At 40.5% G+C, this 60,948-nt stretch overlaps 1 protein-coding gene across 1 annotated transcript; it reads left to right on the forward strand.

Moving 5' to 3' along the window:
* Nucleotides 1-27,570: 27,570 nt before the first annotated feature.
* Nucleotides 27,571-60,106, forward strand: DNAJC5B (DnaJ heat shock protein family (Hsp40) member C5 beta; the record flags this gene model as incomplete). Its single annotated transcript, XM_079795929.1, has 4 exons — nt 27,571-27,698; nt 50,227-50,440; nt 53,690-53,861; nt 60,012-60,106. Exons 1-4 carry the CDS (start codon nt 27,580-27,582, stop codon nt 60,104-60,106), a joined length of 600 nt encoding a protein of 199 aa, XP_079652055.1. The 5' UTR covers nt 27,571-27,579.
* Nucleotides 60,107-60,948: the final 842 nt, after the last annotated feature.

Here is a 60,948-nt window from a genome sequence, read left to right on the forward strand (position 1 = left end):
TACACAGATTGTCTTTAATAAAAGAGATTTATGAAATGATTACCAACAGGAAAGGATATTCCATCCTGGCATAGGGTGTAAACAGGACTATAGCAACATCTTTCAGCTTCCATATTAATTTCAAAAGTTGTGTAATATATTGAGTAATTCTGCATTTACGACAGCATAAAACTGGAAGAGAAAGCTGATTGCAAAAAATGGAGGGATAAAATGAGCTTTAGTTTCAGATTCTTCATTGTGGGTTTTGAATTCTTAAATCTCTGCAGTAAACTGAAACGCAGGTATGCAAGTGAAATTTTGAAATGTTTTCTGTCAAGTTTATCTGATAAGATGCATTTTGACAAGTATCGTTTAACAGCTTTGAAAGACCAAAAACTAAAAGAAAGCTACCTCTTCAGAGATCCTGAGATATTTGATTCTTTCTCTTGCTGCCACCACCTGGGGTGTCTTGGCATCTGGCCATGCCTGGATTTCTGACACATGCAGGACACTCCCCTTCGTCCCAGCCCAGCCCCCATGCCCAGTCTCCTAAGAATTGTGCAATGAGGCCTTTGTAACCCAAGGCCTGTGAAGTCTGGAAAGGAATGTGACCCAGAGCCAACACGCTACCAGGGCTGAGACGGAGCTCTCCTGCTGTTTACCCTGCGCCTGGGGAACCTCAGAGGACAGAGTGCACTAAAAGGAGCAGGAATGGAGCCCTTGGCAGGATCGTGAAGCAAATACTCTAGTGCCTTTTCCCTTTGTCTTTGCCAACCTCCAGAGGCATGCTTCATGCTGCTCCTGAGAGTAGACTCGGATTTACTTTTGAGTCACTTCCTCTGCCATTCCTCTTTTGAAAGCTGAGTCGTGGGTCCCATTCTTTCAATGCCTCTGAACAGGGTGAAGGGTGATCCTAATTGGGGGTGGGGGTGGGGAGAGGGAAGGGTGTTCCATATTAAATAGTGATGTTGATGTTAGAGTGCCAGAAACTAGTGGCAGGACAGCTGGAGAGATCTCTGTGATATTCATAGGCCTATTGGTATTTGTCAATTGACAACACAAAGCCAGCTTCCTACCTCTTCACCCTACCTCCCCCACAGACATCATGACAAATCCACTATCGGGCCACTGGCAACACCTGGGGTTGTCCCACCTCTTCCGCCCAGGAATTATGCCCAAACATCATGAAGGCCACACAAGTGGACCTCTAACTACAAGGAAGCACTAAAAAGAAATGGAAGACAACCCTCAGTCTTGCCATTTGAGCACTGTTTAAGACAACTGAGTATCATTAATGGTAAATGACAAGTTCTTTATTTTACCAATATTGCTTGTCAACAAAAGGTGGTCCCAGGAAAACAGACTTTTTAGCCAGTTGAGAAGACAACTCACTTGGTAATTAGAATGCCAATATTCTCCTCCTTTCAAGCATATTTAAAATGCAAAGTCATTATTATTAGAAGAGGTAGAAAGCACTTTTTATGTTAGAATATGTTCCTTTATATGTTAGGAACTGATACCATCTCACTCCTCTAACCAACACATTACCCCCTGTTATTCTCTGTTCTTTCAAAGAAGTTACTTTCCTGTCTCCTGTCTCCTCCCTCAAATGAATTCAGTGTCAGTTTCAATCTCATTTATATTCTTTGAAAACATAATATGGACCACGCATTCTGACAATAACAAAATGAAATGTGTGGCATCAATTTGGCTCTTTAAGAATTTAGTTAGGCACACAAGAAATACACCTGTGAAGAATTCAAAAGCAAAGAAAGAACTGCACAACGATTGAAAAATGTTTGCACTGTGGATTTCAAAGTATCCCAGGGCTCAGGGCCGAGCAGAGGCGAAACTGTCTCAAGTGCTCAGGGTGTTCATGGTGGCAGAGTTGGGACTTGAGAGGACTCTTGAAAGAAGAGAAACAGAATAGTGACTGACACCAGCTTGAGGAGAAAAAATAAGTTCTAGTGCAACAGGTCTTCTCCCACTCACAGACCTTATGTCCACCATCCCTGTGCTTTTACAACCCCTTCTTTGCACGCAAGGCAAACAATTCACATGGCTTCTTTGGGATGTGGAAAATAGGAGTCATGGAAACACAAGGAAGGATGAGGCCAACTCTAACAGGTGGTTTCTGATTTTAATTATGGACATGGGCTTCCTGACCTGATACCCTAAAGTCAACATGTTCTACACCTAATTAATTCTCTTCCTGCAACCTGCTCTTTCTTTGGACTCTACTCTCAGCCAATGACCTCAGCATATTCACAGTTATTCTAGCTAGAATCACGAGTCCTCTCTGATCCCAGGGTCTCTCCTCTGCATTTTGCTCATCAAGCCCAGGGCTTTATATATTCACATTTCTTTTGAATACATCGCTCCCTGCCAGTTCTGCCTGCTGCTGCTGCCTTGGGCCGGGCTCTCATCAGCTCCCCAACTGCATTCCACTGCACTCTGTTGATCTCATCCTTCTAAAATAAGTACTAGACATTGTCACTCGCCAGTTCAAAATCAGTTTTCCCATTGTTTGAAAAATGAGGACTGAACTCCTTATATTGGCTTTGAGTTCTTTTACCTTCTCTAGCTTTGCTTGGCCACGCCTCCCCTCTGCCTCTCATTCTTCCAGTCTTCTCTTGCTTATTGACCAGATAGGTCCCCCCACTTTCCACTCTCTTGCCTGCCCAGCACTTTCTTGCCTCTATGGTCTTACTCATGCAATTCTGTTCTGAGAGTTGAATTCCTGCATGATTCCTCTTCAAAGGGAAGATAGCTTTCCTCATCCATTATTTTTTATTTTCTCATGACATTCTTATTATTTATGACCCTTTTAACCTTTTGCACTCGGATGTCGAGTGTGACTCGACATGGTTAGCATTAGAATAAAGGAATCGAGAAAAAAGCAAGCGAGTGCAAAGGGTTAATATATATATATATATATATATATATAATATATATAATATATATATAATATATATATATTATATATATTATATATATATAATTGATTTTAGAGAGAAAGGGAGAGGGAGAGAGATAGAAACATCAATGATGAGAGAGAATCATTGATCAGCTGCCTCATGCATGCCCCCAACAGGGGATTGAGCCCACAACCCAGGCATGTGCCCTTTCAGAGAATCGAACCATGACCTCCTGGTTCATTAGTCGACACTCAAACACTGAGCCACACCAGAGTGGCTGAAGGAGTGAGCCAGGTGGGTTTGGAAGACCAGAGAGAAGGAGGTAGAAGAATAGCAGGTGCAAAGACTTGGAGGAAAGATGATGTGTTGAAGGAACCAACAAAAGCAAAGCTAGAATAATGTAGAGTGGAAGGAATTGGGAAGAGATGGCACAGAGAAAGAGGCAGAGGCTGGCCCTGACAAGTTGCTGGGATTTTAGCTCAAGATCACTGGACAGCTTTAAAGGGTTATACTCAGGGGAGTAACAGGATACTATTTGCATTTTAAGAGAATGTAGTATATGGAGAACAGATGGAAGTGGAGAAAGATGGGAGAAGGAGGCTGGCAGGGTAAACCAAAGAAATGATGAACTTGGTCTAAGTTAGTTACTGAGGGGGAGAAAGGAAGGCAATAGACTTCAGAGGGCTTTAGAAAGGAGAGTTGATTTGACCTGGTTGATGGACCAGGCAGGGTCAAACAGAGAAGAAATGAAGAAAGATAGACATATTTCTGGCTGGGCACAGAAATGATACTGTATAGATGCCATATCACTTCCCGCTAATAGTAGCTTAGGAAACTTGACTTGGACTGATAGGAAACAGGAGGCAACAAGGACTCCTTGGCTTAGGTAAATCTAATTTTTGAAAGTGCAAACTGGAAGTGGTGTGGAGAATGGCTGCAAGGGGAAGACTGGTCTCAGATGGATGCCAAGGTGATGGGATAAGGTGAGTGTTAAATGCTGACAGGGCACAGCTACTCAAAGTAGGGGGCCCCTCCCAGCACTGGTGATCCTGCCCCAAGCATCCTAATATATAAAAACCCTGGGTCTTAACGACCAGTAATGACTGGAGGCTGACCAACCGGAAGTCAGTGCTGGCCCCGCCCCCAAGCAAACAGTAAGGGGCAATCAGGCAGGCAGGCAGAGTGATTGGGGGTGATCAGGTAGGCAGGCCAGTGGTTAGGGGTGATCAGGTAGGCAGGCCAGTGGTTAGGGGTGATCAGGAAGGCAGACCAGCAGTTAGGGGTGATCAGGTAGGCAGAAGGCCCCTTGCCGGGCTGGCCCCGCCCTCAAGCAAGTGGTTATGGGCAATCAGGCAGGCAGGCAGAGTGATTGGGGGTGATCAGGTAGGCAGACCAGTGGTTAGGGGTGATCAGGTAGGCAGGCCAGTGGTTAGGGGTGATCAGGTAGGCAGATGGCCCCTCACTGGGCTGGCCCCGCCCCCAAGCAAGCAGTTGGGGGTAATCAGGCAGGCAGAATGGTTAGGGGTGATCAGGTAGGCAGACCAGTGGTTAGGGGTGATCAGGTAGGTAGGCGAGTGGTTAGGGGTGATCAGGTAGGCAGATGGCCCCTCGCAGGGCTGGCCCCGTCCCCCAGCAAAGAAAGAGGGAGGCCCAGGCCAGCCAAGCCATTGCACCCCAGTCTGTCACCTGCAGAGGGAGGCCACTGGTGGCGGGGGGGGGGGGGGGGGGGGGCAGTGCTGCACAGATGGCAAGCAGTGGCAGCAGAGGGGGTGGGGCCAGCTGCCTGAATACTGGGGAAGGAAAGTCCCAAAGGCCCTGATCTCAGGCCAGGCCTAGGGACCCTACCCGAGGGGTCCCAGACTGTGAGAGGGTGCAGGCTGGTCTGAGGGACCCTCCAAGTGCATGAATTTTCATGCACCAGGCCTCTAGTAACTTAATGAAAGAGAAGTATTTTAATTGAAGAGTTGTATGGGCATGTACTAAAAAAAATTTAAGTAGTATAAAATGTTATGCTCTGAGAAACAATGCATCCCAATCCTGGGCTTTTTCTCCCCTGGAACTTTGCATTTTATATACTCTCCAGAAATTTTCTACATACACAAAAATGTGAGAACATGTATTATGTACACGCTCTCTCTGTGTGTATCCACTTTCTTTTTTATGAGGTTACTGTACACACTCTTATGCCTTGATATTTTTTTAACTGTGAAACTGTATTAAGCCATTTTATATCAGCTCATGTACATCTATTTCATTACCTTTGATGTCTACCATGGATACACACTGACGGTTGTCTCACAAGCCCCCTATTGATGAATATTTAAGTCAAACATGGTTTTAAAGTCTCTTGCCTGTCCTCATTCCTGCCCACTCTCCTCAGCTCTTGATGTGCTTGCTGTTTTAAACCACTCATGGTCTCACTCAGGGTGACTTTCTCCTTCCATCTTTTCACACAAATCTCTTTTCAGATCAGCAGTAAGAGGACTCCCCCTGCAGCCACAAGAATTTAGCACATCCCACCACTTTTCTTCTTCCTGGGAGTCATCTGTGATGGTGGCAGGTATTTGGCTTATCAGATTCATATTCCACCAATCTTTTCTCTAAATTTGTAAAATGTGCTTTGAAAGTCCTGTACTGTTCCAGCCACACCAAGGGTGTTCTAAATTCTAAAATGTCACAGCTCACTGCCAATCAGCGACTAGTTCTTTGCAAGTAAGAACTAAGCTCAGATTTTTCCTACTTCTCAGAGATGGAACTTTCAATAAGGCTGATCAAGAGCTCCTCAGATGCTTTGCTTTCAGAGGACATGTCAGTTGATATGAGGCCTAAATCTCATTTGTTAAAGTCACCAGGGTGCCTAGGTGTTCAACAGACTTTGGTGAACAGACATCTGTTCCTGTAAGTATTGTTCCTGATAGTCTTCCTCCTGTCTTTTTCTAAGAATTGTTGGACATTTTACTCTCTATTGCCTTTCATAATTTGGGCCTATTCTTTCTCCACAACTCAGATTTTAGCTGAAAGCCTTGATTAGGAGATAAATCTCCTGCCTGCCAAGTCATTGATGGCTCTCAAAGGCCTCATGGCATTCCTTGCAAGGTGTCTATTGTCTGGTAGCCAAGGTCATCACGAGAAAACCAAATTGTGTTCTTTGACAGCATCCCCAGCTAGCTTCCTTTATGTTCCTGTCTCAAAGTCTGTACAAGAAGAGATAAAATATTCCCTAGGGCCCTATGTTCTTTTCCCACCTGGAACCAAGTCGATGAACATACAGTTTCTTTTTATTGCATATTTCCTTTCCATATAAATCAATTTAAGGCCCTTCATGTCATCAGGAAGTAGTACATCCCCAGACTGACCAACCACAGTAGACGTGCTCTGTCCTTCCCTGTCACTTCTGCTCTCTTCCACCATGCCTCGGGGAGATGTAGGCTTATGTTATACTCTATATGATGTTTGCATAATGAGAAAAATCACATAATGATGCATTTCTCTGAACGTATCCCCATTGGTAAGTGGTGTATAACTACTTGCAGTAGGGTTGTTTTTTTTTTTTGTTTTATTCAGGCCATCAACTGATTAGGTGGAGAGCAATCTGCTTTATTCAGTCTCCTGATTCAAATGTTTATCTCATCCCAAAACACCTTTACAGACACACCCAGAATAATGTTTGACCAAATATCTAGGCACTCCATGCCTAGTCAAGTGGACACATAACATGAACCATCACACCAATATCACCAATAGGCCTAGTAATAATCTCTAATTGCCACAAAGACCCATGTGAAAAGTACTTTTATTCCCATTTCTCTAGATATTTATTTAACAAGTGTTTGTATATTTTAGAGATGAGAAACCGAGGTTCAGAGGGTTGAGATAACTTGCAGCACAGCTAGTAAATGGCAGAACCAGGATTCTAGTCTAGGTTTAAACGACTTCATCTGGCATTCTTCACCTGTGTAATCACTGCCTCTTTGCACTGGTGCTGTTATCCCCACAGATCCTGAGGCTCCATGCTTGAGGTGGGACAGGTATGAAGGCATTGTCTGTTGGTCAAAGCTCAACAGCAGTAGTGGGGAAGGGGGATCATTTTTTTCGTCACTTGTATGAACATATTAGACTTGAGTGCAACTTAGAGCTACTAGGAAGGTTCTGCTTTCCTTTGCCTTTGAGGCAATCCATAGACTATTAATAGTTCCTACCCTTTATTGAAAGCTATGTGCTTATGCTTTGCATAGATGATATCACTTACTATTCATAATGACCCTATGTTCTTCCCACCACCCCATTCTGTTGTGGGAGGGACAGGATAAGAGAGTCAACCATGGGCTCTCAAGGGTGGGTACTGTTGAGACATCCCTCTTAACCAGGGATGAGTCACCAGGAACATCCCATATTCCCTTAAATGTCCCCATGGGGCAGTCTAATCCTGTTCCATTCCTCCCCCAAATCTTCCCATAAAGCCAGTTTAAAATGTGCATGAATCAATAATTCTACAGGTGTGTGCTGTCTGCTGATTCACCCAAGAAACAGGCCCGGGCTTTCCCTTCACTTGGTTTGCTCCTCATGCCTGACATGTCACTGCTCCTCACTATCCATCCCCACTAGCCCTTTCTGGAAATGCTGTCCAGTTGAAAACTCACTGTAAGTCCCGAGATCAATCTTATTTCAAGGAGACTCCTCTTACCCTCTTCCGACAGCACTTTCTGGGTTGCTTCCTGGGAGTTTGCTTGTGACAATCTAAGCAGTCTTTCCACTATTGCTGAGTTAGCTTTGGCCACAGCAAACTTTTTGTCTCAAAGAGGAGGAATCTGAGACTCAGGACGGTGTGTCTTATTTAAGTTCACAGTTAAAAGTCAAGTCATCCATTTCCCAGGCCCCCTGGTGTACCCCATAGATACCAATTCTGATGGAGGGGGGGTTGGGCAGCCTCAGGTTCGACCCTGGGTGGAGGAAGGCTCAAGGACAGCATGTCTCCAAGGCAGTGCTTGAGGGGCAGACTGCTCCAAATGACAAGGGAGGTCAGCACCTCTTTCACATCTGCCGCACATACAGTGATGTACAATGATGTAGGTGCAGCACAAAGTAAAGTATTGGCAGGGAAATTGGGATAGGAAGTCATTTTCTATGAACAGAAGCAGATTCCCTTTGGTCTGCATGCTTCACCAGAAGGCTGGGGAAAGAGCTGAGATTCCTATCGGTCTGGAACTACAGCGAGTGACTCACTATGGCCCCCATTCCCAATGGAAGTGGCTTTGGCATGTATCATGTATTTCTAGAAAATCAGCTCATCTTTAAATTCCCTTGGACAAAGCATCCACTTTATTGCTTGACCTGAGATTCCTGGAATTGTGAGATCTATGTTCCTACCCAGGCTCCACCACCCAGTGGATTCTCCATGGCACTTTTGTAAGCAAACGGGAGCGCATTTAGGCTCTGTGGGATGATGTTTCCAGGTCAGACCCCTAGTTTGGCTCCCTCTATCTCCTCTCTCTGGTGTTGTTTCCAGAGCCTGTGAACCAGGTGACAGGAGCTAAGGGTGAATGGGCCTTATTTCAGCCAAGGCTTTGAGAACACTCTCAGATAAACATTTACACAGGGAAACAATCACTGGTGGCAACTTTCAAAAGAAAGGAAGGTAAAACTTCTTCTTTCAAGATCATTCTACTTCTTAATTTTTTAAACATAAAGGGTAAGTGACTTTCAGGTACTTTGAGAGCAATAAGACCATTGTTGAGAAGGCAGCACACTCTAGAGGTGGATAAAGAATTTGGAAGATACCTAGAGACACAGGTGTTAGTTCTGGCTGCCAAGGACTTGCTGGTGCCTTTGGACAAAGCATCCACTTTATTGCTTGACCTGAGATATATGTTCCTACCCAGGCTCTGTTAGTAACTGTCTGATGTTGACACAAAACTCCTCTGAGCCTCAGTTTCTTGGTATGTAACATGGGAATAACAACACTTTCTCTGTCTACCTGTTCCAGTTGTTGTATAGGCCAAACAAACCTATGTGAAAAAACATTGTTAACATTAGAGTGCTCTGTATTTTTTCCTGTGATGTAGGGCATACTAGTAATGTCTTTTGCTGAAAGTGAGGCACAAGATTGGTGGAGAATGGTAAAAGAACTAAGGCCCTCCTGAGACACACAGAAAGATGCAAGGCTGAGTTGCAGCTGGGATTGGAGACCATGGGTCTGTGGTGGCAACATTCACCTCACCAGTGGATGTACAAATGAATGTTGGCTGGGGTGGTGAAAGGAATTAGGGGTATTGACAAGGGAATGGTTACAATGGTAACCCTGGAGTCAAGAGGGAAAGGGTTGAAGAAAGGGACGCAGCTGATAGATTTGGGGAGCTGACAAGTGTTAGTGAGATGTAAATGCCACGTGTGCAATGGAGTTAGCTGACGAAGTAGGCAATGGTGGGCAGAAAGTATAAGGCTGGGGTTGAAGGTTTGAGAGCTGGAGGACATCTAGATATCTGAGTAGGACAAGGCACCATGAGGGAGGGGGTACTGGCTGGGAGGAGCACCCGGGAGTTGAAGGGCCCCAGGGTGGTGACAGGAGTTGGGGTTAAGAGAATGAGAGCTGAGTGCTAGGGCCCTGAGAGAATATGGGTGAGTTATCAGACTTGGGGATAGCTCCAGGGAGGACAAGGAACCTGTGGATGGAGGTGGATGGAGGGACATCAACGGTGGGGGGTTAGCTGAGTGTCTGTAAAGGTTGAGAGGAGCATAATGCTGATGCTGCTTCATGGTAAGGGTGGCCCAGAAAACAGAATGGCCCAGAGGCATGCTCAGATTTAAAATTTGATAAGAATCACATAAAAAACAAGTAATTTTACACATAGATGATAAAAAGTTATCATCTATTTTGGCCTCAATATGCAAATATATAAAAATTGTAATAGGTAACTCCTTTTAGTCATTGATGTTTTTAATATAACAGGCCCAATGGCATGCCAGTTAGCACCAGTGGATGAGGGCCACACATTGTTAAATTTTCTGGAATTTTGTAAGCTAGGTGTCATGTTAGTAGCTTGAAATGAGCCTGGGAAGAAATAGTTACAGCATGAAAATCTTCAAACTAGGGCCTTTCCTCCCCTGGAAATCTGGTGGTTAAACATTTCCCAGCACGCCACTGAATAGGCCTAAATATAACCCCTGCCTGACTTTGCAGTCCTGTTGTTGTGAGTTTAATAGTGTCACAAACAGTGGTAATCCTAACCCTTGGTACCTGTGAATGCGACCTTATTTGGAAAAGGACTTTTGCAGATGTTACTCAGGTGTAAATTTAGATGAGGTTGCACTGGAGTAGGGTGGGCCCTTAAGCCAATATGATGGTGTCTTTGTAAGAAGAGTAGACAGAGAAAGGACACCATGTGAAGACACAGACGCAGGGGGAATGCCATGGTGATGGAGGCAGAGACTGGGGTACATACGCCAAGGATTGCAGCAACCCCAGAAGCTAAGAGGAAGTCATGAATCAGAGTCTCCCTCCGAGCTGCCAGAGGAACCAACCCTGCTGACACCTTGATTTCAGACTTCAACCCCCAGAACTGAGAGAGAATCCACTTCAGCTGTTTTACGTCGCCCAGTTTGTGCTACCTTGTTACAGCAGTGCTAGGAAACCGATACCCTGTCATGCCAGCGTCAAGTTTGGGCATGAGGCAAGTGGAAGTTCCCCAAGGTGAACTGCAAGGGGGAGCTCCCTGTTCCCTGTGCTCTGGCTCCCAGAAACCTTCCCTCCTACCTCCTCTAGCTCGGATGTTCTATACCATCGTCTGGCCCTTCCTGTAGGCTGCCTTGTAGTGTGGGTTATGCTTTTAAGTGTAGACATGTTGCCGCCTCTTCTAGGTGGTGGCCAGAGGTTATAAACTCAGCTACCTCGTGGGTCAAGGTTGCTGAGTGGGATGCCAGGGGAACCATTTCAGACTGGAATGTGTGTCTGCCTTTAAATAAAATACTTTCTCTACCTTGCTGGCCAAGGAAAACCCGACTAAGACCTGTTGTTTTGGGACCTCTGCATGTACCCAGAGAGAGGGGACATCTTTTGGCCTTTGCCTCCCTCCAACAGCAGCTAACGAACATTCATTACTATTTGTGAATTTGCTGCTTAGATCTCTCGGGTCTTGTCCTGCCCAGCCATTGAGTGAATGGGTCTGAGACCTGAGAAGATCAACAATTGCCCAGAGTTTCTTTTCAGATAAAAGTTTCAAAAGAGATTTTTGTAAGGTTATATTTTATATCCCCCACTGACTCGACACTATTGCAAAACTTCAGCTTCAGAAGAATGCAACAAGAGGGCGGAGCCCCTTCTAGGCAAAGCTTGCCCTACCCTAATGTTTCGGTGAGTGTTTTTCTTGGCAATTCTTGGAATCTCAGGTGGCTGAGAGGGAGGTGTCAGGGACACTGGAGGGTGATTTGGGGTGGGGAGTATTTCCGAGTTGAAACTCCTGTTTATAGTTCATTTCTTTTTGAACGCCAGAGGGCGATGCAGACCTACTGAATAGCTGACTACCTTGCTTTAAACTTGAGATCCTAGGAACCAGTCTTTTTCTTTTTTTAAATGTGAGAACCAATGCTGAATTGAATATTTGTTCATTGGACTATGTATTTTGCTCAGGCATCTAAGAAAGTTACAGAGAAGGCTATTGAGACCACTTCGATGTCTAAGCTCTGGAGCCTGGAGCTGGGAGACCCACAGAAAGGTGCAGCTTCCTCTGTGGGGAAGCACTTGTCACTCATCCTCTCACTCCATCTGTCTAGTTCTGGTCGGCTCTGTGGGAAGGTTTGGACTGTGTCCACGGTAAGAGCTACCTTGTGTTAGGACCCAGCTTGTTACTTCCAGGGCCATTTTACTAGTAAATTGGTTCCACAAGATTGTTTTACTTAGTGTCTGTAAGTGAGGCCTGGCCCTGAGCAAATGCAGGTCAAGAGATTGCATAGGTCCTAATGGTTATTATGGGCAGTGCTGGGGCTCTGGTGATGGTGGCCAGCTGACCAGGCTGTGTGTCTGTGGTCATGGACCAGCTCCTTCCAACACTCTCTGACAGTGAGGAGAGTTCCGCAGAATGTTCATGGTTTCTGGAGAATTAAGGAAAACTGTACGTTCATCAAAGGATCTGGAAGGAGCAGAAGTAGAGCAGTTGGGAATATCTTTGGGAATCTCAACTGTGGTGAGGGCCCTGGGAAGGGGAGACTGGGCTTGGCTTTGGAGCTCTGAGGCCTGTGGACAGGTGCCCCCTGGGCAGCAGGACGAGACACCATGAGCATCAGAGCCCATCTAATTCTGTGTGTCCAGAACTCTTGGATGTGTGTGTGCAGTTGTAGAAGAATATGCACCCGACTACGCGACTCATTTGGAAAGGGGCCTGTCCACCTTCTTCCCCTGGGAGAGGCAGCTCAGTGTTAGCCATTCGGCTCTGGGGACCAGCCAGTGGCATTCAGCAGAGAGCAAGACTGTTCTTTCCAATAGCGTGTTGTTAGCAACAAAGCACCCACTTACTACACAAGATAGAAAAAGGCCTTGAAGAACAAAAGCACTGCTAAAGAATTGACTACTATTTAGTGGCCCCAATGGTTCATCTGAACATGAAAACTGATAAAATGAGGGAGAATGTATATCTATAATAAAGGCACAAGGTCACTGTCATCTGAAAACTAGGTTGAAATGTACCACTGAGAAGATCTACTGTGGACACTAGAAATTGGTGCAGGGCCATGGTCTGCATGGTGCAGTGGGCCCAGAAGGCAGACAGGACTTCCCTGCTTCCTAGGTCTGTGACCATTGTTGGGGCTGATTGGCCATGTACACGAATAAGATAGGATCTTCTTTATCATATACAATTCTATTGCTCAATTCAGCCTTTTTATTTAACAAGGATATAAAAGAACAGGATTTGCAGGCAGAACACTTAGATTGGACTCCCGTTCTAGCTTTTACTTCTCATTATCCATGTTCATGTTTAGGGACGTCACATGACAACACTTAGTTATCTCTTTCTTAAAATGGGCATTGAGTACCAAACAATGTATACATGTGAAAATACTTGGGAAATTACCAAATGTGATATAAGGACAGTTATTAATTTCTAGAGGGCATCCTTAGCATTTCCTTCTCTCAAATATTTGTCTGTTACTTGGTCTGAGTGAATCTTCATTTGAAAGGGGGCTTAATTAGAGTTAAGATAAGATATATTTTTAGTCCAGTCTTACTACTACTAAAAAGCCAAATAAAAAGGAATGAGAACTAGTTTGGTTTCTGTGCACTCTACAATTTGTAGGCTGGTTAGCCACATTCAAATGACAATTTGCAGAACAATCACTGTTTATATTGGAAACACTATTGAAAGAACTTCGTCTTGAGCAAAAGTTTTTCTCTTGTATCTTTTTTAGCTACTTAACATAAGAGACATCTTTGGGCTAATGTGAAAAGGGAACAACTATTGGCAAAGTCAAGGATCAAGGTTTTGTTTATAGACATTTTGTCAAATAAACACATCTGTTGGACCGGAAGCCTCCTTGGTTTATTACAGCAATTGCTTTCTGTGAGTAAGCAACGAGGTGCTTAAATTTCACATCTGTGAAATACATATTACGTTTCCTAGCAGGAGAGAAGACTCAGTCAATATTTTTTCAGTAACACAGGTCTCATTCAGAGTTCTGTTTAATCAAATAGATATTGTCCTTGACACTGAACTACACGCTGGGCCTCATTAATGAACGTGCCTGTTGGTAGTTCCTTGTTTAAAGCCATCACTCCATTTTTTTTTTTCCCTTGCGCTTTAACACACACACCATCTGGTGCAGATTGATAAGCAAGGGAGTACAGCAGGCAGCAGTTCCCTGGAATGAGACTGTCAACTCCTGAAGCAAAGCTCTCTGATGCAGTCTAAACTCACTGCCACTGTCAAGATTCATTTCCAGCTGCTCTGCTCCTGCTCCTTCCAGGCCCTTCGGTGAGCTGGACACAGCTTTCCTGATTGCTGCAGAAACCATGAACATTCTGCCAGACTATCCTCACTATCAGAAGGTGTAGATTCCTCCTCTGCAAAATCAGGATGTGGAAGTACCAACCTTATACTTTTGTAGGTTTTCAGTGAAATAATCTAGTTACATGTTAGTTACTATTATCACCATCATCACCATCTCTGAATCCCTCACAACCCCCAGCATACTGTCCTGCACTATGATAACAAGAGAGCAATTACCATTCACTGGATCCCATTCACGGATGAATTATACATTTGGAATGAAATTGATCAGATTGCACTTCCAATTTATTTTTTTTAAATAAATCTATTGATTTCAGAGAGAAAGAGAGAGGGAGACAATGATGAGAGAGAATCATTGATCTGCTGCCTTCTGCACTCCCTCACCTCTGTCTCCCCCCGAACCCCCCCCTTCCCCGACACACACACATACACTGGGGAGTGAGCCCAAAACCCAGGCATGTGCCCTGACTGGGAATCGAACCATGACCTTCTGGCTCATAGATCGAGGATCAACCACTTATACTAAAAGTGCAATTTCTTAAAGCACTTTCAGCATACCATGTTTTGATTTGGTGTGTGTGTGCGGGGAAGAGGTACAGAGAGAGTAACTACTTAACAATTGTTCAAACCCCAACCCTAGAGAATAATCGTTAGATCTGTGCTTACAAAAGTTCCAAGTATCATTCTTGGTACACTGTACTAGACATTTGACAAAAGGTCTGAGAGATAAAGAGTTCCTATTTTATTGTTTTGCAGAAAAGACACAGACTTACAGTGATTTGCCTAAAGTCTAAGAAACAGGCATGTTGTTTTTGGATATTCCTTCTTGAGTTAAACTATGTGAAGCCAAATTTTATTTTGTGTTTAATCACATGGGAGCCATTATCTTCAGTAAATGTTTTCTTAGGACATCCAGGCAATGGAAAATTCCTCCAGAGGGCTGCTTAGTCGGCAGGTGTTTTCCATGTTACTTAACTGAAGAGCTCTCTGCTCGTCAGATGGAGTGAATAAGGGAAGTGGTTATCAGTGGCTCTCAACGTGACAGCTCTTTAGAACCGCTCAGAGCCTAAAAAGTGTCTGAGCCTGGCCCCACTCTGCAAGATTTTGCTTTGGGATAATCTGGCCAGGCATCAAAATTCCTAAAATCTTTTTTAAGTGACCCTAAGAAGTGTTTCCATCTATTTCTTTCCCCTCAGCCTTCTGTGATTCTATGCTTTCCCAATATTTATAGATTCAGGCATATTAAAATTCCATCCTCTTTGTAATCTTCCTCAATAGGGACATTTTTTTAACTTCAGAAAATTTTGAAACCTAATAGGAATTAACAAATTTGCTCTTCTGAAATATAAACACTTGATTTTATAGAAGAATTGCCAGGATTGTTCTGTAGTTACGTCTGAGATGCCATCGGAGTGGTAACCAAAAGCCTCTTAATTGTACAAAATCAAAGCTATAACCTTTCTTCTTTCTAAATTCATTTAACAGAATAAAGCTTTCCCAGATGATTCTTCCCTTTGAAATTTAAAAAGTGATGGCCTGAATTCCATGTATTATTATAATAATACTAGAGGCCCAATGCACCAAATTTGTGCAAGAGTAGGCCTTCCTTCCCCAGGCTGCGGGAACCGGCTTCCCTCTGGCACCTGGGACCCAGGCTTCCCTCGCAGCCACAGCTTCATTCGGAAGGTCATCCGGTCTAATTAGCATATTGTGCTTTTATTATTATAGATAAACAATGTAGAGGGGTAGTAGTAATAATGAGAGCAATAATAATGTCTTTGTTCATTGTGCTGGGCTGTTTAGATTAGGATTTACTTGTTGGGCTGTTTAGATTAGGATTTACTTGTTGAGGCACATCACATGTTCATAATGAGTAGTGTTTGCATCTACTAAGATAGGAAGTTTACATTAAAGACTATGTACCCTAATGTTTATGATAGATTATTTTGGTTGAATATTCAAACTTGTCTAGCACCTGCTGCAGATTCTGTGCTGATGCACTTGCCATTATTTATAATAACTCTAACCCTGTACGATAATTGAGACAGGTATATACAATGTCTCTAGGAGCACCCTAGAGGAATATTGAATAAAGGAATAGTGCAGATTCCATAAATAGAATATACCAGGAAAATTAGCATGTAACACCTTCCACCCCCGCTCACACACCATTCTCTTTCCAATTTTCTACCTCACAGAAAGGCCACTTTGTTTCAATCTTGCAATATCTTCTAAGTCAACCTCTTCAAACCCGAATGACTTAATTGGCAATGCTTTTACAATATATTTTGTGCATTTTGCTTCAGGGAATTATTTATGGGCTTACCATCAGTTATTTCCTTTTACAAACATCATTGAAGCTCACCACTTCTGGAAAGCCTCACCTGTTTAAGTGGAATATGATCCCATTAACCTCTGGCTGTATCTTCAGAGGATATATCAGAAGTCATATTTGTATAGGCATATGCTGCCATCCTATGCCCTATGTATGAAAGCACATCAGCACGTCTCTTTTACTTCTCTAATTTTAGCACGAGGGCCATTGAACATGCTCTTTCTCCTGCCTAGAATATATTTGATTCTACCAGCAACCTTAACATCTAATTCTTTTCATATCCCTGCTTGGTTATTTTTGTTCTGAGAGGATTTCTTTGATCTCCCTTGTTCCACTGATTTGCATGGCCTTGTTGCATCTCTCCAAAGTCTCACTTTTATATTTATTTGAGTAATCATTTCATTAATATCTGTCTCTCTTGGTAGGCTGTAACTCTGTGACCCACAAACCCAGAATCTGTGGTTGGTCGTTTACTAGTATATATTTCTAGCATTTAGCCCCTGGATCCTAGTAGGTGACTAATTGTTGAATGACCAGATAAATAAGAAACTGTGTTTGCTCTTTGAAACATAGCTACAGTTCTACTTCACCTATGAGTTTTGCAATACTTAAAAGAAATTTCAAAACTCGTTTTTTTTCAATATTTTAAAAATTAAAATAATATAAGAAGAAAGTTAATTGTGCAAAATAATGAATTTTACTAAATAATTTATTACACTGAATTTGAAAAACTGTAATTTAAAAAAAGTCACCCTTAATCTCATCATATTAACCCATCAACTACTTTTATTTCATCAAAGGACATTGTCGTAAAGCTGCAGTGATTCTGGAACTTAAATTTAAATGTCTTTCGTTTCCTCCCCTTCCCCTAATTCTCTGCATGACAAAGGGCTGCTTCCTAAACTCTGGCTGGAAAACGGTATCTATGAGAAATAGCCTTTTGTTCCTTTACACTGTATCTAAAAACAAAACAAAACAGTGCCATCTAGAGGTCAGAGTGCTAACATGTTCACACAAAATAGCCCCAGGCTAGGTGTCAAGCTAAGCAGCACCTTTCAACTCTGCTGAGCTTCAGGAGCCAGACAGACCCACTGTGCCAAATTCAGGAGTAACACCTGTCCCAGTTGATTTAAGACTTTTTCTGTCTATGGATCTTACCTGAAACCACAGAAACTATTCTCTCGTTTTTGCGTATGAGAGTTGGGTATTGTTTTAACAAGAGATTCCTTAATTCTTTAAAACCGCCTCAGTCACCTTGACTAAAATGTGGGTAACTGTTCTTATTGACTAAGATTAGGATAAAATGTTCAGATATAAAAATAGTTGAATTATATACTGAGCAATTACTGTTTCCTCCTTATTAATGTTACATGGTCTTTCCAGTAACTTTAAAGCAAATGATTATTTCTAGCCTTAGACCTAAAGAAAATAAAATCTAGAAGAACCCTACTTTGACCCCGAATAGCAAAAGCAACCTTGAGAAAGAGTAACAAAGAATTTAAACTATTTACCCTGGAGAAACCAAGATGGCAGCATAGGTAAACACCTAAACTGAAGCCTTGCACAACAATTTCAAAAATACAACTAAAAGACAAAACGGACATCATCCAGAACCACAGGAAAGCTGGCTGACTGGAAATCCTACAACTAGAAGGAAAGAGAAAACCATAAGGAAAATCAGAGGAGCCGTAAAAGACTGAGGTATGGAGACACAGGCGTGCGCGTGCGGAGAGGACGGGCAGCTGAGTGCCTGGCTGGCGTTCTCTAGCAGGAAGGAGATAAAAGCTCCAGACAGCGCTGAACCCCAGCTCCGACTGCACTGAACCCCAGTACCGGGCGAGACCCTGGGGACCCAGGCTCATACTGGGGGAATCTGGGCTGTAAGGCGGAAACTCAGGGGAGTGGCAAAATGCAGAGCTCCGGAGGCGTGCATGTCAATGCGCGCAGAGGACAGACTGTTGAGTGTGCCGCAGGATTGCTCTAGCGGGAAGGAGACAAAAGCTCTGGACTGCACTGAACCCCATTTCCGACTGCACTGAACCCCAGTTCCGGGCAAAAATCTGGGAATCCAGATTCATTGGGGGAGAGACTAGACTGTTTGGCAGCGGGCGAAACTCGAGGGCGCCTTTCTCTCAGAGGTGCTTGCAGCGAGTACCGAGGGACACTGAGTCCCAGGAATCTCATAGGGCGGGGCTGACGGGAAGCCAAGGCTGTAGGCTCCACCCTGAAGCTCCACCCTGAAACTCCGCCCCATCCAAACTGAGCACAGAGGCTTTTACAATTTTGCAAGTCTAGTCGAATAAGGCTGTCTCCCGGCATAGACACAGCTGATCCTCACAGCCAATTGGCCTGGAGGTCAACTCTTCCCACTGATACCAACAACAATCAAGACTTAACTACAACAAGGCTGTACACACAATCCACAAAGGAGGGCACCAAGAGTCTCCACCTCAGGTAACTGGGGAGGCCAAGCCACTGGCCCATATAGGACAAATAGCACACAAAGCTACCCTACCAACTCAGGGAGGCAGCGAAAATGGGGAGACAAAGAAACAGATCACAAAACAAAGAAATGGAGGAAAACAAACGACTGGACAGAGTTCAAAACCACAGTTATAAGGTTTTTCAAGAATTTCCTAGAAAAGGCCAATAAATTTAGTGAGACCCTCGAGGATATGCAAGAGACCCTCGAGGATATGGAAAAGGACCAACTAGAAATTAAACATACACTGACTGAAATAAAAAATATTATACAGACACCCAACAGCAAACGAGAGGAACGCAAAAATCAAGTCAAAGATTTGAAATAGAAAGAAGCAAAAATCACTCAACTGGAAAAGCTAAAAGAAAAAAGAATCCAAAAATATGAAGATAGTGTAAGGAACCTCTGGGACAACTTCAAGCGTACCAACATCAGAATTATGGGGGTGCCAGAAGAAGAGAGAGAGCAAGATACTGAAAACCTATTTGAAGAAATAATGACTGAAAACTTCCCCCATCTGGTGAAAGAAATAGACTTACAAGTCCAGGAAGCATACAGAACCCCAAACAAGAGGAATCCAAAGAGAACCACACCAAGACACATCATAATTAAAATGCCAAGAGCAAAAGACAAAGAGAGAATATTAAAAGCAGCAAGAGAAAAACAGTTAGTTACCTACAAGGGAGCAACCATACGATTGTCAGCTGATTTCTCAACAGAAACTATGCAGGCCAAATGGGAGTGGCAAGAAATAGTCAAAGTGATGAATAGCAAGAACCTACAACCAAGAGTACTCTACCCAGCCAAGCTGACATTCAGAATTGACGGGCAGCTAAAGAGCTTCACAGATAAGAAAAAGCTAAAGGAGTTCATCACCACCAAACCAGTATTATATGAAATGCTGAAAAGTATTTTCTAAGAAGAGGAAGAAGAAGAAAAGGGTAAAGATAAAAATTATAAACAACAAATACATATCTATCAACAAGTGAATCTAAAAGCCAAGTGAATTAAAAATATGATGTACAGAATAAACTGGTGAATATAATAGAATCAGGGGCATAAAAAGGGAGTGGACTGACAACTCGCAGGGTTAAAGGGGTGTGAGGGGTGTGGGAAGAGACTGGACAAAAATCGTACACCTATGGATGAGGACAGTGTGGGGGAGGTAAGAGAAGAGGGTGGGATGGGAACCAGGTGGAGGGGAGCTATGGGGGGGGAGAAGAAGAACAACTGTATAATCTGAACAATAAAGATTTATTAAATTAAAAAGTAATAAATAAATAAATAAATAAATAAATAAATAAACTATTTACCCTCTGGTTGGGGAAGAGAAGTGCAAACCATTTATTTACTCTTAAGTGTCCTTAGTTTAGGGAAGATAGGATTTACTAGATAGACTACTGTTTTAACTAGTAAAATTCCACTGGTCCTGGAATTTTCCTAGCTTCTTACTATTCTGTAGCAATGTTAAAGCTAAACACATAGTCTATATCTAAATATTAAATATTTAATTTGAGAAAAGCTTGTACACATTGAAACTATTTTAATTACAATTTCTTTTCCAAGGTTAAATGATTGCATAGAGAATTTAAGAAATAAGTAATTCATAGTGCAAACAATTTGAGAATTTATTATATTTATTTTAATTTTAAAAACAGTTGTCTAACAGAAAAAATAAAATTAATAGACTCATTGCTGGGGAAAAAAAAAGAGTAACAAAGCTGGAGGCATCATGCTCCCTGATTTCAAACTATATTGCAAAGCTATAATAATCATAACACATAGTATTGGCATTAAAAACAGACACAAAGATGAAGGAGAATAGAGAGACCAGACATAAAGCCACACTGGTGTGGCCTATTACTTTATGACAAGGGAACCAGGAATATACAGTGGAGAAAGAACCGTCTTTTCAATAAATGGTGTTAGGAAAACTGACAGCCACATGTGAAAGAATGGAACTGGATTCCTGTCTGACACCAGACACAATAATCAACTCAAAATAGATTTTAAAACTTAAATGTAAAACCTGAAGCCATAAAACTCATAGAAGAAAAGACAGGCAGTAAGCTCCTTGACATTAGTCTTGGCAATGATATTTTGGATTTGACACTAAAAACAAAGGCAAGTAAAGCAAAAATTATCATGTAGGACTACATCAAATTAAAAAAATCCTGCACATCAAATAAAACCATCAACAAAATGAAAAGGCAACATACCAAATGGAAGAAAATATTTGCAAATCACATATCTGATAAAGGATTAACATCCCCAAAATACAAAGACCTCATACAACTCAACAGCAAAAAACCCCAAACAATCAGATTTAAAAATGGGCAGACAATCTGAATAGATATTTCTTCAAAGAAGACATACAGATGTCTAACAGGTACATTAAAAGGTGCCCAACATTACTAATTATCAGGTAAATGCAAATCAAATCCATAATGAGATATTACCTCACACCTGTTAAAATGGCTATTATAAAAAAGGTAAGAAATAACAAGGGCTGGTAAGGATGTAGAGAAAACATAACCCTCTGTGCACTGTTGGTGGGATTGCAAATGGGCCTAGCCACTCTGGAAAACAGTATGAAGGTTCCTCAAAATATTAAGAATAGAACTATCATATGATCCAACAATTCCACTTCTGGGTATTTAACTGAAACAACCACAACAAACAAACAAAAAGAAAACACGAATTCTCAAAGATATATGCACCCCTATGTTCATTGCAGCATTATTTACAATAGCCAAGAAATGGATGAACCGATAAAGAGAATGTCACACACACACACACACACACACACACACACACACACACACTCACACACATTCACACTGGGATCTCATTTGGCTATTAAAAAAAAAAAAAGGAAATCTTAACATTTATGACAGCATGGATGGACCTTGATGGCATTATGCTAAGTGACATCAGACAGAGAAAGACAAATAACATACAATCTCGTTTATATGTTGAACTAGAGGCCCGGTGCATGAAATTCATGCATGAGTAGGGTCCCTAGGCCTGGCTGGTGATCAGGGCTGATCGCGGCCTTCCAGCTACTGGCTGGGGCCTCCCTTCCCCAGCTGCCGGATGCTGGCCAGGGCCCCCTGCTGGTCAGTGCACGTCATAGTGAGCGATAGAACTCCAGGTCTCCCGGTTGAACTCCCGCGGGGACACCTTGCATATTAGCCTTTTATATACATAGATAAGAAAAAAAACCTAACCAAAACAGAACTCATATAGAGAACAGATTGGCAGAGATGAGGGTTGGGGGTTGGGCAAAATGGATGAAAGGGGTCAAAAGGTACAAACTTCCAGTTGTAAAATAAGTCATGGGGATGCAATATACAGCATGGTGCCTATAGTTAATACTGTATTGCACATTTGAAAGTTGCTAAGAGAATAGATCTTAAAAGTTCTCATCACAAGAAAAAATTTTGGTAACTATGTAAGGTGATGGATGTTAATTACACTTATTGTGGTGATCATTTAGCAATATATACAAAAATCAATCATTATGTTGTACATCTGAAACTAATATAATGTTTTGTTAATTATATCTCAATAAAAATATAAGAATTCACGTTGCATGTCAGGAGATTAGCATATTTTCTTAATTTAAAGTTCTGGTGAAAATCTGGTGGCAGGTCCATTGTAGCATTTGGTTAAACAAAGTACCAGCTGACTAATGAACAAAATAGAGGTAGCATTATTTTGGGATCACTAGATGCCTTGTAATGGCAACCTTTATGGTCATGCATGTTTTATTCTCTCTTTGTTATGTTTTCCAGAGGGATAACCAATTGGCTGATAGAGTAACAAATGAAAAGTAACTTGACTCCATTGACCTGCTTAACTCCGTATGGGAACGATGGAAAGGAGCAACTGTTTGCTTTGAAACAGTGGAACAGGTATGGAACAGCTCCTTTCGGTTTTGCTTTCCTTTATTTCTTTGCACATCTATTTCCAGACCAGTTAAAGACATCACGTTGTTCCTGATTGAGAACACAGAATCGGAGTTATAGGAACAGGTACTGTGCGTATTGTAACATTTCTGAGTTGTGTGTCTTGAGGTTGCTGTTTATATAAGTACCAGTGCAATTAAGAGAGAATTATTTTTCAATAGTAAATAAGTAATCATGCTAGGGATAATTATTATTTTAAAACAGAATTGGCAGTTTGAATGCGTGTTTAGCTTTAAGATACACAATTTGAATAAGGAGATTTTGCTCCAATAAATAGAGTCCAATGGAGGAATTACAGAAGTAATAACAGAATAGTAGAGCATGTTGGTTTCCCCAATCCAAGCCATCAAAAGTGTTTTTGCTGTGTTTAATGATTACTCCCCTGACCATTTTCCTTTTCTCAATTATGAAGGGACCCTGCCAAGAAAAGCATTGTTTGATTTTTTCCCATTTTTCAGAATTCACATAATAGATATAGATGAAGCTTCTTTTACTTTGAAAGGAACATTTCAAGTGAACATAAAGAATTTAGAACAGCATTTGTAAAGTCTTTAAAATATGCATTTATTTTGAATTAGATACCTATCATCATCAGCTTGCTGAATCTTCTTTCAATTATACCTATACCTATATATAGTTTGGTAGTGACTATATAGTAATCAATGCTTTAAGAAATTAGGATATTAATGAATTGTAATGCAGCTAGAACTTATTTAAGTCCAGAAGATTAAGTATCAAGTACTGGATGATCAAGATTAAATTAATAACTGCATGACAACATTTTTTACTCCATTAGATAGCTTATGGATGAGAGACTATGAATAAATAATAATGACTTGAATTTTGCATAGGAATATTAGAATTCAAAGGCTACAGAAAAAGAATTCATAAAATTATATTTTATATAAGAAGTTAAATAAGGGTATGATTCCATTACTTAAGGTTATTTAAGGAGAGCTTTTAGGGAATGTTTTCACTATTACTCTGTAGTTTGTATGTTCTCAGAGCATAATATATTTTTACACATTAAAACAAGTAAGGGTTTCAATGTATTACTCTATTGAATTTGAAACTAAATGTTGTCTATATCAATAATATATGAAGAGTCTGGTTTCTAGCTCAGCAAGGAAACCGAAAAAGTAGAGGTTGTTGCTGTTGAATGTGCAGAGAGCAACCTTGCAGTTTTTTTGGTTGCTTTATGTTTCAGTTTGTAGTTAGCCAACCACTAACCACACTGACCAACTTTAATTAAAGACATTTATCTGTCTGAAAGGAAATCTTTGGGGAATAAGGTAAAGAAGGTGATACATAGAATAAAAATTTCCAAACTCCCTATAACAACCCATTCTGAATATTATTCAACCCACATCACAGAGAAAATCAGCTATCATATTTCACTTAGGTACAGATTACAATATGATTAGATTTATAATGGAAGAGATAATTTGAAAAAAAATACATAAACCAAAGGAATAGCCAGTTATGATGTCTTTGCTGGTGTGAGTTTCCATGTATGAAATTATTTGAGAGATGCAATCTGCCGTCCTTTTTTTCATTGGGAAGAGGAGTGCGTAAGAGGGATGGCCATGGGACAGGGAAGAATAAAACCCAGGCTGTTTCCAGTACTATTCTCTGGAAATGGTAGCCCCCAACTGATCCAATCTCTGTTGTTCCACATCTGAAATAACTTTGAAGGAGGCAGCCTTAGAAAAAAAATGTTCCAGTCAAACTGTCAAAATGTCCCTCTTCTTTCAACCCCCAAACCAGAAAATCTTCTTTCATTCAATTACCCAACAGACATTTATTGCATAATAGGTGCCAGGCACAATGCCAGGACTCAAAGCTGAATCCCTGTCCTCCAGAAGATTCCTTCTTGTTCAGTTTACCCTTTATACTTAGTACTAGTTTAACCCTGAACACTAGTTTCATTATTGGCTTTCAGTTTTGCATCCCATATTAATTTGCAATCTCCCTAAAGACCAGGCTTGCACTGCAGATTTTGAAAAATAAGTAACTGAATTGTCTGCTGTGGGTGTTAACATAATATGTTTAGCAGATTATCTTCAATACTATGTATATCTTTTTCCTGGATTAGTGACAGCAACACCCAAATATGAAGGAATCAAAGCTGGTCATGGAGTAGGATGCTTTCAAAGTGAAGATTGTGTATGTCTGTGCCTTGTTAAAATTGATTTTAGGACTACCAGTTGATTTTTGGGAACCCTGACATCTGTCTTATTTCATGATACAGACGAAGAGTGAATACATTTTCCCCTCAAATTACAACTTCCTTTTGAATGAATATAGAGAAAAATAGATAAAGCAAAGGTTACTATTTGCCATACTTTTCTTCTTAGTGCTCTTGACTAGCTATCTATATACTTTCTCTATGGAAGCATGTTCACCCAAATTTATCTCTGCTCCTTTTAAAAAAAATGTATTTTTATTGATTTTAAAAAGGAAAGGAGAGGGAAAAGAGAGAGAAACATCTATGAGAGAGAATCATTGATCGGCACGCCCCACACTGGAGATTGAGCCTGCAACCCGGGCATGCGCCCTTATTGGGAATCACTGCTCTTTTTATCCATACTAGTAATGTCTACCCAATACATCTGAATCTGTTTGGTTTGAATCTCTTAGTATACCCTTGTAATTTCCCCCAAAGTATTCATCCCCAAATATCTAGAAGTCACATTCAATTTAAAGGAAGAGTACGTGCAGTGATTTAAGAAAAAATCTACAATTATCCTGGTAAGTTTTGTGTTATATTTTACCATAACAGCAAAACAACATCAACAACAGCAACAGAAAAACACACACACATAAAAACTACTTAGATTGTCCGCTCCTCTGACCACAAGTTCCTTGAAAATCATCATTCATATCTTGGCTTTGGGCCTTGTGTAGCAAGTGTTATCAGTGAATGAATGACCATAGCAGGGCCCAGAATGTGGTGTCAGGGATGTGGAGACACTCATGCTCAACTTGGGGAATCTATAGAAATAGTGGTGGCAGCAGCAGAGCCCAACGGGTATGTCCCAGTGTCAGGTGGGCTTGGTGGGAGCCAACTTTCCAGCTCTGCTCCCAGCAGGCTAATGACCAAACCTACACAGGCAAGAGCAGAGCTTTCCCAATGTTACCTGGTGGATCAGGATGGTTTTAGAGGCCCGTGAGATGCCAGACTCAGTGAACATTGTACAGTGCTTGGTATTAAGTACAATCACTATGATTTTTAACCATCATCACTGTATTTTTCCAGAACTTTTTAATTATCCCCAAAAAGAAACTCCATACCTAGTAAGCAATAACTCCCCATTCCCCACTCCCCTTCAGCCCCTGGTAACCTCTATTTTACTTTCTGTCTCTATGAATTTGCCTATTCAAGTTACCTCATATAAGAGGAACCATACAATATTTGTTCTTTTGTGACCGGCTTAGCATATTTCATTTAGCATAATGCTCAAGGTTCATCCATATTGTAGCATGTGTCAGAATTCCATTTTTTTTTTATCACAGAAAAATATCCCATTGTATGTACCCACCACATTTTCATTAATCTCTTTATGAACACTTGGGTTGTTTCCACCTTTTAGCTTTTATGAATAATTCTGCTATGAACAATGGTGTTCATTTTTGTTTAATAATTTATTTAATTCTTATGTTTAGGTTCATTTTTTGTCTTTATTTTTAGTAGTTTCCAATTTTTCTATAATAAGTAAATTATTTACAGATAGGGAAAGTCATGGCAAGGCCAACATTCCAACCCAGAAGGTCTGACTATAATGCACTCTCTGATTTATACACTGTGCCACCTTTAATAAAAATATTTACATTTTCCTTTGAACCTAATATATTCTGGGTACATCAGATGCATTATTTCTAAATCCTTAAGATATCCGTATGATGTCTTTTTTATCCTTATATTAGGTGAATACGTTAAGGCTTGGAAAGGTTAAGTGGTGGATGCAGGAATGCCCCTAGGTGTGCTTGCTACTCTGCCTTGCCCTTCCTAGAGCCAGAACATAGCAGGAAGATGGTTCCTTGGGACTTGGGATAGCCCAACTCTTTCTGGATAGACTTCAGGGAAAGGAGCTATCTCAGGGGCAGAACCCATGAGCACTGTGGGGCCTCTGGTATCACATAGCTGCCCAGAAGTTCTACCCTGGCTCCCAGATAAGGCCAGGATTTTTTCCTTAATACTTACAAAAAGTTGTTTCTATAAACTCTTGCCCTATGTTAAGCCAATAGGTCAAGGCAAAATGGATGATTATTTCAATTTTTGGCTAACTTTGGAAAGCAGACAAAGAAGGAGTTCTACAAGTTCTACAGATTTATTTAAAAAGAAATCTACACATGCCTGACCTAAAAGGATTGTTTCTCAAGAATTCTGAATTAGTTGAATACTTATATAACATCTTGCTTCTATTTTGCCATATGGACAAAGCCATATTCCATTTGCATAGCTGCCTGTAGCCTTTCATACTGACTGAACCTTTTGCACTCGGATGTCGAGTGTGACTCGACACGGTTAGCATTGAGATTAAAATTACTCTTTGAATGTATCAATAATTTAAAATATAAAAAAATCCAAATAAATAAGTTTGTATGAAAAGAAATTCCAGTTTTTTATTCTACTGCCGCGCTTTGTAAAATCTGGGGTATTTAAAAAATTAAATCCCGAGTAGAATAAAGGATTTGAGAAAAAAGCAAGCGAGTGCAAAGGGTTAAGTTCTCCTTATGGCAATCCTAACCCTTTACTCCCCTCGTTTTGCAGCTGGTATAAAAATGTACTTCAGGTTGTCATTTTGCAAAAGGTCAGAAATGAACTATCTTCCTTTTAGGATCCAGTATGCATAACCTTCATGGCTATTTCCCCCTTTTGGTTTTACAGCTGGAGAAAATGGCATGTAACGTCCCTAACCAAAGACAGCGGACTATGTCAACCTCTGGAGAAGCTCTGTATGAAATTCTTGGTCTGCAGAAGGGAGCATCAAATGAAGAAATTAAGAAAACCTACAGGTACAGAGGCAGTTCAATGATGACATTTTCTGTACTACTAGAGATAGTTATTTTGTGATTGGTAAGGGCCTTCAATTAAAGATATTTGCTCTCTGCTAAGACCAGGTAATCTCAGTTTGGGAGCTCATGTTCCCTGTTCCATAAACACAGGCAGTTAGGAATAGAGAGGCAGACATTGATTTTATGAAAGAACTGTCTCATGATGCTGGGCCTTAGGAAAGGGCAGCCTATGTTCTAAGCCTACAATGAGAGAGGTAGGGGTGAGAGAAGCGGGGGTTGGGGGGGTGGAGAGGAAAAGAGAAAAGGAGGAGGAGGAGGAGGAGGAGGAGGAGCAGGAGCAGGAGGAGGAGGAGGAGGAGAGATGGAGAGAGAGATCTCACTGTGAATGAATAGGAGTTGCGATTAAGCCCATAACCCATATAATATCGTTTCAACAAATCTTTTTTTTAAAGATTTTTTAAAATCTTTTTTTTATAGCTGTATTGTATGCAATACTTTTTAACTCTTCAGTTTTGATCTTTCATATCTGATCTAGTTTCAGGTTAGCTATTTTTGGGAAAATTTGAAATACCTTTTTATTTAAACCTCCAAGGATTTTTTTTAAAAAAAGGATTGAGTACAAAAATAATTTACTTATTATAGAAAAATTGGAAACTACTAAAAATAAAAATAACATATATCCATAATTCTATCTCTAATGATAATTATCACTGATATTTTTTCCTTCTAGTCTTTTTTTCCTGTTTAGATATTTTAAACTTAACCTTTTGCACTCGGATGTCGAGTGTGACTCGACACGGTTAACATCGGTAGCAGCTCTTTTTATATTCTTTGAATGTATCAATAATTTGAAATATAAAAAAATCCAAATAAATAAGTTTGTATGAAAAGAAACTCCAGTTTTTTATTCTACTGTCGCGCTTTGTAAAATCTGGGGTATTTAAAATTAAATCCCGAGTAGAATAAAGGAATCGAGAAAAAAGCAGCGAGTGCAAAGGGTTAAATTGGATTAATCTATATTCTCTTTCACTTTAACAAGGTCCTATCATAAAATTATACTTGTGTTATTAAATATTTTGATTTTTAATGATATGGATATTCTCTAATTACTGTTAGCTATTTTTAAAAACATGTACATTCTTTTAATTTTTCCCTAGAGTTAATTTCCTTGTACATAAAACATGATGTACATTTTCAATTATGTCCTTATTTATTGAGGAATAAAGTTGTGCTGTTAGAAAGAAAAATTAATCAAAATATAAATGAAAGTTTATTTTTAATCAGTTACTTCTTATTTGGCCTTGAATTAGGTTTTTAAAACTTATGGGTTTTTTTTTTTTTTTTGATGTATGTAAGTTTAGAATTTTTAAGTAGATAAATTAGTTAGTCATTTACTGTATGGATTTATTTTATCTGTCATGGTTAAAAAGCCTTCCCAATTACAATATTATAAAAATACTAGAGGCCTGGTGCATGAAATTTGTGCATGGGTAGGGTCCCTAGGCCTGGCCAGCAATCAGGGCTGATCAGGCCTTCCTTCCCCCGGCTGCCAGCTGTTGGCCGAGGCCTTGCTTAGTTCTGTGCCACCTCCTGGTGATCATTGCTCGTCATAGCGGGCGGTGGAACTCCCGAGGGGATAATTTGCATATTAGCCTTTTATTATATAGGATTAACTCATTTCTTCTAGTACATTTATGATTTTACATTTTTTATATTAAATTTTTGGTCAATTTGGAGTTTAACATGAGGAATGAAGGTCTGATTTCACATTTATTTTTTCCTAAATCACTAGCCCACCAAAATTTATTGAATTCTCTATTTTTATCTATTGATGGAAAAATTCTTTAGCTTTGTATTGGAACCTTCACTATGTGGTAAACTGTAGGACCCAAAAGGCCTTCAAGGAGCATGTGTTGAAGAATAAGTGACAATGGAGGAAATTGCCATTTGAATCCAAACAGTTTTGTAAAAACGGTAAAGTTTGATCAAAGTCAGTATCAATTTTCCAGCTTATATTTCACTTACGGTAGTGGGGAGAGAAAGAGTCTTTGCCATTTTATTGTGTTCTAGAGCTATCCAGGTGTGTGCCTGGGAGTTGCTCAGCCCTATGCCTGGATATCCTTGGATGAAGGTCACTAAATTTGACTTTTAAGGCTTTGGTGCTGAGACATTGTGCTGGGGGTGGGAGTTGGGAATTAAAGTAATTGTATTATAAGCTTAATATCTACAAAGATGTTCTCCAAATCGAGAAAAAAAGTGATGTCTAACTAACTACCTTGTAAGTTTTAAAATCCACTTTACAAATGTGACTTTTAATTGCCTTTATTAATTTTGTAAGCTAAAATTTCAGGTCATAGCCTAATTAAGGCACTAATTATGCTGAGCTGTTTGCAAGTTTAATAATTACAACCTAAAGGCTTTTCATGTAGTCAACATCTTCCTATTAATTTTGTTTTAATGTCATACAAATATTATTTTTTCAGCTGATTAGGGTACTAGTATGCTGCCAAAAGCATCTGCTTCTATCTAAATTACACATTTGTATTCTGGAAGTTATTCAAAGTGTATGAGCAGGCTGAAAAACTACTCATAATATCATTGTTATATTCAGGGATCTGAATTAAAGCAGTCAAAATGTAGTGAAATTAAAAGTCAGTGAAATTTAGTAAAATTACCAACTGTTGAATCCATACGCTGCTTGACCTCTGGTGTAATCCTTGGTTGTGCTCTTGAAAACAAGGCTGAGTTAGAAGACATTTTTTTTCTTCATTTACATTTTATTTTTATTTTTGAATAGATAATATAATCACCTGATTAAAATGAGATCAAACAAACTGGTATACAAAAAATCTCCCTCATACATCACATCTCCAAGTTCTCTCTTAGGGGAAAGCAATTCCTTGTGTACCCTTCTAGAGAGATCATCTATCTATATAAGCGTATATCCAGACTTTCTCATCTGGGCAAGACAGTACAGGTTTGTCTCTCTCTGATCCTCTCTGCTAAGCATGACTAAAAAGCCTTAGAAATAATGTAAGAGACAAGTAAAAGAGAACCCTGAAAGGTAGAAAGAGAAGATGAGTTGGTTAGGGACCACAAGCTAGAAACTGCATGTTAAATCCAAAGTAGCTGCCCATTAAAATAAAAATATATAAATAGGAATCAGAGTCTCTTAATACAACAGCCAAAATGTCCACATGAATATCACTCATTGTACCAAGAACCAAGAAAATCACAAGTTACATGAGAAAAAATAATCATCTGACTTCCACACTGAGATGAACCAGATATTGGATTTATCTTCTAAGTATTTTAAAGTAACTATAATAAAAAAAGATTCAGCAAGCAATTACAAATTCTCTTGAAACAAATGAAAAAAAAGTACAAGTTCACCAAAGAAATAGAAATTATAAAAAAAGAACCAAGTGGAAATTATAGAACTGAAAAAATAGCAGAAATGCTACAACAAACTCGAAGAGCTCTGTAGTAGAGGGAGCTGACTGAGGATAGAATCAGCGAAGTTGAGGACAGATCGAGGGAACTTAGCCAGCCTGAACAACAGAGAGAAAATAAACTGAAAATAAACAACAGAGTCTCAGGAACCTGTACGGCTATAACAAAAGATCCAACATGTATAGTATTAGAGTCCTAAAAGGGAAAGAAAGAGAATGGGACCAAAAGAGTGTTCAGAGAAATAATGACTAAAAATTCCCCGAGCTTGGCAAAATCTATAAACCTACAGATCAAGAAGCTGAGTGAACCATAAATAGGATAAATCTAGAGAAATCCATGCCAAGACACATCATAATTAAACTTCTGAAAACCAAAGACAAAGAAAATACCTCAAAAGCAGACAGAGAAATAACACATTATTTATGAGGGAACATCAATTCAAATGACAGCAGATTTTTCATCTGAAACAACAGAGGCCAAAAAGAAGTGACACAACATTTTTCAAGTGTTAAAAATAAAGAGCTGTCAACTGTGAATTCTGTATTTGGTGATACTATACTTCAGAAATTAAGGGAAAATAAAAGTATTCTCAGATAAAGAAAGAAAATGATGAAGAAAGGAATCTTGGATCATCAGGAAGGGAGAAAGGAAAATGAATGCAGAAATATGGGTAAATAAAATAGATTATCCTCCTCATGAGTTTTCTAAATTACATATGATGATTAGTATAAAAATTATAACATTATCTGATACTCAAGACAATTATATCTAAAATTGAGGAGGATAATGGGACCCAAATGGGAGTCAAGTTTCTGCACTTTACTCAAATTGGTAAAACAATATCAGTAGACTGTGATATATATATGAAAAATTTATTCAAGTAACCCACGGGAAGACAAGAAAAGGGAAATGGAGGAGTGAGAAACAGAGGGCACAAACGGAAAACAAATAATAAAATGATAGACTTAAGCCCTGACATAATAAGTATATTAAAGGTAAATGGTCTAAGCATATATTGTATTTTCCTTCCTTGTTATACAAATGGTGGTGTACTAAAACTCCTATCCTGTACTTTGCATTGTTCTCTTAACAATATACCTTGGAGATCATTCTCAGGAATGATCAGTTCATAAAAAGTTTCATTCTTTTCATATTGCAGCATCATGTACCATAACAAAGATGTCCCGTGCTTTAATCAGTTCCCTGTTGATAAATATTTAGGTTGTTTTAAATCAAGACTTCCTTTTAAAACCAACTTAGAGCTTCTCAGGAAAACACCATGGTTCCAGAAAAGACAGAGATGGGGAGAGGGAAACTATCTTTGTTCTGCCCACTTTCCAGTTTTTGCTATGCCCCTATTCCAAATTCCTGGAGCAAGGATCTAATGGACCCAGCTGGGTTAGACAGTCAGCCAAGTCTAGCTGGCTCTGACTAGAGAACTGGAATCACAAATACCCACTACCTTCGCAAGGACTGTAGGATCCAACTCTGTGGGAAGAAGAAGGGGCAATGTTCTCTAAGCGTGGGTATAGAGTTGGAAAGGAAATTACCAATATTTCTAGTTCTTTCTTCCCTTAAACACTCACATAAATAGTAGCCTCATAGACCTAGCTCAGCCCCTTCTTATGTTTATTTATAAGTCTTTATCATAAAATCTTTCTCTGAGTAAAGCATCTATTTTCATATATCATCTATTTTCCTACAATAGTATAACCATGTTTCATTTGTTAGCTGATAAATAGGAGTCCCCAGCTACCTCAGAGGGAGGCTGGGAGGAGTGACAAGAGGAAGGCTTCTGTGTCAATCCATCATGTACTGAAGCTCTTGTCTCATTGAGATTTTGTAAAGATAAATGAGATCATTTTTTTCTCAAAGTGTGTGGAGCTCTTTGTGGAAGACTACAGTGAAAATACCAGGTACAGTTATGAATGGATAGATATCCTCATCATCCTTAAAAGTCTAAAATTATCCTGCCATTTGCTGCTACTGTTCAAAAACCATTTATCCAGCATAAAGTGACGTTTTGCTCCATGTCAAAAGTGCCATATCACAGGGTGAGACTCATCGTATGAGTCTCATCCATGGCCTTCGTTATGGAATAAATCTGCCTTTCACATTGTATAGCATAATAATTCCAAGGAGCTTAAAGTTTAAGGCTCATTTAATCCAATTTTTTCATGGCTGGGTAACACCACTTAATCATAACAGTGTTTGCATGAGACAAGCAAATATTTTTCCCTATTCTCCCACTGCCTAAAAGTCTTTACTCCCCCTTTTCATGCTGTCTGAAGGAGACTCATTTTAGTTAATCAAATATACCTGGAAAGGCTAAGCGGTTACTTATCTTGCACATATTTGCTGTAACTTTAAACTGGCATGTTTCCCTCTTTCACCTAATTTAAGTAGTCTTTCTGAGGCAACAGGAATTTGAGTTAGGAAGCTGGGGAGGAAAGGGAGGGAGGAGGAGAGACACTAGTGAATGGTGGGACAACTGGCGAGAGGGTTGGTTGGTGAAATAAGAGACTCAAAGCTTGTTCTCTAATCCCAATACCAGGCTTTGGCCCTTTTCAAGTGAGTCAAGAACTTGAGTTCCCTGTAAAGTCTTCACCACCCAAGTCCTTTTAGGAGTTTCCCCTGGGAAAGTCTCCCAGGATCCAGGAATGAGTTCATCCTCATGTAGCAGTGTTGCTCCAACAAACCAAGTTTCCACCCTGTGAATGATACTGCTTTCATTCATTCACTGGGCATGTCCTTGGTCACTGCAGGCAGAACTCGGCATGCTGGGCTCTGCTGCTGCAGCTCCGCTGGTTCTCAGCTGGGCAGGGCTGCTCTGCTGCCATTCTGTGCCACTCCACCGGGCCCGGCAGGGATAGCAGGTCTCCTTGCTAAATAGTCAGTGACCAAGTCTTCGAATTACTCTTCCAGGCCAAGAAGCCACCTATGCTATTTATCTGGAGACTTGAGGGAATCACCAGTGCCTGCTGGTCTGTGCGCCACTGAGGTAGAGGCTGCATATAGGGGACAGCTCCCTCCTTCTTGTGATACCCCCTATTAGAGCCTCCAGGGAGTGTCAAAGTTTGATAGAAAAGCTCCTTCCATCTTTTCTTATAGGTCTCTTTCTAAAGGACCCAAACACATGCTCAGAGGTGAGTCAGAGATCAGCTGTAATGACCCTATACTTAGACTCTCCATCCTCTCTGACCCATAAAGCTTTGCTCCTGGGTCAAGCTCATTATGCTGGGCTCTTTCTTCCCTGAGATGGCATTCTTTTCAAGGAATCTCTGCCACCCCCAGATAGGCTTCCATCAGGCTGCCCAATGGTTCATCAGATGTGCTGCCCCAGCAGGGTATATGACATGGATTTCTTTCTGGAAGGCTCCTCAGGCTTGAAGGACTTCTGGGAGGCTGCCTCTAGGCCTCCAAGCATGCCTTGATGTGCTCAAACTCCCAGCCATGAACAGTAGGCTGAATTGGCTCAAAGATGCATGCACCTCTCTACCATAGCTCTATAACAAACAAGGCTACCTATTCTGTATTCTCCTTAGTAACTTGAATGAGGTAAATATAGTTTGCTGCTCAGCAAGCACTTTAGGTGTGTGATTAGATCCTTCTTTTCTTGATATTGACTGGTACATAAAAATCCTTCAGTCCAAAGTCAGTAGATGTTGATCTATACCTCATATTGCTACCTGATTATAGCAGAAGCCAAGAAGGGTGATGAGAGCACTTAGCAGCCCCTAGTATATCTAGAATCTCTCACAATCATTAATGGCTTTCTAGCAGCCAGTTCTGTTCATTATTCAACAAATATTTATTGAGCACCTACTATGTGCTAGGCCAGTGGTCGGCAAAATCATTAGTCAACAGAGCCAAATATCAACAGTACAACGATTGAAATTTCTTTTGAGAGCCAAATTTTTTAAATTTAAACTTCTTCTAACGCCACTTCTTCATAATAGACTCACCCAGGCCGTGGTATTTTGTGGAAGAGCCACACTCAAGGGGCCAAAGAGCCGCATGTGGCGCGCGAGCCGCAATTTGCCGACCACAGTGCTAGGCAAACAGACAAAATCCCTGTACTCCCGAAGTCTATATTCTGGGCTGGGGGAGTAGGGAAGCTTAATAATAAGTAAATAAGTAAAACATACAGTCTATCGGATGTTGTGAGTGCTGTGCAGAAAAGCAAAGCAGGTAGGAGGTGCTGGGAGTGGTGCTAGAAGTTACATATTCTCTTCAAGGTGTTCCACATAGATTTTAACACCCAAATCCCTTGGTTGCAGTGAATTCTAAGCATAAAGTAGAAGTTAAGAGCACAGGGTATGAATTCAGAAAGATCTGGATTTAAATCCCGTCTCTTAGCCTCACTTTCTTCAAAATACAGATAATATACTGAGCTCAGAGGACTGCTGAGGATTAAGTGAGAAGATACATGTAAAGTGTTTAGCCAAGGTCTGGCACATGGGTACTGGGAGATACAAAGAATACTTAAGAAGTCATACAAAAAATACACAAGAAGTAATAGAAATAGCCCTGTAGAATGGCATTCTTCAAACTAGTTAGGGCTTGGGTGCAAGGAAACTGTTTTAGGAGTATGTGTATATGGGGGGGGGGGGGGGGGAGGAAGGGGATATTTAGATTTCTGTGACATTTAAATTCCATTGCATACATTTAAAAGTGTATTAAAACTGTTTTATTTTAACATGCCAGTGTTTGTACTATGCTGAAAATTTTGTACTCTTTGCATCTGTTTATTCTCATAAAAAAATTTTAGATACTGCCCTGGCTGGTATGCTCAGTGGTTAGAGTGTCAGCCCACACACTGAAGGATTGCAGGTAAGGGCATGTATCTGGGTTGCAGGTTCAATTTCTGGCCCCAGTTGGGGTGCATGTGGAGGGAGGAAACCAATCAATGTGTCTCTTTCACACTGATCTCTCTCTCTCTCTCTCTCTCTCTCTCTCTCTCTCTCTCTCTCTCTCTCTCTCTCTCTTCCTCTCTCCTTTCCTCCCTCCCTCCCTCTCTCCTAAAAATCAAAGGGAAAAATATCTTCGGGTAAACATTAACAAATAATCAAACAAAAAAATTAGATATCAAGTTTAGAATGTGGAGAGAATGATCTCTCAAAATTTTAAGGGGCATATAAGCAAAAAGTTAGAATCAGAGAGGGAATGCGGGAGAGAGGGAGGGAGGGACCCAAACATTACACCCAAAATGATTACAAGGGGTTGGGGGAAGGAGGCCTGTGGGGGCCTTCTTTGAGGCCCTCCATGTGCTCCCTGGCCCACTGTGATGTCCAATCAGAGCATCAGAGAGGTTTTAGTTCCTTCCTTTCCTGCCTCTCCCACTCCATCAGTTCTCTGAGGGAAGGCACTGTGCTTTGTCTTCCTCACACTTCCAGCCCTAGCACCATGCTAATGGTACCAAATGTAAGAATAAATTGGTCAGCAAATAGATTTTTGCCTCTGTTTTCTCTCTTTGATTATATTCTCAGTTTCTTCAGGATCATTCTCAAAGGTTTTGTCACCTCGCTGGATAGGGAGTCATTTACTGACCCAGTAAACAGAGAGGGCAGACCAGCAAGGAAAGGCAATGGTTTCAGTCTGGGACCTGCTCACTTTGTATGGTTGTGGGACCTTCCAGTGAGAAGTAGTTAGTGGATAAGGAAGGGAAAACTGTAGAAAATACAGCCAGTTGTGCAATTTGGAGAATTTGAATCTTGAGTATTCAAAATCTCATGTGTAACTTCAATGTTAGTTTTTATTTACACTGATATGTACATTATTGAAGTTAGATAAGAACAAGGAATTGGATGCCTAAAAGGGAGGCTGACTGCTTTCCCTTGGTGCAAGAAACTAACAAAATGCTGACCTACTTTCTGAATGAGATCTAACTCTCCCTTAACATATCAGAGACCATAAAATCAGAGTGAACTAGTTTTATACATCAGCACCTGGATCTCTGTGCCTCATTGATGAGCTTAGTTTCTCCTTGTTGGCAAGGTCCCAAATATCCTGGTATAGAGCAGCAGTAATTAAATTGATTCTTCTATTTCATTCAATTTCACATGGAACTTTCTGGAATTCATCTTCCATCTCTAAAGAGGTGAGTTGCCTCAGAGTAGACGAAAGTGAGTCAAAAGTCATTTTCACAAGGATCAGGAAGGAGTGTCATTTCCATAGTGATTTGTGGCAACCCCAAGTGGTGGTGCTTTTACCCATCTTTATTAGCAATTACAGGTCATAACAGAGGCTGATGATGAATAAAGTATAAATGTCAGGGGAATACATAGCTAATAGAAGAATGGTAAATATTTACAAGGCAAGATGATGATTCAAGCTCACAAGATAAATTGAAATTAATCTCTATCAAGCACTAATTTGTTTCCTGAATTCTAAAACCTTCCACTAACAACAAGAGAATATGAGGCTAAGTCAGAGTTATCTTCCAGCTCTTGCATACCCTCCCTTCTCCCATGGCAAATTTTCCTCTTGATCTTCTTATTTATTCATGCAACTTCAACTTCGTTGTTCCTGGGCACAAGAATCGTAATGATCAATGACTTCTTTTTCACTCATTTACTCAATACCTATTTAGTATTGGATACTTACTCATATTATACCTATCCATATCTATAGTTTGTACCATTTAAAGAGTTTATCTTCTCTAATAAAATGGTAATATGCAAATTAACCATCACTCTGCTACATAAGCCACGCCCACCAGCCAAGCCACGCCCACCAGCCAATCAGGGCAAGTATGCAAATTAACCCCAATCCAAGATGGCTACAGCCACAGAGAGCAAGGTTTCCCAGGTAACAGAGCAAGCCAAGCTTTCCATAGCCGTTGCAGGCCTAAGCCTCCACTCAAGCTACAAAGTTTCAATTATAGAAGGTAAACAAATTCAAACAAATGGCGGCAGAATGGAGCTTGAGAGAGCAGGCCAGGGTTGCCGGCGGCAACAGGGGAAGCAAAGCTTTCCACACACCCTGGCTGGGCCCACCTGCTTAAGGCTACAAAGTTTCAATTGTAGAAGGTGAATTAACTGCCACAGAGATGGCTGCCGCCCCGGAGGGAACAGCAGGCTTGGCTCCGCTCCAGGCTACAAAGTTTCAATTGTAGAAGGAAAATAAATCCCAGATACCAGGGCCTCTGCTTGGGTTGCCAGGGGGCATGGCCAGCCTGCAAACCACCACAGGCCCCTCGCTCAGGCCGCCCCATGCCCCAAGGGAACCCCACCCTGATCCGGGACACCCTTCAGGGCAAACCAGCTGGCCCCCACCCGTGCACCAGGCCTCTATCTTATCCAATAAAAGAGTAATATACAGATTGATCATCACTGCAACACACAATATAGCTGCCCCCATGTGGACACAAGATGGCCACTACAAGATGGCCAGCAGGAGAGGGCAGTTGGGAGGCACCCGGCCTGCAAGGGAGGGCAGTTGAGAGGGACCAGGCTTGCAAGGGAGGGCAGTTGGAGGTGATCAACCCTGCAGGAGAGGGCAGTTAGGGGTGACCAGGCCGGCAGAGGAGGGCAGTTGGAGGTGATCAACCCTGCAGGAGAGGGCAGTTAGGGGTGACCAGGCTGGCAGAGGAGGGAAGTTGGGGGCAAACAGGCTGGCAGGGGAGCAGTTAAGCATCAACCAGGCTGGCAGCGGAGTGGTTAGGGGGTGATCAGGCTGGCAGGCAGAAGTGGTTAGGGGCAATCAGGAAGGCAGGCAGGCAAGCAGTTGGGAGCCAGCAGTCCTGGATTGTGAGAGGGATGTCCGACTGCCCGTTTAGGCCCGATCCCGGTGGGATCGGGCCTAAACGGGCAGTCGGACATCCCTCCAGGAGTCCCAGATTGGAGAGGGTACAGGCTGGGTTGAGGGACAACCCCCCGCCGTGCACGAATTTCGTGCACCGGGCTTCTAGTCTTATATAAAGTTAGATTTAGTAAGGTTTAAAAGATGCATACTGAAAGACAAGCCAAATAAAGGAGTCAGTTGTGGATAGAATAGATTAACTTGATCATAGGATTCATATTAATCATTTAAATGAAAGTTGATGCTTCATTCCATCATTCATTCCTGTCCCAGGCACTATGCTAGGCTCTGGGATTACAATTATAAGTAAACCATGGTTACTGATCTCATGTAACTTGAAGTCTAGTGGATGAAACAGAAATTAATCAAATGATGACAAAAATGAGTGCCCAATTACGGATGAGATGCAGTGCCCTGGAGGAAAAAGCATGGTTCCACAAGAGTATATGACAAAGACAGCTGATCTGGACTAGGGATTAGAGAAGTCTTCCCCAAGAAAGTGAATGCAGTCTTAATTTTGGTAAAGTTTACATGATGATTTGTAGTCATTATTACATTTGATTCTCACATTTCTGTATTATAGGTACTTTTATTGTCTTCATTTTATACTTGAAGAAACAGGTTTGGAAATGTAGGTTAAGTAGCTGTCACACACAGTAAGTACTGGCACTTGGGTTGCTTTACTCCAGAGCCCACTGCTCTTAACCATAACATTTCTGAGTTTAAAACAACTGCCATGAATCCAAAGGATTCAAAGGCCAGAACCTGAGTGATGGGCCATATTGGAAGATGATGCAAAGGTCAATATCTGAGAAGGAAGCCTGGAGATAAAATTCAGGGTTCTTAATCCCAGGCTGGGATTTAAATACAGAAGTAGAGAAAGGATCCAGAATGAGCACCAAGCTTTAAGTTCAAGACAGTGTGAGGAAGTGGGGTCACTCTCAGCAGTCCTAGGGAATGACTGCACATACCAGGTAACGTGACATCTTTCCTTGCATTGAGATAGACGTGGATTCTGGTATCTACTAGCAAAGTTCATATTATACATCTAATGGTTAAAATAGGTAGATCCACAAGGGAGTCCTTATTGGTCCTAAGGTAATGTAATGCACCTCTTGCAGCAATACGACTAAACTGAACTGCTTCTTAAGTCATCTTTTGATTTTAAAAAATCATGGCTTTACTCAAAAGATGTTACTTCCATATACCCTACAAACTTTAGCTATGCCTGATGGACTTGGTGCTTAATAACTAGTTGGTGAATAAATGCATGTATGAAAGCATAAATTAATAAATCAGCGAGAAAAAGCAATGCTTCCTGGGTGCTTTAGCAATGGGGGTCAAACCAAATAATCTAATACACCCATAAGGAAATTATGTGAACATAAATTTGAAAGCAAGAATATGAAGATACAATACTGTTTGACCTCAATGAAAACTGTTACACCTATTGCATACCAAAATGTCCCTTAAGTCTGCTTTATGTCTATCAGTAATCTTAAAACAAAAGCATCTATAACAATAAAAGCGTAATATGCTAATTAGATCAGTGTCCTTCCAGAGGTCCTTCCGTCCTTCCGGATGAAGCCAGGGCTGCGAGGGAAGCCTAGGTCCTGGGTGCCAGAGGGAAGTATGTGCCAGCAGCCAGGGGAAGGAAGGCCTAGTAAATAATAAGAGTATACTTTCAAAGGGATATGTTTCTATAAATTTTAATACATTTTAGTGAAATTGATATTAAAACTATTGAAAGGTAGTGATGTCAGTGAAAATGATGGCATAAAAAACTCCAAATTTCTGATCCTTCATAAAAGCTTCTAAATATCTGAAAAAAGCTGTCAGAATAAACCTTTTCAGAATCTGGGAAAACTAACCAACTATAAGACATTGTAGAAAGAAATTGAAGAAAACACAAACAGAAAGATATTCCATGCTCATGGATTGAAATAATTAATATTGTTAAAATGTCCATATTGCCCAAAGCAATCTATATATTCAATGCAATCTCTATCAAATTCCAAAAGCACTTTTCACAGAAATAGAACAAAGAATCCTAAAACAGGTATGGAACCACAAAAGACCCCGACTAGCCAAAGCAATATTGAGAAAGAACAAAGCTGGAGGCAACACGATCCTTGACTTCATACCTTATTATGAAGCTATAGTAATCAAAACAGTATGGTATTAGCAGAAAAACAGACATACAGATCAATGAAAAGAGCCCAGAAGTAAATCTGCTTGTATAGTTCACTTAATTTATGACAAAGGAGCCAGGAATGTACAATGGGGAAAGGACAGTTTCTTTAATAAACTGAACAGCCACATGCAAAAAGAATGAACTGGACCACTATCTTACATCATACACAAAAATTACTTCAAAATGGATTAAAGACTTGACTGTAAGAGCTGAAACCATAAAATTACAAGACGGAAACACAAGTGGTAGGCTCCTTGACATCAGTCTTGGTGATGATTTTTTTTTTTTGGATTTGACACCAAAAGCAAGACAACTAAAGCAAATATAAACAAGTGGGACTATATCAAACTACAATGTTTCTGCAAAGCAAAGAAAACCATCAACTAAATGAAAGGGCAACTTACTGAATGGGAGAAAATATTTGTAAGCCATATATCTGGTAATAATTTAATATCAGATATATAATACATACAACTCAATAGCAAAAAAAACAAAGACAAAAACCCATCTGATTAAAAAATGGGCGAAGGAGCTGAATAAACATGGTTTTCCAAAGAAGACATATAGCTGGTACATGAGGTGCTCACTATCACTAATCATCAGGTAAATAATAATAGCAAGTGGCATTTTAACTTTTCAAAAGTTTAAGTATTTTTAACTCTCATATTAAAAACATACTCAAGCATAATGCCTCATAAAGTCAAGTAAAAATCTGGGATTATTTGCCAGGAATCATTGAAGTACAGTGGAGTCACTGTCTTGACCGCCACTAGAGGTCAGCACTTGACTCTCAATGTGTTTCTACATGATGGAAAAGACCAATTCCCTGAAACAGATCCCCATTTATGGTTCCTATTGTTATCTCATGCAATCTGTCTTGAATCACAAATGTGACTGTGGATCCAAGACAACACCCAATTTCCAGGGGGAGATTATCAGATATTCCATCTCTAAATTTGAAGAAATCATAGGACTGTGTAATGTGCCTTCAGGGGGCCCTTTGCTTTTGGTATGGTTCAATTACTTGAGTTGTACATTATGGTATCAGGTGTTCAGAAATAATTTTGTAGCAGAGGTAGTACTGGTATCATTATTTGCTATTTAAATTCTATTCTGTCCCTTGACTCTACACTAATCCTGGACCAGTGGATCCTGCTTCCTTGAGCCCCATTAATACTCTCATTTCAGCTCTCAGTAGCATATTGCTTTTTTTTTTTTTTTTTTGAGCTTTTTGTAGGGAGTGAAACTGTCCTGGGTACAAATACATGAAATGTTTGTAGGGGATTTGAAAGACTTGAGGGCTGGTCAAGGGAAAAGATGTGACCAAGAAAGCCAGTAACACACAACATGCTTTATTGAGCGGTGCTTCCACAGGATCAAAGGAGAGGGGAAGCCCCTCACGGAATGAGATCTTTCAGAGACTAACAGCATGGGGCCACCCTCAGAATGGGAAACGGGCAAAGGCACTCCCAACAGAAGGAGAAGGTGGGAAGGAGACTCACTGTCTAGGTGATGTCACTCAGAAGCTTAGTGAGAAGTCTTGAAGTCAGAGAGCTCCAATGGGCCATGGCAGCTTGAGTCTTATAACCACATGGTTGTATCTTATCAATGGCCAGCAGCTGTAGGGTGAGGTCTTGCAATATATAAAGCAGGCAGGCTCTAAAAAGCTAACAATCTTCTTGTTTGGGTTATTTTTAAAATACTTGAATGTATAAAAATTGGAGTTTGACACCAGTAGGCTTTTGAGCTAATGGGTCTTAGCCTGCAATAAAGAAGCAAACAAAGGCCTGGCTGTTGTGGCTCAGTTGGTTAGAGCATTGTCCCATGCACTGAAGGTTGCAGGTTTGATTCCTGGTTAGTGCACATACCTAGGTTGTGGGCTCGATCCCCAGGTGGGGCCCCTATGGGCCACAACCAATCAATGTATCTCTCTCAATTGATGTTTCTCTCTATCTCACTCCCTTCCTCCCTCTCTAAAATCAATGTTTTAAAAAGGAAGCAAAGGAACAACATAGGGGTCAACATAGAGGTGCTTTGGCTCATTTATATAACAGTGGTTTCAAGTTTTTTGCACAGTTTATATTTGAAAGGAGAAAACATAAACATAAAAAGTAAGAAGTTTCTGAATTAAGACTTTCTGAGTATCACTGGCTAGGTAATTTGTACCAGTTCTCCCTTCTGCTGAGAACAACTAGAAAAACTAAAAAGGAAAGTAAAGGAAAGTTCTATTTCTAAATATACATCTTAAAATCATTTGAGAGTAAAGATTTATTGCTGACTAGGTCATAATATGGGAGAAAAGAAGCTGAGAAGCTGAGCAGGACTCTACAAAGGGGGAAAAGTTTTGGACCCTAGCCCAACAAGAATAGGAATCTTGCAATTCTATTTAGACTCCCAAGTGCGGCACCCCAAGAGAAAGGGCAGCAAGGAAGTAAACCATCTGTGGTTGACAATGACTTTAGTGAGCCTCTCAAACTATGCCCCCTGGTATTCATGTCTTTGTTGAGTCCTTTTGAATCTGGCTGGTTCTCTGACCTGATTTAACCCATAGAATGTGGCAGAAGTGATATTTTACTAAAACATTAAAAGTTCTAGCAGCTTCTACTTTTGCAATCTGGCTTAAGCTAGCCACTGAAAAAAATATGACTACCCTGAGACCATCATGTTGTGAGGCAGCTCTCCTAGCCATGTGGAGAAGCAAGTCCCCAGCCCACAGCCCCAGCTGAACTCTAGCAGCAGCCAACACCACTTCCCAGCAGGTCAGCAAGGCCACCTTGGAAGCAGATCCTTCATCTCCAATTGAGCAGTCCTGGCCAAAGCCAGATACAGCAAGAAACGTGTCCCCACCAAGTCCAACCCAATTACAACATTGTAGGCAAATAAGTAAAATGCTTGTTGTTTTAAGCTACTAAATTTTACTGTAGTTTTATTACACATACAAAGATCATGGAAACATCAGCATTGCATGGATTGTAATCAAACTTTGAGCCATTGGTTGACCAAGGAGATCTCAATCCCTAATATTGGATTAAAATGATCCCAATTTTGTAAGTGCCTCCAGACATCTGAAAGTAGGAAATAAAAATATGTCTGGTATAAGATAACATCTTAGTTCTACAAATACTTCTTTAAAAGTTTTTAAAATAGATATCTGGCACACAGAGATGATCAAGTACTTAAGCCAGACAATATGAACAAGAATAGCAGAAATGAGAAGAGAAAATAACAGAATTGTGGAAACCTCAGGTATTAAAATGATCAGATGTAGATTTAAAAATAACTATCAGGATCAAGAAAGATAAATTACAACAATGAGAATTTTCAGAGAGAATTGAAAATTATGAAAATATTTCAGATTTTAAGAATAAACAGGTAAGTTTTATAACTAAAAGATATAATGACCAAAATCAAGTACTCAAAGGTACGGTTTAACAGATTAGACAGCTGACTGGAAGATAGGTCAGAAAAAAATAGAAAGAATTAGAAAAGGAGAGGAAACAATGCAAGAAAGATAAAATACATAGAGGATCCATTAACATGGCTTTTGATAAATGCAATTGGAGTCTGAAAGGAGAGTAGAAAGAGAATTAAGGAGAAAGCCATTTGAAAGCATAATATATGTGAACTTTCCAGGTTTGTGAACGATATCAATCCCTAAATACCAGAAGCCCAGTAAAAGCCAAGCAGAATAAAAAATATATATATACCCAAGCATATCACATAAAAAGTGCAGAAAATCAAAGAGGAAAAGCCTGGCATTCCAATCCCATGGAGATAGATTTGGACTAGAGCTAGAGCAACATGGTCAGAACCAAGTCTTAGGTGACTCAGAAACTGGTAGAGTAGCAGGTAGATCTCACCTGAGTGTTAGGTGGTGTAAGGAAGAGAACTGGGAGGAACATTACAATTCTTAGAATTATTCCACTGCCTCAAAATAGATAGCTCTTGGGGGCCTTAGGAAACCACAGCTACAAACCTATGTTTGGCTTATCTGTCACTCACTGAATTCACTATGCATTTCAGTTTATAGCTGTCATTGGATTTTGAAGTAGAAATAAAAATAAAGGCATTGTTGCTACTTCTAATATTAGTTATAGCTATACCAGTTTAATAGGTGACTAATGGGAGAGAGAGATTTAGAATTATAGGCTCTGATTTAATATGTCACTTTCAAGTATAAAATTAGAAATTATAAGAAATATATTTAAAATAAGTGAGTAAAGGTACATTTAAATGTACTCCAAGCACTTCCTTTCAACCCTAAGTTCTACATGTTTCTTGCTCCATAGACAATTCCCAAGGGGGTGGGTCACTGATCAACTATCTCCTTGAGCAATTGTGTAATTCTGGCAGCTGTCTCGGCTAGCCATATTTCCAGAGGATTCCTCAGAGCCAAGAGTATCTGCCAAGAGGAGTCAAAATGCTGCTGGCAACCACGAATTGGACTTGTTACAAATGGAGGTGTTCCAGCTCTCTGACTTTGCCAACTCCATTGTTAGAGGAATGTGATAAATGGTTGAGAGCATCTGCCCTTGTGAGCTGACAAAGAACCAAGCGGCTTAAAGTATGATAGGAAGCCAGGCTTCTCTGGCCAGCTCTTGGGCGGTGTGTATCAGTCTACAACTGAACACTAGAAACAAAGAAACGTATGTGAAGAGCCATTTTCCAGGGATTTCTTTGTTTCTAAGCAGAAGTTAACAGCTCTTGCATTTGACTGGTCTGGACATGATCTCTGGAACTAGTAGGGAAAATGCTGCAATTGTATTCCAGGGCACAGAGTGAGAATTCCAGGAATATTGAGCCATTAAAATTAATGTGCTTAAAGAATCCACATGAGGTTTTTTGATGATGAATGTTGTATCATGAAAGTTTGAGGACTTTTTTCCTTCCTTTTCCCCCTTCTAATTTGTCATGAGCCATTTAAGGGAACAAACTCTAAACTTTCAGCTATTAAAACAAAAAACAAAACATAGAATCGCCTATAATCCCAATGTACATCTATAAACCCAGTTAATTGTGCTTATAGATATAACCTTCCATTTTCCTTTCTATTCTACTTATTTTTATGCTTTATTTTCCCCTATATAATGAAATATACACAACTAGAGTCCTGGTGCATGAATTTGTGCATGGGTGGGGTCCCTCGGTCTGGCCGGTGATCAGGGCCATCTCGCTGGGGGGAGGAACCACAGGAGGTTGTCCAGATGCAGGAGGTTGGCTGTGGGAGTGCACTGACCACCAGGGGGCAGCTCCTGTGTTGAGTGTCTGCCCCCTGGTGGTCAGTGTGCATCATAACCATCGGTCAACCAGTCGTTCAGTCATTCAGTCGCTTAGGCTTTTATATATATATACTAGAGGCCCGATGCACAAAGATTCATGCAAGAATAGGTCTTCCTTCCCCTGGCTGCTGGCACCAACTTCCCTCTGGCTGCTGCCAGGCAGGACCTGGGCTGCTTCACTCTGGCTGCTGCCAGGCACCCAGGACCTGGTCTGCTTCACTCCTGCCACTGCCAGGCACTTGGGACCCAGGCTGCTTCATTCCGGCCACTGCCAGGCACCCAGGACCTGGGCTGCTTCGATCCAGCCACCGTCGCCACCCACCAGGGGCGTGCTCTGAGCTGCGCCACAGCCACTTGGAGCACGCCTCCACCCCTGGTGTGTGTCCACTGGGGCTGGGGGTGGCACACAGTCCCCTCCCACCCATCTGCACGAGCAGCTCCTCTTGAGCAGTCATGATGCATCCTCCTCCTGAGCTGGTCATGACCGTTATAGCATCCCGGCCTAATTTGCATATTACCTCTCTCCGCCCCCCCCCTCTCTCGCTATATATATATATCCTATATAATAAAAAACTAATATGCAAACCGACCAAAGGGTGGAATGACCAGTCGCTATGACATGCACTGACCACCAGGGGGCAGACACTCAATGCAGGAGCTGCCCCCTGTTGGTCAGTGCGCTCCCACAGTGGGAGTGCCACTCAGCCAGAAGCTGGGCTTACAGCTGGAGAGCACAGCAGTGATGGCAGGACCCTCTCCTGCCTCCACGGCAGTACTAAGGATGTCCAAGTGCCAGACATCCCCTGAGGGCTCCCGGACTATGAGAATGCTCAGGCCAGGCTGAGGGATCTCCCCAAGTGCACGAATCTCGTGCACTGGGCCTCTAGTATATATATATATATATATATATATATATATATATATATATATATATATATATATATAAATTATAAGAAATATATTTAAAATAAGTGAGTAAAGGTACATTTAAATGTACTCCAAGCACTTCCTTCAACCCTAAATTCTACACGTTTCTTGCTCCATAGACAATTCCCAAGGGGGTGGGTCTATATGTATATATAGATTGTCTGTGTGTGTATAGATGCATGTGTTTATGTGGGGGGGGGGGTTGCATGTCAAAGTAACCAAAGATTTCTATATAACTAAATCCCAGTGATCAATTCTTAATCCTCATCATACCTAACTTGTCAATAGCATTTGACACAGCTTACCTTCTTCAAAACCTTTGCTCAACTGGACCCCAAGATCCCATATTCTCTGGATTTTTTCCTTTTACAACATTAGTCTTTCTTTTTGTCATCTCCTTTGCTGGTTCCTCCTTCCTAAAGTTCAGTCTTTGGACTGCTGTTGGACCTACTCTCTTGGGAATCTTTTCCCGTTCCATGACTCTAAATACTATCTACCTGCTGAGAACTCCCAAACGTACCTGTCCCATAATTCTCATGTGAACTTCAGGCTCATAGATCTCTCTACCTCCATCTCCACTTGGAAGTCTAGTAGGCATCTCAGAGGTGCCCAAAAGAGAATTGCAAATCCTAGCAAACCATTTCCCACTACAAAAAAAAAAAAAAATGTCTTGCAAACCCTTTAACAGTAACTCCAAATTTCCCATTGCTCAGGCCAAAATTTTGGTGCATCCCTGGGTCCTCTTTTTCTTTCACATTTCACATCCAATCCAGCTAGTCTTCAAAATACATCCAGAATCCAACCACTTCTCATTACATCCTCTACACTACCACACTCGTCTGAATCACTATAAACTTCTAAAAGAGTCTCCCTGCTTTCACCTTTGTCCTCTCCAAGACTGGTTCTTCTGAAACTAAAGTCAGATCATACCACTCTCCTCAAAACACTCCAATGGTTTCCCACATTACCTAGACCAAAAGCCAAAGTCCTTACAAGGGCCTAATAATAATCTGTGTGCCTTACTTCCTTAAGTTTAAAAATATATAGGAGGCAGCATATTGGTGGTTAAGAGCATGTGCTCAGGGTTAGATTGCCCGTCTTCAAAGTCTGGCTCTAATTGTTAGCTGTGTGAAATTGGGTAAGTTACTTAACTTCTTGTTGGCTAAATTTCTTCATTTGTTAAATGAAATTATCATACCTATCTCATAGAGTTTGGTGAATATTAATAAATTAATATTTATAACATCCTTACAATAGTGCTGGCATATAGTAAATAAAGTTTTTAAAAATGACAAAATAGGCATTTTGTGCTATTAGCACAAGATCTCATCATAAATTCTGCACATAAAAATGTCTCCAATGGTTCCATCTGTAAGAATTTCTAGATACCCCAAACATCCCTCAAAAAGATGAAAAATGTTTTGATGAATCAAATTTAAAATGAACCATCATTGTTTTATTCTTTTTGTTTATCCTGAGTTCAAAGCTAGAATGGATTACATACCAAGATTTGTACTTTTAAATATTTTGGTATTTTTTAAGCATCCCGACACTGAGCTATTTTATTATTCACTTACTTCCTAACCCAACAATACTTTCATTCATAAAATAGGTGTGACTCCCCCCCCCCAACTTATTGTATAGCTTGCTTTATAAGATGTACTTTACTTTTCTGCCCTTATTATTGCATTAAAATAAAACAATTTACTCTAAAAGTGATAAAATAAACAAAACCATATGGTATATTCCTACATATACCTATGATAGGCACAGTAGGGAGAATAAGTCATGTGGACTTTCCAGTAGAGAGTCATAAAATTAATTGACTTTGTATTGGAAAAACTACTATAGACTCAGTTCTATACATGGCTTTAATCATTATTTAAATCTCTCCGGAGAGGGCTACCAGCCAGAGCCTGACTATTATAAGCTCACTTCTTACATCCATTTTACAGTTTTATTTGTACTTGAGTATAACTGAAGATAAAAATTATTCCCAATCAGTCTCCCCCGCCCCCCATACACAAACGAGGCAGCACAATGCATACCCACACCCCTTACAAACGGCTTTATGGTCCACAGAGACAGGGCCTTTTACTCACAAGTAAATTTCTATGGATTATTTGAAGTGCAAAGACCAATTTGAAAAGAGGTAAAATATACATTTGAATACAAGGTAAGTCACAGTATTTATTCAGAAAAACAAAAGGGATTTGTGGAAGATTTGTTGAAGGGGTTATAATGTATCTAAGGAAATATAAATTAGAAAAATGCTTGATAGGTGAATTTAACTTTTAGAATATGTGGTGTGAAGATTTGTTAATTCTGGAAAATTCTTCCAGTTGTAAATGAAATTTTTGGTGTAAACTGGTCCTGTTGCTCTTAAAGTTCCATGCATGTTGCATGGTGAGGTGGCCAACAGCAAGATGTCTCAGGCCCAGCAACCATGCATTTGAGAATCCCTTTGAGGATGTGAGAGGAGAAACAATACTATTGTACCTGCACATTACAAACAAGAGACATTTAATTAGCACTTGCTCAATTAAATCAACATTATCATTTCACAGTATTTATTTTTAAATCCTCACCCAAGGATATTTTTTTCCATTGATTTTTAGAGAGAGTGGGAGGGAGAGGGAGAGATAGAGAGAAACACTGATGTGAGAGAGACACCAATGTGAAAGAGACACATCACAATAGAATCCGGGACCTTTCAGTTCACAGTCCGACTGATGCTCTATCCACTGAGCCACATCAGCTAGGGCTCATTTCATAGTATTAGATCTATAAAAGATGTACAAATGAATAGTGCCCTTCTAAAATGCCATTGTAATTCTTGTCAAATGACATTTCCCTTACTTTTTTTTTAAAGAAAGTTGGCCCTGAAACACCATCCAGACAAGAATCCAGATGACCCAGCTGCTGCTGACAAGTTTAAGGAAATCAACAATGCCCACACAATACTTACTGATATGTCCAAGAGAATCATATATGACAAGTACGGATCGCTGGGACTCTATGTGGCCGAACAATTTGGAGATGAAAATGTTAATACCTACTTTATGCTTTCAAGTTGGTGGGCAAAGGTGAATCATATTTTTTTCCTTCAAAACCAATTTCCTGTTAGATCATGATATTATTCACGATTTTAGACTCTATTTCAGAGAAAGCCTAACCTTATATATTATTAAACTCTTGTAAATAAAAGGAGATATAGCTTTGATGGAAAATTGTTATTTGAGGATTGTTTTTGCTTTAGCTCATCAAATGATTGTAATATACAGCATGACTTAAAATAATTCCAGACATTAATTATATTTGCATTTGAAGCTTCAGGTTAATTCTGACTGCCTTCTCTTCCTCCATAGTGACTAATTAAGAACTAACTCATTGCTCAAAACGGAAAATAATTTATTAGTGTGACGACTGCCTAATAAATTATTATTAACAAATTTAGCCATGTACTTTACTATTTATAGCACAGAATACATCAGCAAACACAATACTTGGGAGAATGTGTGGTAATGATGTCATGGACTCACGTGGAGCCTGCGGTGAGGTAGTGAAGGAAATGAGGGGAAAGGGGAGAATTAAGTAGTGGAGGAGAGGAAGTTGGAGAGACAGAGAGAGAGAAGGAGAGAAAAAAGATATCTGGTCAAGAAAAGGCAACATTTTTAAAAACTTACTGCAATCAGAAATGATTTTTGACAGCAATTTTGTGCAGTTTCCTAGTAATCCCTACTATATGTATGTTTGGTGATGGTTTTATATTTGTTTATGAGTTTTAATATCTTCTGATAAAAATGTATTTGCATATGAACATATATATATAGCCCACCAGCATATTATTGGACAATTCACATACATGTGAGCAGTTCACACATTTTGTGAAATCATATGAACTTACATTCATGAGTTGCAATTAATAATTTATAAAGCTGCCGATTTCCAAAAAGGCATGCTCTGTAGTATTCTGATTGCTACTTTCTTCCACTAAAATAAATATTGCTAAATTGAAGAGTCTTATATATGCAGGAAGAGAGTGTTTTTGTACATAAGCATGGAGAGAGTCTGCAACTTAAAGCCTCATTTGCCTCCTGCAGTCCCATACTTCCTTTTCTTGGGGATAACTAGGATCCCCTTTCTCTATTATTGAAGACTTGGGAGGGAGACAAGTTCCTGCCAAGCAGAGCTGGAACTTGGAATGAGAGTGTACTTACTGAGAATGTCATTTCTGATGATAGATTAAACATTCCTATAACAACATGGGCTTTTTGTGGGCTTGCCTGGGGACCTAACCTCCAGGCATGACACTTCTCCCATGGGAAGGTCCATCTGGAGTTCTAGATTATTTGCACACCAGCACCTGATTGCATATGGGAGCCCACCTGCATAAAAATGAGAATAGGTTTCTTTGCTCAGGAAGTTGACAAAATTGATCAAAATTCATAGACAAGATGATGTCCAGTAGTATAAGCGATATATAAAGTAGTTCCTGATGTGGTTTTTTAAAAATAGGGCTACAAAAAAATTCTACCTTCCCCTTCTGCTTGTGCCAAAGCCTAAATGCACAGTGCCCATGAGAGTGGCCTGGCACACAGTGATCACGTATTAAGTATGCACTGTACGAATAAATCTGTACTATTAAAATATGCATTTAAAAAATACTGGACACCCACTTGCAACTAGTACTATGCTAAGCACTGAAAGGGATAAACAAGAGAAACAATCTAGCTTGAAACAACTAAAGAACAAAACAGTATATGAATTAAAGAAAATTTTCAGAGAAGAGAAAAATCTGGAATTGCATCATAAACATTTTTAAAAGGATGAGAGGAGGAGCTTGTTGGGGCAATGACTCAAGAGTACTGCACAGGCGGGTCTTAGAGGCAGTTGCTAGGGAGGAGGGTGTTGCAGGTTTGTTTTTTCAAAATATATTTTTATTGATTTCAGAGAGGAAGGGAGAAAAAGAGATAGAAACACCAATGATAAGAGAGAATCACTGATCAGCTGCCTCCTGCTTGCCCCACACTGGGGACCAAACCCGCAACCCAGGCATTGCCCTGACTGGGAATTGAACCGTGACCTCCAGATTCATAGGTAGCCCTTCAAACAAGGAGCAACAACGGCTGGGCTGCAGTTTTATTTTTAGAGTAATTTACCTAAGTCTATGAAAGTGTAGACTATTCAGAGCAAAAAGATGCTAGATGTGAGGGTATAACTAAAGCTCCCTCACTCTAAGCCACCCCACAACTGGGGCCAGAGTCAGACAGATGGAGTGCTGGGCTGGGAAGCCGGGATGAGGCAGGTGAGGTTCCTCAACCTAAAAGATTCCACCTTAAGTCACTGAAGAATTGCAGACACACGCAGTGATCTTTATCCCCTTTGTTCCTTTTATTAGATGAAATCTGCATTCTGATTCAAAGATGTATAAGCCACTTAAGCACCACGGGAGAAGTGTGTATGGAGTACAAAGGAGGGGAGGGGGTCAGAAAACATGTCAGGGAGAGGATCTTTGAGACGACTCTGAAACATGGAGTGGGTAATTGTCACATGGCTAGGTGGGTACATCTAGGCAGACGAATCCACAGGGAGAGCAAAGCTATGGCAGGTATGGCAGGAACAGGGCAGGCTGGTGCAGGAGAAGGGTTGGCAAAGGCCAGATGACCATAATAAGGAGCTCCAGCCTTATCTGAGAGGCAGCAGAGTAGCTGCCTGGGTTCAAGAGAATATATATATTTCAGGAAGCTCCAGCAGCAACACATAGGGTGGGTTAGGAGGCAGGGAAGCCAGTTATGAGGCTACTGAAACATCCAGAACAGAGATAACAGGACCTGGTCTAAAGCCCTACCAGCCATGATAGAGACAGGGGAAGAGTGTAAGATATACTGTGGAGAGAAACTCTGCAGAGACTAAGAGGAATGTGGGTGGGGGAGGGGGAGCTATCAATAGCTCCTCTGGTGAGAATGATTCTGTCCCCTTGGTTAGATCATGAGACCTGTAGATTTTTTTGCTTGTTGGTTGGTTGGGTTTGTTTTGTTTGGTATACTCTTAATAATGATCACCACAACTTAAGAATAAAGAAGAAAATGTCATGCATCATTACTTTGGCTACAAGCCATTTCCTCTGGGTTTTAACTTACTAGGTAAAACTCTATGTGGAATTTTTGTTTCCAAGGAAACTAAAAAAAAATTGCATGCAATAGGGATGAGAGTGCAGGGTGAACTGCAATGTCCTCTGGTCTCTGGAGATACATGAGTACACACTTGATTTCTGGAGTTCTCACATACCCCACTACCCCTCACCCCTGTTTTGCTTTTCCTGTTTCTCCTAGGCCCTGTTTGTCATTATTGGCCTCTTGACCGGCTGCTATTTTTGCTGCTGTCTGTGCTGTTGTTGCAACTGCTGCTGTGGACGCTGCCGGCCCAAATCATCCGAGCCAGAAGAGGACTTCTATGTGTCCCCAGAGGATCTTGAGGAGCAGATCAAGACTGACATGGAAAAAGGTAGAGTAAGATGAGAGCAGAGGTAGTGGGTGTCCCTTCATAGGCCTGGCCAAGCACCAGGTCCCATGGTGATGGTTATCACTAAAGTGAGAGAAATCCATCAGCCAGGTTGGGGGAACCCCACACACTGTCAGCTTCTTTTGCAGAGGATGAAAGAATCGTTACTTTTGGCAGCAACAGAGAAAAACAGAGCCTGACACCATTAGAAAGAAATATGCTGATCTAGTACAATATGCAAAGCTAGTATAATAATTCATGGTCTCATTACAAGAGTGTGAGTTCTGGGTTCAGGGAGGATTGGGAGTGCCCAGGGGTAGGAGAACCAAGGTAGAAATTTCTCCCAGGAGAAGCATTTCAGCCTGTTACTTTAGGATCTTTATTCAAATAGAAGGGAATGGACATCAAAAGTCAGCAACCTGTCACTTGTCTTCTTTTTGATTATTTGATAATGAGTTTTGGGTAGATTTGGGGGAACATAGTCTTTTTTCCCTCGAAATGTAGCTTCCTTCCAAACCTACACTTTAGAGCTTGCCCTAAACCAGCATCAAGAATATTGTCCTATGTAAATAGGGCTATTTCCTTTGTTAAATCACCCCCACATGTCTATATATGTATATACCCATGAGATATTACTTGAGTTCACTTTGCTCAGAAATGATAACGAAAAAATGTCGCAAATGATAAAATCTCACAGAATTTACAACACCAGGAATGTTTCACATTCTCTGAAAAATGACTTTGTTTAAACAAGCTGGAGTCAAACCTGCCATTGTCCTTTATCTTGTAGCCATAATTCTACTGTCATTTTCTCCTGTAGAATGCATCATTATTCTGAATTATGGACGATCACTAAATCACAAAGAACCCTAGACAGCCAAATAAGAGAATTACTTGGTAATTCAGACAGTGGCCCAGTGTTGTCAAAGCTGTTGAAATTAGGAATGGTGCACTTTGGACTGTACCATACTCTGATTCTTTGCATCACAATGAAACAAATTCCATGACATCAAGCAGCAGACTGCTTAAAGGCTTGCATGCATCTTTTATTCCCAATCAAATGTGATGCTAAGCACTATCCAGTTATTACCCATCCTGACTCCAGCTTCAAGGAAGGAGTCTTCAATCATGTGAGTCATTCTTAGTGTCACACCATTTTAGGATTGGTGGGTCAGAGAGGATGGAAGGGATTTTCCTGTAACCTGTGACCCCTTCTTATGGGGACCACTGGGTGTCCAGTCCAGCAAATGGGGGTTGCTATTACAATTTTTTATTACTGCCCCTGGAGCCAAAGTATGAGCCGAAGGTGAAATGTGATCACAAGTTTCCTTTGCCTTATCCTACCTAATAATAGACAAATATGCAAATTGACCATACCTCTGACACACCCACAAGCCACACCCACAAGCCATGCATACCATCCAATCAGAGTGAATATGCAAATTAACCCAACCAAGATGGCTAGAGCCACAGAGAGCAAGGTTTCCTAGGTAACAGAGGAAGCCAAGCTTTCCGCCTGCCCTTGCCAGGCCTAAGCCTCCACTCAAGCTACAAAGTTTCAATTATAGAAGGTAAACAAATTCAAACAGAAATGGCGGCATAATGGAGCTTGAGAGAGCAGGCCAGCGTTGCCCCCGGCAACAGGGGAAGCAAAGCTTTCCACACACCCTGGCCGGGCCCACACGCTTAAGGCAACAAAGTTTCAATTATAACCCTAACAGAAATGGCTGCCAGCCCCAGAGGGAGCCCCAGGCTTGGCTCTGCTCCAGGCTACAAAGTTTCAATTGTAGAAGGAAAATAAATCCAGATACCAGGGCCTCCCCTTGGGTTGCCAGGGGGCGTGGCCAGCCTGCAAACCACCACAGGCCCCTTGCTCAGGCTGCCCCACGCCCCAAGGGAACCCCACCCTGATCAGGGACACCCTTCGGGGCAAACTAGCTGGCCCCCACCCCTGTACCAGGCCTCTAACCTATCTAATAAAAGAGTAATATGCAGATTGATCATCACTGCAACACACAATATAGCTGCCCCCATGTGGTCAAAGATCCTGCCCCCATGTGGACACAAGATGGCCACCACAAGATGGCCAGCAGGAGAGGGCAGCTGGGAGGCACCCGGCCTGCAAGGGAGGGCAGTTGAGAAGGACCAGGCCTGCAAGGGAGGGCAGTTGAGAGGGACCAGGCCTGCAAGGGAGGTGATCAACCCTGCAGGAGAGGGCAGTTAGGGGTGACCAGGCTGGCAGAGGAGGGAAGTTGGGGGCAAACAGGCTGGCAGCGGAGTGGTTAGGGGGTGATCAGGCTGGCAGGCAGAAGTGGTTAGGGGCAGGCAGGCAAGCAGTTGGGAGCCAGCAGTCCTAGATTGTGAGAGGGATGTCCGACTGCCTGTTTAGGCCCGATCCCACTGGGGCAGTCGGACATCCCTCGAGGGGTCCCAGATTGGAGAGGGTATAGGCTGGGCTGAGGGACAACCCCCCTCCATGCACGAATTTCGTGCACCGGGCCTCTAGTTTGGGATATAAAAGAACAAGTCTTTTAATGGAGGCATAAATATCAAAAAGCACAAGCAAGCAGTATTACTCATACATGGGGTAAAAAGAGATACATATGTGCAAACTCCTCTTCAGAAAAGGGCCAGTGAATGGTCTTGGCATAACTTGTTTAAGAATGATGAGCCCAGTGTATTAATCCCAACTGCTCTTTGAGGCAGGTAAAATGTTGAAAGATCATGTCAGAGGTCTCTGGTCCCATTGTTCATCAGATCTCCCATAATATCCATCAATCCTATCCAGTACTCACTCACTGACAGAGGATAGGAAGGAGAGCACTGTCATCGTCATCCACTGTAAAGAGCAACCTTAACTTGTCTTTTATACTGTGGAACCCAAAACTAGGTGAATTGAACTTAATATCACAAATCCAGTGTTCACACTTCTCTGAAAAGCCTCAAAGTTTTTCCTCTTTTAATTTTTAAAATTCTGACTGGGGCTGGGGATGGAATCTGCAACCCAAGTACATGCCCTTGACCAGGAATTAAACCTATGAATCTTTGGTGCGTGAGCTGGTGCTCTAACCATTGAACACACCAGCCAAGGCAAAGTTTTTCCGCTTTTAAATTAGATCAAAGTTCCACCAGGTCATTTCAGCGGACATTTTTTTGCAGATTTCTTTTCTGGAACAGAAATTCATCCTTGGTGCCAAATTCCACCCAGGTTTCCTTCCTGCAGGGTGACTGGTGATAAATCTATGTGTCTCTCACTGTTCTCAGTTCTGATGCCCCCCAGAGCTACCAATTCCATTGCAGAGGTCAGATTCTAGACTAAGTAAATTATGATCCCATTTTACTGTATTACTAAGTATCACATGATCTCACTTATAAGTGGAATATAATGAAGAAAATAAACTGACAAATAAAATAGACCACCCTCCCAAAGAAGACTTAACCAAGAGGAAAAAGCTTTATTCCATTCCTATATATTTAAAAGCTCCAACGTAGAATTAATCCAGATTTTGTAGGGCTTGAAACTTATACAATTTGGGGGGCAGTCCTCTTTACGAAAAAGAACACAAAATTACAAATGCAAAATTAAATCAGAAAGTAAATATTTATTTAGAATGAGAAGAAGAAATCACAACAAATTGCAAAGCTTAAAAACTGCCAAATAACATAAATATCACAAAATCCAGAAAAACAGCAATAATTTAATTAACTGCCTAGTACATCTCTATAATACCTTTACCCTATGCTTTCTGGGTGCATATTCTTTGCTTGCCTCTTCATTTAACAATATTTGTATAATATCATTTTCTGTAAGAAGAATAGAAAAATAATTCTTTCTTCTAGCATGTTCAATTTGTTTTTATGATTGTAGATTAGAAAAGGTACAGTTTTGCAACTCATTATTGCTAATGTCTAAATGTTTAGGGATTGTTGTCAAATCTGCGAAAATTAGTTGATTTCATATATAACATAATATTTGGAAAAAATTTTCCACACACCATTTTATGACTGCACATTTCAAACCTTGTTTCCCCTCCATCACCCAATACTGCCAGGGTCAGAACCCACTGACATATTATATTGTGTGACACCACCTCTGGTGTGAATCTTCATGCTCTCTCAACAAGTGAATTGGCATAGTGAGTTACAAGATTATCCCTAAAGCTATCCCTATGCCGGTATGGCTACCAATAATTATACACAGAGTTGCTGCAAACCACAAAACCATAGCTCACTAAACCCAAAGGAAACCTATCCCCAACTATATTTCCCCTTAACTGAGTCTCCAAAATGTCCATAGCCCCTCTGTTGCCACTCATCAAGAAGAAAAGCATTATGGAGGAAAAGTAAAGTGGAAAGAGACAGTGTTTTGTTATGATTAAAATATTTTACTTTTTCAAATCTACAAAAAATGTGAACATATATCTAGGGTCCCTGAAGCTTAACTTTCATTAACTGCAGTAAATCCACCACCACTGCTCCTCAGTCTAACATTTCATTATGAGAATTTATGCCTTATTTGAAGTGAAGTGCATTAGTTAGTTTCAGACTTTTATTCCACTAATTCAAAGACTTAATGTAGTTTACTGGTATAATTAGTGCAATTTAAGGCTTGTGAGGATGAAAACGAAGATTTCATGTAAAGACTATACTTTCTGGACCCTGATCCTATTAATGGATTATGGTCTCTTCCGTTCTGCAAAAGAATGCTCACTTAAAGTTGTGTAAGAAAAGGCACTTGAAAGTAGCTACTAGTCACTTGGATATCATGTTACTTGTGACAAATGATAAGCAGCATACATCAAGATTTGAGTCCATTAGAAGGCACATGTAAGACATTGGAGCTTTGCATATTTTATTTTGATGATTCTGAAATAGAATAAAATATAGCAAACATATTCTCACTTAGGGGATTTTTTTATTATCCTATGTTTAATCTAATCATAAAATCCTAAGATTTTAGAGTTGGAAGGAGTCCAAGGTGTCTACCTTCATCTCCCACAATTTTTCTAGCAGACTGCGGCCCAACCTCATTTGAAAGCTACCAATGATGGGGAGGTTTGGGACCTTGTATGAAAAGTAAGACATACTCATAAAAATTCAACCACCACAGGGGGGTACAGAGTCAAAAAAAGGCAAGTTTATATCAACCTCCTGGCACCAGCTCATCAAGGATCACAACTTAAAAAAAATTTTGTGTAACTATTTAGGGGGTTTTGTTTGTTTTACAAAAATGTTATAGCTACATATTGGGTTGTTTTTTTTCCTGCTGCTTTGCAGAGAAAATTTTTTTATGAAAAATTTATTAATGTTTTTAATGGATTATGCTTTTGATGTCATTTCTAAGAACTCTTAGCCTAAGCCTAGGTCATGAAAATTTTCTTCATTGTTTTCTAAACGTTTTATGTTTAACATTTAGATCTATACCCATTTTGAGTTCACTTTTGTATAAGGTGCGAGGTTTAGGTGGAGACTTTTTTTTTTTTTTCCATATAGAGGGAGTAGGAAGGGAAGTGAGGATCAGTGAAAAAGAAGAAGAATTTAATATCTTCCTTGGTGCCCTTCTTCTGGTCTATAAAGTGTGGTGAATGCGGAACAGCAAATGTATTAAATGTCTCAGCACCCAAACTGAAGACTAACAAATTTCCTTGCAGATTTACAGGTGTGTTAATTTACAGAGCACATAACCATTTTGAGTATTTGGCTTTATGTAGGGAGCTTCCTATTAGACTCTTTATCTAAGCAAACTCGGGGTTTTGGCCTCTCTCCCGATGAGAGCCTTATATGCTATTGTGCACTGCACAACTCTAGAGGGCATTTTTCATATAATATATATTATAGTCTATATGATAAGTAGTGGACCTATCCTCATTCCCATAAGATGGTAAAAACTAAACCAAGTTCAGCAATTGCCTCAAACTGAAAGCTGGGTTCAGTGCTTTGGTTTTATATTTCTATAGAAGTATATTTCTATAGAAGAGTAAGGACAGTGTCTCCTCCCTTCTGAAGTCCTTTAAATGAGAACCATCCTCAGTATCTTACAAATTGAATTGATTTACCAATCATCATTTCAACAAAAATATCTACCACTTGCCCCATTAAAGAAAACATAGCATGATAAGAGGGTATTTATTGTTTTGCTTTGTTTATTTTTAGATTTGGACTTTCCAGTTGTTCTTCAGCCTACAAATGCAAATGAGAAAACACAGCTAATCAGAGAAGGACCTCGAAGTTATTGCACAGACTCTTAATACTGAGCCCATTGAGGGTCTGCGGTACCTCCTCCTGGTTCACCCATGCCTCCGGGTGGTCATGGGGAGAGGACAGGGGGCATGAAATGCTGTGAACTTTTCCACATTTGTATTTTATTTTTAGGTTAGGGAAAGGTAACTTTCCCTACATAACTTTCCAGTATGCAGACTTACTCTTTGAGTAGAATTCCTAATGAAACATTCCATTTCAACGAATAAAGACTTGAAGAGTTGTTTTATGCTCCTTGCATGAGGTAGGACAGTGGCACTGGACAGGCATTATGAGCCTGCCCTTTATGTGAGCCAGACCTCACTCCTTACAGACTAAAAAAATACTCTGAAGCAAAGGCCACTTTTCATCTATTTAGCTAAATGCAATATTCATATTTGCCATAAATATCAGCAAAATATATATGAGAATATAGGAGGAATTTTTCATGTGTGGAAAATATTCAATATGGCTACAGAAACATTTAAAGAGGCAGAAAAAAATTATTAGGTAAAAAAGACAAATCATATTATTTTAAAGTACATTTTTGAAAGATTTAAAATTTTAATTTGTTGAAAACTGACAAATAAAACCAGGAAGAAACAGGTTTTGTGTGTACTTTTAGACTGGCACAAAAACAAAAACAAAACTCCAACCTGGTTAAATGTTATAAATGATCCAGAAAATCATTATGAGCTCAAGCCAGTCCCAAACAATGTGTTGATCATTTTTATGTAAAAATTATTTCTGTATAACTGGCCTAGATTAGCTAAACTAAAGAAAAACAATAACACAAGAGGTAAAGGGTAGAATTCTAAATTCTATAGCCTAAACTGAAAGGCATATCACTTAT

Source organism: Cnephaeus nilssonii (genome assembly GCF_951640355.1).
Source record: "Cnephaeus nilssonii genome assembly, chromosome: 18".
Taxonomy (NCBI): domain Eukaryota; kingdom Metazoa; phylum Chordata; class Mammalia; order Chiroptera; family Vespertilionidae; genus Cnephaeus; species Cnephaeus nilssonii.